At 37.2% G+C, this 72,089-nt stretch overlaps 2 protein-coding genes, 2 long non-coding RNA genes and 1 other non-coding gene across 5 annotated transcripts; 1 reads left to right on the top strand and 4 right to left on the bottom strand.

Annotated features, from left to right (window-relative positions):
- Positions 1-27,192: 27,192 nt before the first annotated feature.
- LOC131631107 (uncharacterized) lies at positions 27,193-30,731 on the top strand. Its single transcript, XR_009292611.1, has 7 exons — positions 27,193-27,483; positions 27,781-27,933; positions 28,044-28,073; positions 28,192-28,311; positions 29,100-29,502; positions 30,280-30,308; positions 30,424-30,731. It is a non-coding gene; the product is annotated as an uncharacterized LOC131631107 (long non-coding RNA).
- A 175-nt stretch (positions 30,732-30,906) lies between these two features.
- Positions 30,907-32,991, bottom strand: LOC131631106 (uncharacterized). The gene is made up of 3 exons (XR_009292610.1): positions 32,316-32,991; positions 32,067-32,225; positions 30,907-31,643 (listed from the first exon to the last, which is right to left on the bottom strand). It is a non-coding gene; the product is annotated as an uncharacterized LOC131631106 (long non-coding RNA).
- Positions 32,992-52,264: 19,273 nt separating this feature from the next.
- Positions 52,265-52,371, bottom strand: LOC131631110 (small nucleolar RNA R71). The gene has a single exon (XR_009292612.1). It is a non-coding gene; the product is annotated as a small nucleolar RNA R71 (small nucleolar RNA).
- Positions 52,372-61,140: 8,769 nt separating this feature from the next.
- LOC131631097 (uncharacterized) lies at positions 61,141-61,809 on the bottom strand. The gene has a single exon (XM_058901878.1). The coding sequence runs from the start codon at positions 61,807-61,809 to the stop codon at positions 61,141-61,143; it is 669 nt and encodes a 222-aa protein (XP_058757861.1).
- Positions 61,810-68,205: 6,396 nt separating this feature from the next.
- On the bottom strand, positions 68,206-69,009 carry LOC131631095 (uncharacterized). The gene has a single exon (XM_058901877.1). It carries the CDS (start codon positions 69,007-69,009, stop codon positions 68,206-68,208), a length of 804 nt encoding a protein of 267 aa, XP_058757860.1.
- Positions 69,010-72,089: the final 3,080 nt, after the last annotated feature.

Genomic DNA, 72,089 nt, shown 5'->3' with positions numbered 1-72,089 from the left:
CTCCCAGATCTGCCGAGCGACGTGATCGTGGTAGTGAATCAGCACGGAAGTGTCAAAGGGCCCTCCCGGATAGCCATCCTCCTGCTCATCCTGCTCCCCGGCTGGAGGGTCAACATCCGGTACACCCTCCGGCTCGTGGTATGGCACTGGCACCTCCTCCTCCTCCTCCTCCTCCTCTCGCTGGCGGGAAGAAGATACCCGAGCCAGCCGACTCCTAGATCCAGATGAAGAGGTACCCTCTCCCACGTCCATGGGTACTCGCACACGGCGTCCCCGGCCCCGCCCCCGTCCCTGTGTCGACGCCAGCTGCGCCGCCGCCCGCTCGCGTCTAGCCGACGCAGTTTGGGTCTCCCTACCCTGTCTGATGCGTGCTGGTTGGTTGCCTGACATGTTCCTGTAAACAATTGAAATCGATTAATATGCAAGACAAAAGAAGAAACAAAAATAATTGAAATTCTGATACAGTTCGGAAGTTCATTTCCGAAAACTGGGATGGAGGTGTTTTTGGAAATGAACTTCCAAAACACCCCTGCGAGGAAGTTTTCTGCAACTTCCATGGCAGACCCCTAAACCAAACATCAAACCTATGTCTACACATTCTAAACATCCTAAATATCAGTATAAACCTAACCTAATACTTTTTTTGCTATTTGTAAACACCCTAATATACATTTTAATCATAGATCTTAAAATCAAAATGCTTACCGATTGAATGGATTGGAGGACTTTTGAATGTAATAGAGCAAGTAGATGGAGCCTTTGAGGTAGCTTGGAACTTGTTTGCACAAAAATCTCTTGGGGTGTGAGTTTGGAAGAAGATTAGGGTAAATGATTAGGGGGAGGGGGCTGTTTTGCTTAATCTGCAAAACGTGCATTATTTCGGAAATGAACTTCCGAAATGCTGTTTTCGGAAGTGCATTTCCGAAATAAGTCAATTTCTTTTATAAAAAAGGCGCTTTTGGAGATGCATCTCCGAAAACACCTTTTTCTTGCATTTCGGAAATGCATTTCCGAAGTCAGGGGTATTCTGGGTTTTTCACCAGAGGTGGACTAGAAGGTAAGGAGGTGGCCAAAGAAATTCTCTTGAAAAATTATAAATGTTGTATTATAACTTTTGTCAGATAAATAATATTACATAAATAAAATAAAAATGCAAAGTAAAAGATTGGTGGGGTAGGGGGGCAAGAACCAAACGCATTAACAATAATTAACAAAAACAAAAATAAATCAAGTTTATCCTTATCAAATCATTTTCGTATCAAATTTCATCATGAATGTAAAAGTATATGTTTGATATACTATCAGCAAAATTATTGTCTTTATGATAAATTTGAGATACCTTGAAACGGAATGATGTATGAAAACAATTTTTTTCATTTTGATAGAAGCTTCCAAGGAACAATGCTAGTATTAGTGAACGATGGTATGGCATAAAGATAATCACTTTCAAGGAAAAGTTAATACCGCCCTCTCTTAGAACCTTGTTTTATAGCTAGAATGATACAATAAGTTCATTTTGAAAAGATATTGTGACATTTAAAATTGATGAGAATACCCCTAAGTAGGTGTCTAACTGTTGTAAATACAAACGTCTCAATAGGGACTAGTTGTATTTTAAAGATTTTTCAATATTTTCTATAATTTCATGAATGATTTATCAAAATGAGAGGGATAGAGAGGGAGACAGAGCACGATAATTTGTTTAGGCAGTTCACCAGTCGTACTTGTTATGGTTACGTCTGCCATCAATTCCAAATGAAATTTAGATAATAAATCTTACTTTGCAAAATATCGTTTACAAGAGAACAAGTCACTATACCATAAAAGACCCACGATAACGCTTTTTTTGAGCTTTAAAAGTGCTGTTGTAGGTGGCGCTGCTATAGGTTTTATCAACGCTTTTGGTTTAGGCAAAAGCGCAGGCGTAGGTAGGCCTAAGACAGCGCTTTTTCTTAAAAAGCGCTTTCATATATTGGCATAAGGCAGCGCTTTTTCTTAAAAAGCGCTTTCATATATAGGCCTAAGGCAGCGCTTTTTCTGAAAAAGCGCTTTCGTTGGTGTTTTTAATAAACCTTTTATTTTTATAATTTCTAATATTTTGAGAAATACATTTATTATACTAAACAAATAAAAATTAAAAAAAATACATTTAATATGAAACATTTTATGAATTAGTATTGCATATATTTATTATCAAAATACAAATAAAACATCACTAATTTTATAAGTGCTATAGAAGCTAAGTTTACAATCAAACTCTCAAAACACAAAATACAATATATATATATATATATATATATATATATATATATATATATATATATATATATATATATATATATATATATATATATATTAATTTTCTCCCTAAAAAAACTAGTTCTCTCCAGCCGACCGTGACTCCTCGATGGCTATAATTGACTTTCCAACAATGCACAAATCAACTTCTAAAGCTTTAAGGGCATCATCCTTTTCAACTTCAGGATCCATTTTTAGTTTCTTGTTCTTGGATGTGTCAAGTGTCTCATCCTCTTGTAAATCTCTCTTTTTGCGGTTATTATCAACTCCTATTTTCCGAACATATACACCGGCATTTGTACCCGGACATTTTACAAGTTTCTGTGGACGCCCATTTGAATCCTAACATAAAGTAATGCACATCACTGACTGGTATGAGATTGATCAAAAGGGGACACAACATACTTTTAATAAAGTGATATAAAAATACGACATCAAGGATGAGTTGTTTTGCCTTCAGATTTTGGGAAGAGATTTACATAGATGTAAAAACATTTAAACATCTATATTAGAAAAAATGAAGGCAAGTATTTGGTAGCGAATGAAATCCATGGTTATGTATTTCTTTCCCGAATCTAACCAACAAACAAACTCGTGAATACAAAGTAGCTGTTTACTATTTATTGTGGAAATTGGTAAACAACCGCTGGTCCTCCCAAAGCCTTAAAACTAAGGGTTACTCGCAAGATCGACCAGTTGATCTTAAGACAACGTGCTAAAGTTTGGGATTGTATTTGTTCTGTCGAAAATGTACGCCTAAGAAAAGGTTTTCTAAGGCTAGAAACAAACACAATGGCTTTCCACACTGAACGCTATATCTGACCGACAGGTGACTCGTGACCGACGGAAACAAACCTAGACCTAAAGGATTTAGAAAAATACAAATGTTCTGGTTTTGACCTACTGGGGTAACTCGTGACCACCAGACAGCGTCGATTCAGGGTTGTTTTAGGCGTAACAACCGGTCTCAGCCTCTTTGGTAGAAATAAAAATAAAGATGCAAAGCAAATGATGATTAAAGAATACAACACAAGTGAAAGCTTCGAAACATGCAGTTAAAAAGTAAAGGGTTTGCATTGAAAATAAAGATGGTGATTCACATACATCAAGACTTTCAACAACTCTTTTTTCCTTAAGGGCGGAAATTGGGCAGAGTATCAGCAAGCAATTTGATTGTAATAGTGAACTACATTATTGTGACCTATTTATAGGATTTACACGAAATAACTGCCTAACACAATCTACGGCTAAGATTTAAACTAAATTCCACTGCTTCGTAAGATCCCTTTCTGCATTTGGCGCTTTTGACACACGATTCTAGCTTGATAACCACCCACTAACATTTCAAACCTTGGAATTTCCCGCTTGGCCACCTCTGATAACCGTTTCTAGCCTTGACGTGTCCCTTCTAATCGAAGGCCCGGTCTAATAATTACCTAAGTATGAAACTCTTACGTTCGACTTTCGCCCTTTGCTTCGACTTCAGATGACTTCGACACTCTTCCACTTCAACTTTTACTTTACTCTTTGCTTGTGAAATTTTCTTATTAAAATGGAAGGGTCTTCAACTGAGGACACGTGTCCTGCTATCTCTCCATAGTTTTGTAGGGGAACAAAATCCCCCCTCAGAAATGTCATTTCGACCTGCAGGTGACTGATATGTGAGATAATGGCTTCTATGAAAATCCTCGCTTCGACCTGAACGTTTCCACTTACTCAATAGGGTAGAATTACTGTAACGTCTTTTTTATGACGTCATGCCATCATTACTTCCCCACGCTTCACTGCATCGAGACGTGGGCTCATTAAATGTGGTGTGATGGCGCCTTTTTCTTGGCAGTGGTGGGCTCCACTCTTCTGCGAACTCTCAGCTCCACGTGTGCCCCTCTTGCCACGTTTGTGACTTTTTGGAAACGTAGCGTTTCTGTTTTTCTCCACTTTCTCGTTGGCTATAAGTATCCCTTCTCTCCAAGATTTTCTTTCTTCTTTCTTTCACGCTCCAGCTTCTTCTGCCTCAATTTCTCTGATTTTTTCAATTTGCTTCTTCAGACCTTTTTAGTTTCTTCAAAGAACTTCTTCTTCCAATAATGGCGGCTACTGCTCCAACCAATGCCCTAGCCAAAACCTATGAACTCCGTCTTATCAACGGCAAACCATATGTCCCTGAACCTCCGTTTGTCGACAAAACGGCAAAGATTTGGCAATCTCAGGTACTTATTCCTTTTAATATTGAAGGTAAATCCTTGTCCTTCTTAGGTCCATTACCCGTTGATGCTCCCTCTGAAATCTACACCACTGACGACGGAGCTTTCTTTCCCACCAGCAGAGAATCTTAATCGTTGATAGCTTCTCCAACTCCTATTTCCTTGCGCTTCTTTGATAGCAATTTTCGAATGGCTCCACCCCTAAAATGCCCTAAATTTGGCGCCTGGATGGCACGTCTGAAACCCAGCAAAGGCAAGCAATGGGAAGAATTAGGTATCGACACCCTGTTGAACCTATCGCAAGAAGGCATTCCTTATTCTCATAGAATGCTGACGGCTGCGCTATACTTTTGGGAGGGTTCGACGAATAATTTCCATACTAGCTGTGGCATGATCACTCCCACCCTCCTGGACGTTGCTACTATCACAGGTTTGAAACCAGCTGGCCATGTGTATAATCATGCGTACGTCGACGCGGTTCCTGTGAAGTTCGACGTTGGTGACACTAAGAGTCCGACATTCAACAACTTCATTGCTCATCATCATAAGAATACCTCTGTCATTAGTGATGAGGAACATGTTTCTTTCTTTACGTATTGGCTGTCGAGATATGTTTTTTGTTCCAGGTCCATGCAGGTGGCCAAGCAATTTGTCTATCTTGCATGTCACTTACACAATGGTGGCAACATTTCTCTAGGACAGTTCATACGGGCCAACCTCTATACATCATTGACGTATGTGGCCAAGCAAATCAGATACTACAACCCCAACACCCTCAATAAAAAGAATGTCTTGGTGCATGGACCTTTTTGGTTGCTGCAATTGTGGCTAAATGCCACTTTCTCTAAAGAGTTGAAATCCTTTAGGAATTGGAAGATAACCTGTTCTCCGACCAAGGTTTATAGCGTCTGGGAACGCTTATTGATCTTGAATCCAGTCGAAAAAAGCACCCCCAACCTCGACCTTTTCAAGCTAATGTTCGACTTGATGCAAAAAAGGGTCGATTTTCAGCCATCCATGGCCCCTTTTGCTGATGGCAAATCTGGCCCTACGTGGCTCCTCAACATCTTTTCTCCTGTGAAGGACGAACATAAAAAAAATTCTGTCACTACCTGGCGGCGCATCTTGGTCTCCATCTTTCTATCCTACTCCATTGGGAGCACGAGTCCCAGTCTGATTGCTTACCAGCCTAACTTGGTAGCTCGACAGTTTGGGGTTTGCCAACTAGTTCCTAAATCCTTGTTTACTTCCCATGAACTGTTGGTAGATGTCCTTGCTGACGAATCCTGGGACCATGTTCAAGAGGAGTACGACAGCATATGGAATAGTCGGCCTTCTCTAAACTTTACCAACTTTAAGCCTGCGTTTTTCTGTACTAAACAGTTTGAGACTTGGTGGCGAACTTATTTCGTTACATTTGTCAGTGATCCTGATAAAAAGATTGTCGAACAACTACTGCTATTAATCGCTTGCAGGGCAAACCTACTCAGTGTAAGGATACTAACATCAAGAAGATTCAAGCTTTCCAGAAATACTTTGGGGGGTATATTTGTCTAATGATCTTCGTCAAACCATTTCTCAAGCGGCTGAAGTGTTAAGGGAGAAGGTAACCAGTAAGATTTCTTCTTTAAAAATACCTGGTTATGCGAAAGATAAATATCTTTTCGCACTTCATTTTGCAAAAATCAAATTTCCTCCCTTGCCCACTAGTCTTTTGGCTTTGAAATTTCGACCACCGATCCCAGACTGACATTATTGTCCTTTGTCGGATATCCAGAATGCTTGTAAGAAAAAGGCCGCTAGAGTGGAATCGACAAAGTACAGGTTGGATAACTATCCAGGTGTTTTGCATATTGCTCCTCAAAATGTGAGAACACTTACTGCCATCCCCAATGGTAATAGCTTTTTGGAAAGTTCCTTTCATTTCTTTCGACTTTTTATGTTACTAACTTAGCCATTTCTTTTAGCCATTCCTCTTGCAGCTGCCAAAGAGACTTTTGCCATCAAATCCAACAAAGCCGACTCTTCCAAAGCAAAGGTACATCTTTAAACTTGTAGATTTTTCTCTTCTTGTTTTGCTGCTGTTTAATCTGACACTTGTTCTGCAGTCCAAACATAATAGCCCTAATTCTGACGAAGAACCCATCTCACTTTCTCTACACAAGGTTACTTCTCTGGCTCATTTCCTATTTGACTCTTGTGTTATGTTTTCATTGTCCCGTATCTCATCCCTTGAATATCTACCTTTGTGCTAGAGTCGAAAACATTATGTGGTTTCGACTGCTCCCTCTCACCAATCCAAATCGTCCAAGAAGGATAAGTCACACACTTCTGAAGGGGCGAAGGTATTCTCTTCGACTTAAGTCTTTTCATGTTGAGCCAAAATTTTGGTCTTATGTAGCATATTCTTTTCCAACCATCTCAGGATGCTAAGTCCCTTCACCGGTCCCCTAGCTCCAAACACAAAAGGAAGAAGGAGTCTTCTCCTGAAGGTAAGGAGGCTAAAAAAAAAAACAAAAAATCAAGGCCTCCGAACCTTGTGGCACTGCCCCTTGTCGAATCTGGCGGGGAGTCAGAAGATGATCCTACGCCTTTGAACACAAAAAGAAGAAGTAAGATTCTTGTCGAAAAATACTTTTGTTTTGGCCTCATCTGATATTGACATTTAGTTTCGAATACAACCTCTGTTACTCCCCCTCCATTAACTTCAATTAAGCAGCCGGATTCTCCTAAAGTCGTCGTAGCCGCTTCAAAAGGAGAAGAGAAACAATGGAGTTTTAATCCAGCGCTTTAGGTGAAAACTAATCACCACAAACTTTTATGATTATTGGGCGAATCGAATTATTTCTTTAAACTTTCCTCTCCGTTGCAGGTTGGTTCTTCTGACCCACAGACTAATGTTGCTGGTACGGCTAAGTACTCTCCACTTTCTAACGACACTCCTCTTCCTCACGATAATCCTAATTTAGCCGCTGGTGAGTTAATTGACTTAACTATCACGGCTATTCGTAGTGATTCTGATTCTGTCACTAGTCCCACCATGCACTATACTTTTTATTCAACTAGTTCTGATTCTAGTCTTTCAGATCTCTCACTGGTTCTGGGGACTGCCAAGGACAATGACCAACTCCTTGTCGAAAGTGTTCCTCCAGCTCTAGTAGCCATCCACCAGTCATCAGCCTCTTCGGACAACATATGAGTACCATACCTTACTTTCAGATTCTCAGCGCAATCGATGACTCTGAAAATCCTCTCGATCTCCCTAAGTCACTTCTGAGCACCTTCAGGATCATGTGTGCCCTTGAACAATTGAGGATTGTTCCTCTGGAAATTCCCCAATTTCCTGTCAGCACCAATCCCAGCTCCATTTGCATTTCCTCCCAGCACACCAGCAATCATACCCAAAGCCTCAGAGACAACATCATCGTTTCTTCCACCTCCTCCAGCCATTGTTCTGCTAATCACAAAATAATTCCATTAGAACCAAAATTATTGACAGTGATAGCTTGCACTAGTCGCATACAAGGGAAAAAGACTGACACTAAGACTCTTGTCACAATGACCGACTATGCTCTGATACCACTATTGTAACACCCTTCTAAACCCCGGGACAATTTTAAAAATTAATCAGAATAAAAACATATACACAAGGGTGCCACAATTATTTAAAAACAAATAAACCAACTATGGTCAAAGTCATGCTTCATTAGGAAACGATTTACCAAAACATAATCATGTTTATCACAGCAGAATAAGAAACATCATCAATACAACCAAATGGAAATATAATCCAGCACCAAATAAAATAGAGTAATCTCATAAAACTCTATAACTATCGTCCCCCAGTGTTACAAGATCAGAGCATGACCGACACGACCCAACATAAATGGATAAACTCTACGAGTCATCCTCACCAAGCACTAATGCCGCTACTCCTCAATTTGAAAATGACAACATGTAAGGGTGAGTCTCATTCGCAGTTAGTAAATATTATGCAATTCATAAGCAACAAGCATCATAATATATCGTTCACCCAATTAAACATATTCATATTCACATATATTATTCATCAATTCGTACAATAATAGATTACAACACATAACACAGAAATCTATACAATCACGAAATGACAAAATGCATATGACACAACTGACACTATGCATGTGGTACCAATAAACCGTGGAATCAATCCACCTGACTGATCTACGCCTCATCGAGATACGGCCCACTGACACAAATTCTGCACAATGGGAATTATGTCCACCATTGATCCAAACATCACCGGGATCCATCACCGGATGCATATGAATGAATGAAACACACATAACATACTTAAAAACATCACCGAATCACGATGAACAACTCATCTCAACATCACATCACCGAATAAGTATGTACACATTTTCAATATCATTCAAATAGTCATGCAATCATCACAATCATAATAATAATCACAACCAATTCATCATGAAATCAAATACATTGTCACACCTATCTCATATGCACACAATGTTCAATTCTCATCAAGTAATTAAATCGAGTTTTAAAGAATAAAGCCGGCCACTGCCCATATTCATCATTCATCATATAAAACATTTAATTACTTGCACAACGCCCAAAACGACACTAAGAAAGGATTCACGAATCAAAAGATATGTATTTCAAGTCTTAGAAAAATTCCCACACAGCAAGGTTCGCTTAGCGACGCGAGGCAGAAGTGAATTCCTTCAGACATCCACTCAGAGGACCTCTAGCGACGTTAGACAGAAGCTAACAAGGTCGGGTCCTCCGCTCAGCGGACCCCCCTCCGCTTAGCGGACCTGCGATTTTACCAATTCTCAGGTCTGCGACAGACCCTACAATTCCACCTATTTTCAGTCCAAAATCGAGTTTAAACAGCATATACAGGCATACAATCATCATACATTCAACCATACACCACCAAACATCATTTAAACTCATTATTAACCAAATAGTTCACACAATTTTCATCAATTCAATCCGAATTATAACACCCTAACCTAACAATCCCAATATCTAATTGAACCAAACCATACATCAATCTACCTATTACCTAAGACCATATAAGAGATACTAAAAGGAAGAGTCCCCCTTACCTCGATGGATGTTCTTGAAGGTTCCCTTCTTCCTCTTCTTCTTCTCTCCTTTGCTCTTTCACATGTTCTTTCTTTTTCTCCCCAAATGACTCTTTTCTTATTTTATGAAAAATAAAATAAAATGACCACAACTTAGTAAAAGGCCTAACAAATTAGAACCCCTCTTTTACTAACATTACACCATAAGCCCAATAGCTCTTATTCCATCATTTTTCAGTTAAATCCAAATTAAAATACTAAAATTCCAATTATTTAATTTAAATCCAAATTAAATTAATAAACGGAAAATATGGGGTGTTATAGACTTCATCAGCTGAAAAAACCTATAGCTGTCTTACCAACTGCTGCTGAAAAAACTTCTTCGCCTCCACCAATCGTAGATGTGTAAGTCTAAAGTACGCCTAAGGGGGGGGGGGTGAATTAGGTCTTCAAAAAATTTAATCGGTTTATGAGATTATTTCTAACAATTTTTGGTTGAATGTATGAAGGTTTTTTGAGTGATTCTTTTCTTTTCTTGGTAACAGTGATGAGAGCAATAGAATGCGGAAAAGTAAAGAACGCAAGGATATATACTGGTTCCCCTCACAATCCGAGAGTACTTCAGTCACCTTTCCAACACAAAAGAGATTTCACTATAGTTAGAATTATTGTGCAAGCCTATGCTTAATATCTAACCTATAGGGTGATCAAAGGTTCTTAACACCTTTAAGATCAAACAACACTAATGTGAATGAAGAACAATCCTCTTCAAAACACAACACTTACTTCCAACAATCCTGGATAGTAAGGAAGAACAATATTTTTGAATGATACAAGAGTTTATGAAGATGAATAATATATCAATCACTTGATTGATCTTCCCTTTCAAATAAAACAATTCACAAGGATATGTTAGTGCTCAATGTATATGAATGTATGAGAATATTTTTCTGAAATGATATGTAGCAATGCAGAAAATTTCCCAATATAATTTGAAGAATATGGAACACTTTGTTTGAAAATATTTGTGAGATAAAGGTTGTGAATATTATGAAAGAGGTAAAGAATAAAATCTGAAATGTATAGTATATATAGGTGACTTTACACCTTTTAGAATGGTTGCATTTTGATGGAACAATGGAATGGTTAAAGGCTTGAAAGACAAATTCGTTTGGATTCAAAAACAGCCTGAAAAAGTGCCACTGGTTCAGATGTAACCAGTTACATGGTTACGTTATGCCCAGAAATTTCAAATTCACGACCATGTAACCGGTTACCTAAATGATGTAACCGGTTACATCATGTTGAAAAAGATCAATAACAAAGATGAAAAGCTACTGCCAGCAATGTAACCGGTTACATGTTTTTGGTAACCGGTTACATCATACTAAAGATGCTTAAAAACATATTTTTAAAGATCTAAGACTTTATGGTATGCATTTGTATGAAACTTTGATAATGAATTTGTATGAAATTATATCTTTTGAGCACTAAACAATATCAATGTAAAAGAGTTTTAGTTTTGTACCAATATTTGAAGATCAATCAAACCAAGTCTTTAATCTTCATGAAAGTTGTAAGTCTTGATCTTCTATCCATTTGTCTTTGCTCATTCTTTTTGAAATATGTTGTCTTCATCAAAACTAAGTCTCCAAGTAATTTTGGAGAAGTTTAAAAATACATTCTCCCCCTTTTTGATGATGACAACCAATGTGTATTTGAACTTTGTTATTTTTGGCAAATTGATAGCTCCCCCTATCTTGATAGCCTTCTTTTATATATGGCCTTTCTTGATTTATATATAGAGCTGCACAATTTTATGGATACAAACAATATACAACAAATACATGTCTCTTCTCCCCCTTTGGAATTATCAAAAAGGATGGGGAAAAAGATCATAGTAAAGAGATAATTATATATAAAACACACAACTAATTTATAAAGCAAGACATAGTCATACATAGGAAGCAAAAGTACTATATATTATTTTGAGCATAAGAACTTGAAAATAGAGATACGACATAAAACATAATACGAAATATAATATAAAACACAAAGAAATTTTCCTAAGCTTGATCTTCATCCATTTCTTCCTCATTGTCTTCCTCATTTTCTCCTTGGTTTTGGTTTTGGTTGGCAAAAGCGGCGAGGAATTCGGAACGGAGATTGTCAAAGTGAGTGTTGATGTTGAGGTTGATGCGTTCTTCCATACTACACATATGATGGTAAAGAAACTCATTTGTGTAACCACCTTCCGGAATAGGATTTGGATTTGGAACCATATTAGGAGGAGGAGGAGGTTGCTCAATGTGCTTATAGATTCCATCAACATCCTTAAAAATTCTCATTTTCTTGTTTGCGGCCTTGACACTTATCTCACAAGCTCTAGCGGTCATCTCAACAAAAGGTTCTCTATTCAATGGAACCTCACAATATTCCAAAAGGCGGGAAATAAGATGAGCATACGGAAAGCTACCTCGAAGATTTCATTTATGAAGCATGTAATGCATAACCACATACGCCCAATTAACTTTGATGCGGTTTTTAATTGCAAAGATGAGCTGCATATCAATATCACTAATTTGGGAATGGTTAGAGAGTTTTGGGATCAGAATATAGGAAATCAAGTAGTGTAGCATACGATCACTAACGGAAAGTTTAGCAGAATAAAGATGAACATGGTCCGAGGACGCGTTCCAACTTGCTAGTTCCTGCTCAGAGACACGACTAATGGTGAAATAGTAAGCATACTTTTCATAATTTTCAAACCCTTATTCATCACATACAACATTATGTCGAATACGGACACCTTCGGTGGGTAAGCCTAGACAACTTCCAAATTTCTCTAAGCTTAAAACCATGTCAGTTTTCTTTATAATAGTAGTTAAAGTGCAGTTCCTAGAGATTGAAAGTTTAGCATAAAATTCCTTGGCTAGGTCAGGATACACAACAGTAGAAGTTTCAATAAAGTCCTTAATTCCTTGAAACCTTAGTAAAGGATGAAAATGGAAGCTATTGGAAGGGAAGGATTCAAGGTTACCGTATTTTACAGAGGTGAGAGCTCTATTCCGGAATGGAAATTGGATCCTCCTTTGCATCAAAGTGGGTTGAGGAGCTTCTTCATTTGAATTGATTGGAGGGTTTGAAGTACCTTCTCCCATTTTTGCCTTGCCTTTGGAATTTCTTTTTGATGGTGCCATTGATGGAGCTTGGAAGAGTTAGGGTTTTGGAAGGAGAAGAAGGTGTTTCACGTTTTGTGTTGAAGAGGTGTGAAAAAGTGATTCTAAATTGGCTTATTTGGTAAATGAGTAGATAAAAGTGATTTTATAAGAGTATAATATATGTGGGTATTTTAAGAGTGATGTGGGTATTTGGTGAATTGTGAGTGGATATTGAAGATAGGTTGAATATTTGACCAATGAAGAGGAGATGAATGTAAGACCAAGCAATAGAAGTATTTAAACTATAATTAAAAAGCAATTAAGAAAACACATAAATTCTTCATAGAAGAGTCAAAAGCGCAGTGATGTAACCGGTTACATGATATCAAACATGAACAAAAATAAAAAAGAAAAGAAAGTTTCAGTAATGTAACCGGTTACCTACTTCATGTAACCGATTACATGATGCAAAAATATAAAAACCAGAGACGAGAAGAATATAACATTCAGTAATGTAACCGGTTACTTACCTGATGTAACCGGTTACATGAGAAAAAAAAACTTAAAAATTCTAATTTTAAGATTAGTCTAACACATGTGTTTACGGTGATTTCCGATAAACAATCGCTAGTCTTCCAAACTATAAAAAATATACTTTGGTTACTCGCAGGATCGACTAGATTGATCCTACGACATAGTCAAAAAGCTTGTCTTTTGTGATAATTTGGTTCATATTCTGTATGTTGTTTGGCTTCGAAATAAGAAAATAAACGAAATGTAAAGATTGACAATTGCCTTGTTATACACGTAAATATAACTTAGGCCAAAAGATGAAACAAGCATAAATTTGCAAGAAATTTAAAGTACAGGAACGTAAATTGCAGAATGTAAATGCTTCGAAGTAAACTTAAATGAAAGATAAAAGTGCAAGAATGTAAATAACTGAAATATAAAGAAATATAAAAGAAACTGGAAAGATACTTGAATAAAGATGAGTACAAATGTATTTAAATTGGTGGTGTCATACGTACATTTCTCAGCGAACTCGTTCTCTTAACACTTGATACTTGAGTGGTTTGTGAGTGATTTGTACAAAATGAACACCCCTGGATCCTGATATTAAGATCCTTATTTATACTAATTTCGACCCTAACGGTCCTACACTAGCGAAACGCCACGTTGCTCACATGCATACGCTTCGAATCCCTGGGGCGCCATCTGTCCTTGTTCGGTTACACAGACTATTTCAAAATTCAAATCCTCCGGTCTGAATTCTCTTTCGATACGTGGCAACGTGATCAATACCGAGAATGTTACGAAAACACGTTAAGCTTCAATACCCTTCGTATTTCGTAAAAACGCTTAAGTCTTAAAGACAATTTACTTCGAACTAGCTTCAACTTCCATTATATTAGTTCAACTTAAACAAACATCCTCGAATCATGGCCGTCAGGAGCCATTTTTATTCTCAAAAATGGTCATCAGAAACCATTCTTCTTCGAATCCTAACTCTTCAAAGAATATTCTTTTCAAACGAAATCTCCAGCTAACAAATTGCCCCCAATAAATGCCTGTTTCCAAAAACAAGAGAAATAGGCGTTTCTTGTCATGATGAGATTTTGTTTTACTCACTTTTTAGAGTTCCAAGACAACTGACTAACGTCATAATCATTTATGACTCAACTTTCAAAAACGTCTTGTCATTTTCAAAAACTTCTCTTCAAAACGTGCATTCCCACGTTTTGTCAATACTTGTGATCATTGCTCCTATATACTAGGAGTAAGGCTAACAACTGTTCGACCACCGTTGGATTAAATCAGCGCTTGCCGCGTGTCTTTTGACCTTTACCCAAAAGATTTGAAAAGGTTTCCACTAAACCTTTAAATACTTAACCCATTGCCCTCACACAACTTCATCTTCCATTATTCTGCGATCATAAAAAAAAAAGAAATCCTCTTTGGTTTTTTCAACCCAATTCTTGAAACAAAATCATCCATGGCGTCTTCTTCAAATGCTCTCCAACCTATTCAAAAACTTCAAAATTCCACACAGATAGGGAATCAACAACATATTCCAGACCCAAACGCCGCAGAGACTCGCGCTATTTACGCTTCTCAAGTAATTATCCCTTTTGAACTTTCTGGAAAAACTCATGCCTTTATGGGCCCCTTACCTGGAGGAAATAACCCTTCTCTGGGTAAATTTTTCCCTGCTTATTATAAAACTAGGCCTTTGGTTAGTATGAACAAAATAGATGAAGACGGCCACCCAATCTTAGCTAAACCTGACAATGCGGATGATACTTCGATTGAAGCTACTGCGGTCTTAGAAAAAATTAGGTTGAGTTATGTAACCAATTTCGTGAAAGTCTTTAGGTCAATTCCTTTAGCAAAAGATCCTGACCTGTATTACGCTTGGCTAACTAAAGTAGAAAAACAAAAGGCTTCATTTTGGAAGGAACTAGGGATTTATGACCTAATCCAATTATCCAAAACAGGTTTAGAATACAACCAAACCATGTTAGTAGCATCAGTACATTTCTGGGATGCTTCTCACAATACTTTCCACCTTCCTTGTGGAATGATTACCCCTACTCTCTTCGATGTAGCCGCTATCACAGTGCTTCGACCAACTGGGGAAATCTTCGATCCCAACTTCATGGATATTGACATCATCCAATTCAATGAAGCGAAAGTTACCTATACTGCTTTTATCCAAAGATACCATGTCCAAACGACTACAGAAGTCACAGATGAAGAACACATTGCGTTTCTAGCACTCTGGCTTTCGAGATGTGTTTTTTGTTCTAGGTCTATCCAAGTAGCAAAGAGGTATCTTTGTATGGCTAACCAGATAAATGCTGGGAAAAAGTTAAACCTAAGCCAGTTAACTCTAGGATTCCTTTACGAGAACCTTGGTGAAGCAACAGATCTCATCAAGAACTACAAAACAGGATCTCTCCTCTTCGCTGGCCCCTTCTGGTTATTGCAGCTATGGATCAATGCCACTTTCGAGGCTCATCTCCCATATAAAGGCATTATGGATGAAGAAGATATAGCCATTAAAAATCGAACAGTAGAAGGAACTAGGTTGGCTCACCTGACTCCGAAAGAAGAAACGGGAAAGCTTCAGGAATCTTTTTTAGCGTACATAATGATGTTCGCTAAACGTTATCAGTTTAGTCCTTCCATGGGTCCGTTTGTAAAAAGGAAAGTAGGCCCTGAGTGGTTTACTCGAGAATTTCCAGCAACTTCTCCAGATCAACAAGCCGAATCTATGGTTATTTGGGAGGCTTTCCTCACTCCTAAACTATTATACCACCGACTACGATCCCCCAAAAGTCATTGCTGTCTTCTTTGCTATCAACCAAATCTGGTATCGAGACAATTTGGATTGGTTCAGCTTAAACCAAAATGCATGTATGACAAGAGGAATCACATGTGTCTACACACTCTGCATTTAGCTGAAGATGAATATGAATCCAAAATCTCCAAATATGTTGGCATTACAACTCTCTCTCCCATCTCCTTCAAGCCCGCCTTCTATTCTACCATAGATTTTCATCAATGGTGGACAGATTATTATACTACGCAAATCTTCAATGCTGAGAGCCTTACTCAAGAACTAACTGAAGCTTTTGCTGATGTGCAGGAGAACTTCCATAAAGGTACTTCGACTCATATTAAAGAAATCCAAGCCTTTAAAAAATTCTTTGAAACTATCTACAGGCCTGATGACCTTAGTCGGACCGTTCGTGAAGCTGCGGTCACTTTACGTGAAAAGTTTTCTGCTAAACTGGATGAGTTAAAATTGCCCACGAATGTTCGACCTGAACTACGCTATGAAGTGGCTTTTAAACTTAATCCTCCAAAATTCCCTCCACTACCTAGTGCTGATTTTGGTGTGGCTCTAAGTCCTCCTTTCCCAGACTGGTTTGTGTGTGGGAATGTTCCCAAAATCCTTTGCGAACAATCTAAAAAACGCGCTGAATGGGTGGTTCCGACTAAGCACACCTTGGATAATTTCAATGGACATCTTCATTTAAGTCTTGAGCATGTTCGTGTTTTGACTCCTATACCTGAAGGTTGGAGTTTGGATTATCCTTCGACTAACTTTCTTTTCTTACTTAAATACTGATTTCTATCTTGTTTGCAGCTATGACTCGAAAGAAAGTTATTAAGGAAGCCCCTGCCCAGAAAGATGCTGGAGCTTCGAAAAACACCAAGACAAGTGGGAGTGATTCTGTCACTACTGGAAAGAAACCCACGGTACGTACATACCTTATATTCTAACTTGTGCAATTTTCTGAATATTACTCACTTTGATTAATGTGCATTTTCAGAGTTCGAAGCCTCCGACACCTTCAAAGCGGAAAGTTTCTCGCACTAATGCTTCAGATGACGAGGACAAATCTCCTCCTCGTACCAGACAAGCAACGAAGAAAAGACAAAAGACTTCCATTTCTTTGACCAAAGAAAAAGGATCTGGGACTTCGAAGCTTGCTTCCTCGAGTGATAAGGTATCTTCTGAAGAATCCCCTTTAAAGGTTACTAGTACTATCCCAGTTGTGGAGAGCCATAACTCGAGCCCAGATAATGTCCCAACCAAGGTATTTGGATTTTATAACATAACCATTTTTTTATATTTAACTTCAACGGCTAAGTTTATATCTTACCTTGTAAATGTAGGATGACGCGGGCACAGCTACTTCTGGCCTCAAAACTTCAGACCTCAATATTGATCTTGATAATCTTCATGGTATACATTCGCCCTTTCTAAGTGACACACAATTTCTTCAACTTTTTGTCTTAACAAGTGTTGATTATATGTACAAGTATTCCTCAACGTAAATCTCATGTCCTTTCTCCAGTTCTCGAAGACGTTCAACCTATTGCGACCATCATTTCACCTGTGCATGTTGAGGAAAGTCATTCGGATGACGCTTCTCCAATTACTCATCAAGATGAAGACATGGAAGAAAACCCCTAGCATTCAAATAGCGGCAATATAGTTGAGCAGCCAACTGGGAGCGAGGACACTATTTCTGAACATGAGGATGTGGATGAAGCTTCTAATTTGCCTACACAAGGTAATAATGAAACTTCGACCTTCGGGACTATAGTTACCCCAGTGGCCGCTTCGAAGCAGACCCCTGCAGTGCTCACTCCTACAGAACTGGAGCGACTCAAGAATACTGATCCTGTAAGCTTCCTCAAGGCTATGATGAATGCCGAGAGTGTTTCGCCTATCAGGCTTGAACCTTCTTCAAATGTCTTGGTGGAAAGTAATAAGGAGAGTGATATTACAAACCTCCTTCGTCCGATAAAGAAAAAGTTCTTTGAAGCCAACCTTATCGAAGTTCTACGTAAGGATTCCACCAGCTGTTTTGGTTTGAATAATCTTTTGAAGAAGGTGGATTTACTCTTGGTGTCAGAGGAAGTCTCACAAGTGATTGTCTCGCTGAATTCTCTGGTCGATCAGCTTCAAGTCGATATTCTTCGAAAGCGAGATGTTGAAGAACAACTCAAGGCAAAAATAACTTCTCATAGTTCTTCGTGGAAAGCTGCTGGTGATGCAACTAGAAAGGCTGATGTCCTTGAGCTTGAGCGAGCGAATCGCCAAAAGGAATATGAAACTTGTGAAGCGAACATCAAATCCTGGGAACAAGAAATTAAACTCCTCGAAGAGAAGATAAAAACTGCCAAGTCTCGCCAAGAGGAAATCAAACAATCCCAGCAGAATGAGTTGAATGAAGTGGCGCAGTCAGGGATTCGATACCTCGAGACAACATAAAAGTTAGTACCAGAAATCGAAGAACTTCAAAAACAACAAGCACTAATCGAACGCCGTCTGTCATTGTGGACATCCCAATATTTCAAGATAAAGGATAATCTCCCTAAGGACTTTAATTAATTGCTCTAACCCTTGTAATATTTTTTACGTTTCGTACTTTGTTTCACTTTTGTAATCAAACTAGCCAAGGAATGTATGCACAATTTACCTCTCAATTATCCATATATTATATTCTGCAAATGTCACAAAAATAACATTTTAACAACTCTTAAATTGCTAAAACTTTATTTTCCCACTACCATAATGACCTCGATAGTGTATCCACGTGACATGATTACTCTTTGCAGTCTCTTAAGCCTAGACTTGACGTTTCTATTCCACTAGCCGCAACCATCATTAAATGATGACATCATTTTTTTAAAACGTCTACTTAAGACGTGCGTGTATCAGTTTCTAAAATGATTACATTCCAACTTCCAAGGCCAGAAACGGCGGAGTCTCTATCTTCCCTCGGGGAAACCACTTGCGGTCCAATCAGAATTTAAAGAGTAATCACTCTTTTATGACCAACGTCCTCTATATAAGCCTTGGTGTTCTGCTCATTTATTCATCCTCTTTCCATATTCCTATCAATGTTTTCTCTCTTCTTCTTGTACTCCTTTGAATACAGAGTTTAAAGAATTTCCTTTTTGCACTCTCTTGCTTACAATGACACCTTTAACTTACAACACTATCATGTCTTCTATTAAGAAAGAATTTAAACTTTCTGTAGAAGAGTTCGATGAAAACCATATCAATGTTGACGCACTCTTTGCCAATCAACAACTACAAGTTTACCAGGGAATCCTGGAGGGGCCTGTTTATCCAAACATGCTGGAGGATTTTTGGATGTTCGCATCCTTGCGGATAGATCCAGAAGGAAGAACCACCATCGTGTCTCAGGTTCGAAGAGCCCCTATTACCATTTCTCCCTCGTCTATCTCTGAACTACTGAGATGCGAGAACTCTGGAGAAGTCTTTGTTGAGAACTCCTTCACCATGACCACCTCTGCTGTTTTGAGGGCCCTCATGGCCAATGATCCTTTCAGTGCCAAAATTATCAGGATTTGGAATCAACTTCTAGTGGGCAACTTTTGCCCACGAAACGAGGATCAAGAAAGCATCATGGTGGAAGATCTGGAGTTCATACGCTGTGCTCTCCGGGGGAGAAAAATCAACTTTCCATTACTGATCTTCAAACAGCTTTCCAAAGTTGTTGCTATAACCTCCTCTCGTCAGGGCATAGCGACATGTCTTCCTTATGGCAGGTTGTTATCTCACATGTTTGTCAAACAGGGAATAGTGAGGAGAATGCGGGCGGAAGGATCTTTAGATCTTTTTGAAGCAGAAAGCTTGCCCCTGTTATCCTTGGAAGGTTTGGAGCAAAGGATCAACTAAAGGGTGCATTGTTGGAGGCATTGTTAGAGGCGTTGTAGGCCTTAGTTTTATTGTCTATCATTTTGAACGCTTCTTTGATAGCTTCTAGCGTGCCCCTATTTTTGTAACTTTTGGTTTGCATGCAAACACGACCTTCTTGACTGAATGTACTCTTTTAATCATAATGAAATGTATTTTGACATTGTTCCGTCTTCTTAGTTTATTTATTACATATCTCACTTAGATACAAAGCCATTTTGGTGTTTGTTCCACCATTTTGGCTCACGGCGCACACTTTTAATGTCTACGTTTTTGCTATTTTTAGTTCATGCATGAGTGGCTTGTATCTTTTCAGATATTTCCCATTTACTCTCAAAATCCTGCGGTCTTCTGCCAACTCTTCTATCTCATAAGCATTATTTGAGAATACTTTTAAGATTCAAAAAGGTCCCTCCCAGTGTGGGGACCATTTACCTAAAGCCTAATTTTTTCGATCTATAGGCAAAATAACTTTCCAAACTAAGTCATTATTTATAAATGTGTTACCTTTCACCTTTTTGTTGTATGCTCTCGACACCCTTTCTTTTTGTTTTTTTATCATTTCCAACGCTTGAAGTCTGTCTTCGTCCAAATTAACTAATTCGTTCATCATCATTTCCCAATACACGTTTGGGGGAAATTCTGCTTGTCTCTGGATCCGGACTGATTGCAAGTATATCTCAAATGGGAGTACAACATCGTGTCCGAATGTCAACTGGAAAGGTGTAGTATTAGTAGATTCTTTTGGTGATCTCCGACAAGCCCAAAGTGCCTGGTCCAAAGTTTTATGCCAATTTTTTGGTTTCTTCCCTACATGTTTCTTAATAAGACTAATTATCACTTTATTGGCTGCTTCGACTTGTCCATTTGCTTGAGCATAATAAGGTGTGGAAGTAAATAACTTGAACCCCATTTCTTTGGCGAATTCTTGCATCTTTCGACCAGTAAACACTGATCCCTGATCTGTGGTTATACATTCTGGGATTCGAAATCTGTATAAAATGTGTCTTTGAATAAATTCAATCACAGCCTTCTGATCCACATTGGCTAGTGGAATCGCTTCGACCCATTTTGTGAAGTAGTCTATTCCTACTAAAATATATCTTTGACCTTTGGAAGATGTGGGACGAATTTCTCCAATTAAGTCTAATGCCCAACCTCTGAAAGGCCATGGTTTTATTATTGAACTTAATTCATTTGCAAGCGCATGTTGAATACTTGCGTGTTCTTGACATTCCTAACACCCTTTTGCAAACTCTATGCAGTCTTTTAACATGGTAGGCCAATACATTCCATAGCGGAATAAAAGCCATTTCATTTTGTGCCCCGCTTGGTGAGCACCACATGCCCCACTGTGCACATTCGAAAGCGCCAAGTATGCTTCTGCTTCGCCTAAACACTTTAGTAAAACTCCTTCAGGGGTTTTCTTAAACAACTCATTTCCCATCAAGAAGTATGATAAGGCTCTATACTTCACCTTTCTATCTGTATCTGTCAAAGGATCTTTCAAATAGTTTACAATTGGACTCCTCCAATATGTTTCTGCTAGGGAATCTATATTTAGAACTTCAAATTCCTCTTCGTTAGCGAAGCCTAATTGTGAGTTCTCCATATCACTTGGAGATAGCTTTGTGGCCATTGCTTTGCCTCTTACTTCGATCAGTTCTTCTAGTTTTTCCTTTGATACTCTGTACCCTGAGGCTAATTATGCCAAATCATTTGCTTCTTGATTGTTCACCCTTGAGACGTGTTTTAACTCCACGTACTCAAATTTTTTAAGCAGTCTATTTGCTATGACGAAATACATGATCAAATTCTCTTTGATAAATTTGTATTCTTTCGTCAATTGCTTAATTACTAATTCTGAGTCTCCTTTAATTTCGACTCTAGTTGCCCCCAATTCCAACAAGGCTTCAAGTCCAGCGATCAACGCTTCGTACTCAACTTCATTGTTGGAGCATAACGGGCCTTCAATTTTGTACTTGAGTTTTGTTGGAATTCCATCAGGAGAAATTATGAGTATCCCAACGCCACTTCCTTCCTTATGTGTTGAACCATCGAAGTATAGTTTCCAAGGCTTCAAATCTACATATTGTTGTGAATTCTCAACCACTGCATGGTCAGCAATGAAATCTGACACAATTTTCCCTTTCACTGCCTTAAGGGGTTGAAAGATTAGAGAGTACTCAGTAAGGGCCAAAGCCCACTTGCCAATTCGACTATGCAATATTGGTTTAGATAGCATATGTTTAATGACATCAAAATGAGATGAAACATAAACGTCAACTGGCTTTATATAATACTTGAGTTTAATACAAGAGAAATATAAACAAAGGCAGAGTTTTTCTATTGTGCTATACCTAGTCTCTGCATCATTGAGTACTCTACTTAAGTAATAAATGGCTCTTTCGATGCCATTGTCATGTTCTTGAGCTAACATGCTACCTATCATATTGTCTGAAGCTGAGATATACAGGCGCATGTGCTTCTTCCCATTTGGGGGAGACAATATTGGTGGATGCATCAAATATTGCTTAATTTTCTCAAAAGCTTCTTGATATTCAGCATGCCATTCGAACCTTCCTTGCTTCAGTCGAAGTAAGGGGGAAAAAGCTTGCGTACGTCCACTCAAATTAGAAATAAATCTTCTTAAGAAGTTTATCTTTCCCATTAAAGATTGTAGTTCTTTCTTCGTGGATGGCGGCTTTGTTTCCATAATAGCCTTTGTTTTATTCTGATTAATTTCTATTCCCTTTTTGTGGACTACGAAGCCCATGAAATCTCCAGCCTGCACAAAGAAAGCACATTTAATGGGATTCATCTTTAAGCCATGTTTTCTCATTCTTTCGAATGATTGGCTCAGATGGTCAAGATGACTACAATCTGAAACAGATTTTATGACAATGTCATCTATGTACACTTGCATAAATGTTTCTATAAAATCATGGAATATAGAATTCATTGCTCTTTGATAAGTTGCCCCAGCTTTTTTTAGACCAAAAGGCATTACAACCCATTCGTAGGTGCCTATTGCCCCTGGACAACGGAAAGCTGTTTTGGACACATCTTCTTCTGCAATGAAGATTTGGTTGTACCCAGAATATCCATCCAACATACTTAGGTACTCAAAGCCTGCGGCTGAATCTACTAGCATTTCTGCCACATGCATGGGATATTCGTCTTTAGGGGTTGCTGCATTTAGATTGCGAAAATCTATACATACCCTTAATGAACCATTCTTTTTAATAACAGGTACAATATTAGCAATCCATTCGACATACCTCGTAGTTCTAATGAACTTGCAACGGAGAAGTTTTTCGACCTCTGTTTTGATTTTCGAGAGAACCTCTGGTGCGAACCTCCTAGGAGTCTGCTTGATGGGCTTCTTCCATTCTTTTATAGGCAAATTTAGTTCGACCAAATCTCTTCCTAAACCAGGCATTTCGTCGTAATCCCAGGCGAAACAATCCTTGTTTTCTTTTAGTAATGCAATAACCTTTGACTTCAAAGTTGGCCCTAACTTTGCACTGATGTATGTCACCCTCTTTTGATTTTCGTCTCCAAGATTTACTTCTTCGAGTGGGTCCTGAGCCAACATCTTTATGTATGACGCCACTGGATCTTTCTCGAATCCCAAGGGCTCTTCATCATAAATTGCGTCCAGCCTTTGATGTATTTCTTCGCCTGAAACCTTCACTTCTTGAACTGTGTCGTCGGGAGGTTGAGGGATACAATGTATCCCAGGGCCTGGTGCTTCTACCTTTTTCTGAGTTGCTTCAATAGTCATATTTAATAGTTCGGCTTCAAGAGCCGCCTTTCTTTTGTTCTCGGCTATGTAAGCCGAAATCTTTTCGAAGAAGGATGACTCAGGCATAATTACCCTCTTCATCCCAGCCAGTTGGCCGTATTGGTGGTATTCCTTCGACAAGTTCTGTGTCATCTAGACCGTCCATTATTTCCCTATTCCAGTGAAATCCATTTGGGTGTAAGGATAAATAGTACAAAGCATTCTTATTTGGGGTGTATATATCTTCCGCTGCATGGCACGACCCTATGTTGGCCAGATTTCTATCGAAACTAGTCTTGTTGACTTGGTTGACTTCAGCCATGTAGTAACTTTGATCCCCTTCAATGTTTTCCACTATACCATCCTCTCTCCAGATGGTTAGTCTCTGATGCATTGTAGAAGGAACTGCAGCAACTCCATGGATCCATTCTCTTCCTAGCAAAAGATTGTAATTCGCCTTTGCTGGTATCACCATGAACATCGTTGGCCTTGTGACCGAACCTACAGTTAAATTCTCTTGGATGACTCCCAAAGTTTGTCCTATTTTGCCTTCGTAGTTAGACAAGACCATGTTATGTGGTCTTATATCAGTATCGAACATACCAATTCTTTTCAACATGTACTGGGGCATTAAATTCACAGTTGCCCCCCCATCTACTAGGACTTTGTTAATGCCAACATTTTCAATCTTGGCCCTTATGTAAAGTGGTTTGAGATGGTTTCTCATGCCTTCGTCAGGCCTTTCGAAGAAAGCATTCTGCTATTCGACAGCCCCGTTGTTTAGCACATAATAACACACAGGTCTGTGTCTTGCCATCTCTTCTGCATCAGCTTCCTCGCAATCTTCTGCTTCTGTTTCTTGGTTAAACTCGTGAGGAAGCACTGATACTACATTGCAATTAAAGTTTATAGATGACACTCCGTCTGAGTCCAAATCATTTGTCATTCTATCATCCTCTTTCCAAGGACTGGAGTGCATCTTTTCTTCTTCTTTCTCATTTTCAGAACGGAATAGTTTGCGTTCTACCGGAGGTTTGCTTGATCGTGCCCCCTACATTGGGAATTTTGTACTGCTAGACTCTCCAACCTCCTTTGCTTTGTATTCCTTCTGGGCCTTTTTCATCCTCTGGTGTCTTCTCCACTGGGATCTGGACATAGGATTCTTACCCTTGTAATTCTCCAGCCTGTATATCTCTCGATTTGAGGTCTGGAATTGCCTTCTATAGGCCCTTGCAGTTCTTCCCCCTTCACTAGTGTAGAAAATACTTTTTACATCGGGCAAAAAGTACTTTTTACATCGAGCCTGGGCCCGATGTCAAGCCAGACGATGTAATAAGTCAGAGACAGTTTACATCGGACCAAGGCCCGATGTGAAAAATTAACATACCACATCGGTTGAATTCAGATGTCTGATGTGAAAAATAATGCATTTTTTTTATAAAAAAATATATATGCCATATTTTACATTGACTGTTCTGTCCGCCCGATGTAATAGATAGCTTTTACATCAATTTTCCACTTTGCCCGATGTAATAGAAAAGTTTTTACATCGGTTTTCCATTTTGCCCGATGTAATATCTGTTTTTCCAATTTTAACCTGTACTTTATTTTGTACCTAATTTTCCATATAAGTTTCAAATACCACACAGACCAAAGTTAGATCTCTATTTTGCACATTTTTCGCACAACACGCAGACCACATTTAGGTCACTATTTTCATATTTTTCTAACCAGTGAAGGATATAATTTCATTGCACCAAATAACTAAGATGCATATATATATATATATATATATATATATATATTCTTCAAAATTTACAAAAGTATTAATCCATGATACACAAGTGTACAAAATTATAAGAAAGTTTACACACGATGGACTACTACAAAATAACAAAACAATAAATATCCAACCATTTAAGTCCTTTAGCGCACTTGAAATACCAACATACATCCACGAGAAGATGAGTTGTAGCTTCTGAAAACAACATAAAAATTACATTTACTGAGAATAAACATTATGTCTCACACATTAAACATGTTTCCAGCAAATAAAAATAACACACATGTTGAGTTTACAAGTAAAAGAGGATATGTAAGCACGGATAATTATTCAAAATCAGCATTAACAAATCCAGAAACAATTAAAATTTATGTGTTGACTAAGTCAGTAATACAACCAACATCTAAATGTTCATGATCAATTAACTAAATTATTAATTTATAATGAAATTTGTTGTTGAAAGGATGGATCAGTAAATTCATAATCCATCAAAATGATCCAACTCAATGCAATCTTTTGTACTTCAAAGCATAAAATAAATTATTGGAGTTTGGCTAATATAAACAATATTACTTTATTTTTTATATTTCCATCAAAATGATCCTTGGATAATGACACGGGGATTCAAATCAAAATAGAAACAGAAAAGCATATAAAATGGAATGAGTGTGTGAAGCCAGAAATAGAAAAGAAAACAAACATATACTAGATCAACTGACCTCCCTAATGTTATCAACAGTGTGGGATCATAGAGGAATATTAGCTAATGTTTTCAAATTCAGCTTTAGTAAATCATTAACATTCACATAACCATCACTCCTCATATTCAATTTCAATTCAGATGCCATATGACGTAAAATCTGTGTCCTGCAGATATTAACCAAACGCATAATTTGAGTAAATTGCTTAGTAAATATTCAAGTACAAAACAGTTTAATTAAGTCACAACATAGAGTTCATCCACTATGTTGCTCCAATTCCATGCAAACAAAATACATATTATTTTCCAAAAAGTCTGCTTTTAATTGGCTAAAGTTACAACACTACTAGAAATTTGGCCTACGGCCACGCTAAAATTGTCCACAGCTCATAAACTGTGGCCACATATATGATTTGGCCATGGTTATCAAAGCGTAGACGTATGTTATAGAATATTAAATCCGGAGTGTAAAACTGTGGCCTGTACTTCAATTGCCACGGTTATATAACGGTAGATATTTTAAGCCGCAACTAAGAAACCGAGGCCTATAATTTTCAGTTCAAACTGTGGCCGCAACTAAGAAACCAAGGCCTATAATTTTCAGTTCAAACTGTGGCCAAAACCCCAAAAAAACCCCTCCAAAAGTTCCCTCCTTTTTTTTTTAGTTTCCCTCTATCTTTTAATATTTTCTTTTCTATTATAATTTTCACTTCAAAATGGGACTCAAGCCCAAAAACACACAACCCTCCAAAATTTCCCTTTTTCTTTTGTTTCCCTCTCATTAATTATTTTCTTTTCTAATTTATTTAGCTTCTCTAATTAATTATTTTCTTTTCTAATTTTTTTTAATTAAAAAAAAATAGAAAATTAAAAAAACGTAAATACAATACATTTTTCATCTCTTAACTCAAAGTTTGGGTTCTGAAAACCTAGAAGGAAAAGAAAAGAGGCGGAGCCTCTCTCTCCGTCCTCACGCTCGCTGCTCTCTCTTCCGCGACGAACAACAACATCAACAGCGCTTAATAAAGCTCAACCATGGTAGCTTTTTGTTCTCATCTTCATCTCTCTTGCGAGCGACAACAACAACGATGGTCTTTGGTTCTCTCTCTCGCGAAAACGACGACAACAACAGAAAAACCTCTCTCTCGGTTTCTCAAGGCGGCCATGGAATAAGCTCGAAGAAGCTCACATACTCACGAATCCAGGTATGCTTCTTCCGAAAATTTTCATTTTCCTCACTTGGAGGGAGGTTTTGATCTGATTGTGTGTTCTGAGATCTGGTTTTGGTTTGTGTTTGTATTTTTCATTTTCTTTACTCCACATGCTCTTCTTTATTTCTTCGTCGTTTCTCTTGATTCCGTTTCTCAATTCTTTCTATTCATCAATTTTCATTTCATGACTATTTCGGTTCAAGATTTTAGTGTGTTCTTTAGTTTCGCTGATTGCGATTTTGTTGATTTGATTTTAACTTGTGTAGATCTATATGATTTTAACTTGTGTAGATCTATCTGGAGCATGTGTGGTGAATGTGCGGTGAATGCTGAATGGCGAAAGTAGCTACACCAAGTGCCATGCCTCCGAGTTCTCATGGAATTTCATCGGTACCTCTAAAAGGTGCTTCTATTGCTAAAAGAAAGACGCCTTCAAAACTTAGGGTTAGTTTTCGGGCTCCCAACCCTAGTTTATTTATTCTAGTATTTATAAATGAAATTTAATTCTGGTAGAGGAGTTTTTTTATTGATGTTTATGCATAACTTCTTGGCAGGGATAGCTTCTTAGACGGGCATGGATGCAGGTCTGGTTTTTTCTTTATTGTTTTTATACTTATCAAATGGCTGAACCTGGCTATATTGCATTATAGGACTTGCAAAAGTTTTCAGTCTTTCCCATAACCAATTTGATGTGTCTTAAAGGCTTGATTGAGTTATATTTGGGCGAGGATGTCAATTGCATCAGCAGTTATCTTTGGGTCAGTTTTCTGGAGAATGGGAAAATCTCAGACTTCAATTCAAGACAGAATGGGATTGCTTCAGGTTTGTGATTTTATTGATTCCTGCAAGCATATTTCTCACAGGCCTGCTGCTAATAAGCACTGCAGAACAACTTTAAGCTGTTTTGTATGCTATATACTATACATTCAATTTTTAATCTACTACGATTATAGAAACTAATGTCTATGCAAACTCATATATCATGGCTGTTTTGGAATAGTGGAATTTATCATGCTCATTAAATTGTTCTTCTACGAGATACCATTCTAGAAGTCATCTTCAGATACCATGCAATTGTGGCTTTTGACTATTAATCATTTGATATTTTGGTATAGACACTTTCTGCAAGTACGTATTTGTGTTGTATTGTATGTACCTTATACATGACTTTATAAGGCTGACGTTCTTAAAGCATAACTTCAGCTTGGATAACAAAGCAAGTATATAACTAATGTGATTTTGAAAACAGAACATTCTATAACTATCAAGCAAAATCATTTCAGCAATGCAAAATACATGTAAAACATTTAATATGTAACCCGTTGACCATTATCTGTCCTATAAAGTTAAAAAATATTTAAGACACGCATAACAAATGCTTAGGATTTGGTAAAAAATAGGTTAATCTTGTGAAGGTTTTGCAGCCAATGAGTTTATCAGAAAAATTGATGGGGGGTTTCGATCCAAGTTCTGTTGAGATAGTGATAGCTTTATTTAGGTGTAGAACTCCTTAATGGTGTTCTGTTTGCCTGGTTAATTATAATTTATAGTGTACATGGTTCAGAATTATGGTAAAGTTGTTTTTTGCTTATGTATAGATGTTTTGGCAGGTTGGTAGCATGGTTATGGACATGGCATACTATTGGTTTGTGAATGCACTTGAAGCTAGGACTTGATTACTTGAAGAAGCAGCAAAAAGACTCTTGTAATTTCCTATTTCTTAATGAACCCTTGGATGTTAATGTAATTGTCCACTTTTTTCTATTTCTTTTTAATTTTTTGTGACATTGTATCTGATATCAACTTCCTTCCTCTATGTACTACTGATCATTGGAATTTTACAATGTCGATGAGCTTGAAATCATGGCTAGTACTACTGATCATTTAATGGCAACCGATGTTGAGAGGCTTCAGTGGGCCGTTGGAATTTTACAATGTTGACGAGCTTAAAATCATGGCCAGTACTACTGATCATTTAATGGCAACCGACGTTGAATGGGATCCATCTAGAAGGTAAATTCTTTATTCAAACAAGTGATGATATTGCTGACTAATGCATCACCTCATGGATAACTTTGTGTAAAACTAGTTAATTATATTTATATATATTGACTGAAGACTTTTAAGATGCTGCTGCTATTAGGCTCTGCTCATTGGCGTTATGTATATTATATTATTAGTTTTGATTAAGAACCGGGTGCTATACTGCCACTGACTATTGGTTTGGTTATGGTCGTAAAGTTAATATATTTTTTATATATATATATATATATATATATATATATATATATATATATATATATATATATATATATATATATATATATTTATATATATATTTATATATATATATATATATATATATATATATATATATATATATATATTAGAATATTATACAACTAGGTTTCATTACTAAGAAACGTGTGGTAGATAGAGTTATAGTCAGAACTGTCATTACCAACTGGTTTTATTGTACTGTATACACTGTACACGTTCTACATACACACAATACAACCACGAGAAAACATGTAAATTGTTCTTGCATATATTAGCTCTTAAGTCCATTAAAGTTTAAAATATTATCACATTCACCTTCATGGAAAACTATAGGGGTAAAAAATGAGCTTGAGGACTCATTGTATTTTTCTAATTAAAAGTTTAGTAATGATAACTTTTTAAGGACTAATATAGAAATTTTACAATGACCTTGTTTACCTGCTTTCTTTCCAACATGGTGATCTGATGTAGGATAGTCATTTGAATTACATTGATATTTTTGGCTTTCAGGCCCTAAAATCTGAAGAAAGGAGATAAAGGTTAGGAAACATATCGTCCCTACTTCTATTAATTATAAAATTGATTTCTATGTCTGTTATGAAATTAAGAAGTTGATAAAGATAAATCTGACATTCTTTTGTTGATTTTTCATAGGTAGTGTCATTCAAGCCAAGTCTGCCAAAGGATTTTCAGGCGACTACTCTGTTATAGCATCATTCAGACCTTGTCGCTTTTGCATCTGAGTTGACAACCAACATAAGGACTATAGCATCATTTTGTCACTGTTCTTGACAATTTCAATTTTCTTGAAATTGAATATTGACTTCTTATATGCATGTAATGTATATAGATTATGATATGCATGTAATGTATATAGATAAGACACTAATGTGTTATGGTTTAGGAATGGTTTGAATTGAAAGGGTGGTTGCAGTAAATTTATGAAAGAATATTGCAAAGCATCTTAATTTGATGATTTAATATAATTTTGACACAGAGAATGATTCTTGTATAGAGAACTTTAGCTTTCTTTAAATAATGGCCTACATATATATATATATATATATATATATATATATATATATATATATATATATATATATATATATATATATATATATAATGATGATACAGAAATAAACCGTGGCAAGATTAATGGTTTAGAATGCATAAAACATAACCACGGTTTTAAATAGGTGGTCATAACCAAACCGTGGCTATATCTTGAACTAATACTGTGTCGTAAACGTTAAAATGAAACCGTGGCTTTACCATATAGCCACAGTTTTTAAGTCATGGCAAGTACAAACCGCGGCCTTAATCAAGCTACCTAAACCGTGGCCTAAAAAAGCCACGGTTGTAAAAAAGGCGTGGTCTATACCAAAAAACCGTGGACTTTACTTTAGGCCACGGTCGTATACTCCACAGTTGGATTTCCGTGGCCAAACCGTGGCCTCAGCGTTACGCCACGGTTATTTTGCGTATAGCCTCGGTTTTCTGGGCGTGGCAGGAGGCCTTTTTTTCCTGTAGTGCAAGAGACATTCCATAAAAATGCGTCCTTCCTTAATCAAAGTGTGACAGATTGACAAACTTATCTCCATACATGAAAAGAATGATAATATCCACTTCATTTCAGAAACAAAAGAACAATAACAAATGAAACTCACATTCAGTAGCTATAAATGAATAAATTTATATAAAAAAAATGTTTAAGAAAACAAAAACTATCAGAGGGCAAAGGCGTGCTTACATGAGCCTACCAAAGAGCATCAATTTTATCCTTTCTCGATCCACTCGCACCACCACCACCACGCCCTCTTGTTTTTTCTCTATCATTTCTTGTATCAAAAGCCCTTCCTTGTCCATTGCCAGAGCTGCCCACAAAATATAAAAAAAAGCATAAACATTCACATATCATGTACTACAAAATATCAAATTCTTTAATTCACAATCATGTACTACAAAATATCAAATTCTTTAATTCACAATCAAAATTAACAAAACTAATCAAACCCTATCAAATTCACAAATTTTCCCACAATACTATAAACTACAAACACATTACAACAACATTTACATAAAGTCATCGAATTTGAATATGAGTTCTTCAAATACGTGTCACTGTCCAATTCAAGAATGCTCTTGTATAAATTGTTTATGCTAGACCCGCAAGAGTTTCCCATTAAGATGTGTTGTACTCCTCCCAAGGGAAAAATTAGGAAACTTAAAATAAAGTCAGCAAAATCAGCATCACCTAAAGCAAACAAAATTTTGTTACTCGATTTTCTCCGAAGTACCTTAACTTCAATTTCCTTTCTGTCATTTTCTTCTGCAACACCATTATCAAAATTTAAGACATGATTAAGTTGTGTATTCTCAAAATATTGTTTCTTCAGCAAAAACATGTATGTCAATGGAGACGTTGAGATTAAGGAGAGCTTCAACAAACCAACAATCTGGAAATTAAAAATAAACAACAATTAATAACATTATTACCATGTTGTAAAAGAAGTATTCTACTATATTATGTGACAGACAAAACATACCTCCTTGTGAGTGACATCTACGGTGATAAACTTGATAGCATTGAGTTTTCAATCCTAAAAAGATTCATTGATTGACAAATAAAGTTTTGAAAACTATCTGGTTTCAAACTTAGAGCATCGGAAATACAAAAAGTTACTGCATCTACAACGAATCTATCAAAATTGTGAATCGTTTCATTATGAGACAAATATATCTTCTGGGACATAAACTTCCCGCAACTGCATTTTAAATCTGAGAATGTTGTCAATAAGCCACCACTATATTCCCGACTACAATGAAAAAGACCGCAATTATCAGGTTGCTTCGATGTCGTCTGTTTTGATGATGGATTTCACCTAAGTTGTGTGGTTGAGCGTTGGGCGTTTGCATGTGTGGTGGCGGTTCGTGGTGTTGTTCCGGCGTTACCTTTCAATGTGTGGCGATGGACTGCACCGTTCGCGGCTGTTGGGGCTTTCGTGGAGATCTATCGTGGGGAAGAAGGCTATGGCCAGCGTCGACGTGTTTCTGATTCTGTTTCCTCTTCTCCATTTTGATGAAAGTATGGTTTGGTGGTGGTGCGAATCAGAGGTGAGGGTAATGGCGGCACGCGAGGCAGAAGAAGGAGAAAGAAATGGTTTTTAGGATTTAGGGTTTTTTTGTTTAAAAAGGGAAATGATATTACATCAGTTGAGTACAAGGTCGGATGTAAAGGTTTATATTTCAATTTGGTTAGTCACTAGCCCGATGTAAAGGTCAGATATAACAAAACTTCTTCTATTTACCAAAATGCCACCGTGTATATTTTTTCCCTAAATCAAATATTTTTTTACATCATTGGAAATAAATGTCTGATGTAAAATTCTTTGACAAATATTTTTTACATCATATATCTTAAAACCTGATGAAAAATCTTTTAACCAAATGTCTTATTTTTAGTAGTGCTTGGTCCTAACTTCGCCACTTGTTGTTTCTTGCACCTGCTTGTGTCCATCTATCCATGGGTATGTCTGCAGGGAGTCTGAACGTCACTCTTCGAGCTTTAGGATGAGGACTATCAGTCCTTTTTTATGGCGTTCGATTGTCGAACACATACATGTTGGGACGGAGTCCTTGAGATTCCCTACTAGAAGTAAATAGCGTTCTTTCGAATGATTGCGCCATAAGGTTATCATAGACTGCCCCACACCTGGGACACATAACAATCTCAGTCCTTTCCTTGTGACACCTAACTAGGAAACCCACCAAGCTTTCTTCTGGCCTTGGATAAACCTTGAGCAACGGGTTTCCTCCTCTCCAGGGCTGTTCCATCCTTTCTCGTTGGGCCCTCTCGTAGTTAGCTTGGACCCTTCGATTCAGCATGATCGAACACCTTGGACACATTATCATCCGTCCAGCATTCTTCTCGTGACACTTCCAAAGATAATCTTTCAAACTTTCTCCTTTCTGAGGATACTTTACCATGTTGACATTCCCTTGTTCTCTCAATAAGCACTTCTCTAATTCCTCTAGTTCAGATAGAGGTTGTCTAACATTCACCATGTTGACACCTGTTGGGGAAGCTTCAGAGATCTTTATTTGTTGGAGTTTCACCCTGAGGTCTTCAGTGGCCTCGCTAGTATTTTCCTTCAAATTTTCATTGCCTTTGGTTTCAACAGATTCTTCAACATTAGTATTGAAGGCTGCATCGTCATTTAGGCCCTCAGTAGCCTGCTTTCCAGATGAAATCACCTCCCATTCAGCAATATCAGTTTCGGATACATCTACCATTTTGACATCGAGTGGTTCAGCATAGTTAGTGTCAACAACATTCAGGGGGTCAGCATCAACCCTCATGTGATTCTTTGTCTTATCAGCAAATTTCAAACGTCCATCCTTGATAGCATTCTGAATTAGATCCCTGAAAAGAAAGCATTGTGAGGTTTTATGGCCTAAAAAACCATGATATTTACAAAAGCCTCGTTTTTTCTGTTGTTCTAATGGAGGAACTTTGGAATTAGGAGGCACTATCATCTGGCCATCTTTTACTAGCAAATCAAGTATTTCGTCACATTTAGTGACGTCAAAAGTGTAAGTTTTCTTTGGAAATTTATCGCTTTTATCATTCTCGACTGGATTTTTTCCATTCAAAGGGGTGAGCAGTTTACAAGAATAAGGTGGCGCTTCTTTTAATTCGGCTAGGTCTATTTCGACCTCTTCAACATCGTATGAATCTTCAAAGGGTTCGCCCTCAGCGTCTTCGGCTTCAATATACGCTACCCTCTCCTTCTTGTAACTTTTATTTGCTCTGGCCTTTTCTGCTTTTAATCGTTCGACTTGTCGAACCCTGTCTGTCAATTGGGCCATATCCTTTAAGTATTGGGTATCCAGTTTCTTTCTGATTGAGTAGTCTAGACCGCCTGCAGCCATTTCGACTAATTCATGTTCTGGGACAACTGTGAAGCATCTTGACTTTAACAAACGGAACCTGTTTAAATAATCATCTATGGGTTCCGTGAACTTCCTCTTGATGCTAACCAATTACTTCAGACTTATCTTTGTTAACGAACTAGGGAAATATTTAATTCTCAAATCCTCGTTGCCCGCTAAATCCCCTGCTTCTGTCAAATACCTGACTATGTGTTCTACAGTCGATTCACTAGTGTCCCCTGAAAACTTTGTGAAGTTAGGCACCTTGGTACCTCTTGGTAATTCCGTTTGCATAATATATTTTGCTATAGGGGATGTGTAATTTGGACGTCGAAGTCCAGTGTTAAGTCCATTATTGGCCATAATTCTCTCTATCATGGCAGTTAAGTTATTCTCCGTTGCCATATTTTCTCAACTAACCCTGTGAACTACATCGTCTGGATGTTCGTTCCTACCAACTACCCTTAATCTGGGACCCTCTTCGATGGTCTCTTGTTGACCAAAGTCGGTCCTTCGACCTGGATTCTCCAGATCTATCACTTGGTTTCTTCCAACTGGTGGTGGTCTAGGTGGGGGAACTGCATCACCGGGTGTTGATCTAGGCGGAGGAACCGCATCTTGAACAGGCTCCAATATCGGATCACCCTCTCGATAAGGGGGTTGGTTATTTCTTCGCCTAGTTTGTGGAACTCCCATAAAATCTGCCATTCGATTTATTTGTGATGGTATTTTTTGGAAGGTTTCTACATTGTCCCTGTTAGTTCTGGTCATGTTTGCTACTAATGGGGTAAAGAGTGACCCTATTTCTTTGGCAAGAGCACCTAGCATATCATGGTTACTTGCGTCCATTTCTTGCCTAAACGCTGCTTGACTGTTGGTAGTTAAAAGAGGCATCTGGCTGGATGTGCCTGCATTTTGTGCACTTTGACCTACCGAACCTGTATTAGGCGAAAATGTCGTGGCATTAGGTGCAGTATATGTAGGTCCTGCCATATAAGAATACGACATTCCATAAGGGTTTCCGGGCCTCCATACATCGAATGCAGATGAGAATGGCCTTGGAGAATGTACTTGACTTGTCGAGAAATGAAGCATCTCGTTTTAGGATCGTTCCTGTTGTGTTTTCGGACATGGCTTGGGAACTAACTGCAGCCGCAGATCCTCCTGAAATGGGTATTTCCTGTTCTTGTGATGTAGATGTCGAACCATGTGTAGTATTTGCTGCTACTGTTCCTGACCCTTGTGGGGGATCCTGGTCTCCCCTTCCGCTGGTCGAATTGATCATTTTCTTGTTGTACCTTCGTTTAGGAATCGGTGGCGCACTGTTGGTTAATTTACCGTTCCTAAGAATCATATAAGGTCTTGATATATTCTAGACAAAATAAAGCAACAAATTAATGACAATCTGTTTGACACTGTCCCACTGGGCGTGCCAATTTGTTTATGGTGATTTTCGGTAAACAACCGCTAGTCTTCCAAACTATAAAAAATATACTTTGGTTACTCGCAGGGTCGACTAGATTGATCCTAGGACATAGTCAAAAAGCTTGTCTTTTGTGATAATTTGGTTCATATTCTGTAGCTGTTTTGCTTCGAAATAAGAAAATAAACGAAATGTAAAGATTGACAATTACCTTGTTATACACGTAAATATAACTTAGGCCAAAAGATGAAACAAGCATAAATTTGCAAGAAATTTAAAGTACAGGAACGTATATTGCAGAATGTAAATGCTTCGAAGTAAACTTAAACGAAAGATAAAAGTGCAAGAATGTAAATAACTGAAATCTAATGAAATATAAAAGAAACTGGAAAGATACTTGAATAAAGATGAGTACAAATGTATTTAAATTGGTGGTGTCATACGTACATTTCTCAGCGAACTCGTTCTCTTAACACTTGATACTTGAGTGATTTGTGAGTGATTTGTACAAAATGAACACCCCTGGATCCTGATATTAAGATCCTTATTTATACTAATTTCGACCCTAACGGTCCTACACTAGCGAAACGCCACGTTGCTCACATGCATACGCTTCGAATCCCTGGGGCGCCATCTGACCTTGTTCGGTTACACAGACTATTTCGAAATTCAAATCCTCCCGCCTGAATTCTCTTTCGATACGTGGCAACGTGATCAAAACCGAGAATGTTACGAAAACACGTTAAGCTTCAGTACCCTTCGTATTTCGTAAAAACGCTTAAGTCTTAAAGACAATTTACTTTGAACTAGCTTCAACTTCCATTATCTTTACTTCAACTTAAACAAACATCCTCGAATCATGGCTGTCAGGAGCCATTTTTATTCTTAGAAATGGTCATCAGAAACCATTCTTCTTCGAATCCTAACTCTTCAAAGAATATTCTCTTCAAACGAAATCTCCAGCTAACAACATGTAACACATATTTATATCATGTAATATTTTCACATAATGAAATTGTGAAACTTTTAAAAGTAGAGAGGGTTGGTAGCATGCACCTTGAATGATGATCTTGATTAAAAAAATTTCAAATGTCATTTTCGTCTAAAATGCCTAGATCCCTTCGAATCTTGAAGAACGATTCTTTTGCAAGTGGTTTCGTAAAGATATCCGCTAATTGATTATGAGTATCAATAAAGGTGACTTCAACATCTCTTTTAAGCACATGATCGCGAAGAAAATGATGTCGAATGTCTATGTGTTTGGTTATTGAATGCATGACCGGATTCTTTGTAATATTGATAGCACTTGTATTGTCGCATCGAAGAGGAATGCATCTGAGATCAAGTCCGTAGTCACGAAGTTGTTGCTTAAGCCAAAGAATTTGTGCACAACAACTACCCGCTGCTATGTATTCTGCTTCGGCCGTGCTAAGAGCAACACATGCTTTCTTTTTACAAGCCCATTATACTAATGCATTTCCAAGAATGTGCAAGTGTCACTTGTGCTTTTACGATCAGTTTTACAACCTGCATAATCCGCGTCAGAATAACCAATTAAATCGCAAACACTACCGTTAGGATACCATAAGCCGACATTGGTTGTTCCTTTGAGATGCTTCAAGAACCTTTTTACTGCTGTGAAATGTGATTCCTTTGGATTTGCTTGAAAGCAAGCACAAAGACAAAAACTAAACATTATGTCAAGACGGCTTTCCGTCAATTACAATAAGGAACCAATCATACCTCGATACTTAGTAATATCAATTAGAGTATCGAATTCATCTTGATCAACATATGTACCGGAGCCCATTGGAGTATTCATTGCTTTACAATTGTCCATATCAAACTTTTTCAATAACTCTTTACAATACTTGGATTGATTGATGAAGATTCCATCTTTGAGTTGCTTAATTTGTAATCCAAGAAAATAGTTCATCTTTCCCATCATAGACATCTCAAATTCTCCTTGCATCATCAATGAAAATTCCTCACACATTTCTTTATTAGTCGATCCAAAAATGATATCATCAACATAGACTTGAACCAATAAAGTGTTACTTTTGATTTTCTTAATGAACAAAGTTTTATGAACCTTACCCTTTTCGAAACCTTTTTCACACAAAAAATTGCTAAGTCTATCATACCATGCTCTTGGTGCTTGCTTTAAACCATAAAGAGCCTTTCTCAACTTAAAGACATGTGAAGGATTTTTGAAGTCTTCAAATCCCGGGGGTTGTTTGACATAGACTTCTTCATTGATGTAGCCATTCAAGAATGCGCTTTTGACGTCCATTTGATAAAGCTTAAAATTTAATGAACATGCATATGCAAGTAAGAGACGAATAGATTCTAACCTTGCAACCGGAGCAAATGTTTCTTCAAAGTCGATTCCTTCTTCTTGATTGTAACCTTGAGCCACCAATCTTGCTTTGTTTCAAACAATTATACCATTCTCATCAAGTTTGTTCTTAAACAACCATCGGGTACCTATGATGTGTTTATGTCTTGGTTTAGGAACAAGTTCCCAAACTTGATTTCTCTCAAATTAATTTAATTCTTCTTGCATCGCATTTATCCATTGATCGTCTCCTAAGGCTTCATCAACTTTGGAATGTTCAATTTGAGAAAAAAAAGCCATGTGTAAGCAAGCATCTTTGAGATTTAATCTTGTTGAAACTCCTTGGCTAATATCACCAATAATTTTATCAATAGGATGGTCTCTATGAGTTCTCCATTCTTTTGGTAGATCGTTGGTGTTTGATTCTTGTTGTACACTTTCTTGTTGAGTTTCTGGTGCCTTCACAATTTTATCGTTTGAAAGTTCTTCTGAGGGTAAATCTAAAGGATCATCATCATCACAAACAACTATTTCCTTCTTAGAGGTGTTAGTATCATCAAAGGATACATGTATGGATTCTTCAATAGTTAAGGTTCTTTTATTATAAATTCTATATGCTTTACTAGAAAGAGAATAACCAAGAAATATACCTTCGTCAGATTTCTCATCAAACTTACCAAGATTGTCTTTGTCATTGTTGAGAACAAAGCACTTGCATCCAAAAATTTGAAAGTGAGCAATGTTTGGCTTTCTTCCTTTGAAGAGTTCATATGGAGTCTTCTTTAAGATAGGTCTAATGATTAATCGATTTCCAACATAACATACCGTGCTAACCGCATCCGCCCAAAAGTATTTAGGAATTTGCATCACTAAGCATTGTTCTTGCAAGTTCCACTAGAAACCTATTCTTTCTTTCCACTACTCCATTTTGTTGTGGAGTTCTTGGTGCTGAAAAATTATGAGAGATACCATGTTCTTCACAAAATTCTTCAAATGATGCATTTTGAAATTCTCCACCATGATCACTTCTTATGGATACAATCTTTAGTGACTTTTCATTTTGGATTTGTTTTGCATACTTCTTAAAGGCTTTAAAAGCATCACTTTTATGCACAAGAAACAAAGTCCAAGAATATCTAGAAAAATAATCAATAATAACTAAAGCGTATACATTACCTCCGAAGCTTCTTGTTCTTGATGGACCAAATAAATCCATATGCAACAATTGTAGTGGTCTTGTATTAGACACCACATTCTTTGGTTTGAAAGATGATTTGGTTTGTTTTCCCTTTTGACAAGCATCACATAATTTATCTTTGACCAACTTTATCTTAGGTAAGCCAACAACAAGATCATGTTTGGTTAATTTATTTAAATGATCCATATGAATATGAGCTGCTCTTTTATGCCATAACCATGATTCATTATTATTGTTTACCAAAATACATTTTACTTTCAAAGATAAATCATTTAAAGAAATCATAAAAATGTTATTAATTCTTGTACCTTTGAGTTTTACCTCATTGGTGACTTCATCAATAATCAAGCATTCCTCTTTAGTAAATTTGATCTTGAAGCCTTTGTCACAAAGTTGGATAATGTTAAGAAGATTATGCTTTAGTCCTTCAACATAAAGAACATCTTCAATGGACGTGAAAGGCGGTGCACCAACTTTGCCTTTGCCAAGAATCCTTCCTTTATTGTTATCTCCATAAGTGACATAACCCTTGGCCTTTAGCTTTAGATCTGAAAATTGGTTTAGGTCTCCCGTCATATGCTTTGAACAACCACTATCTAGATACCATATGTTTGAAGTGGTCTTCAAGCAAACCTACAAAACAAATCAAGTTTTGTTAGGTACCCAAACGACTTTTGGTCCTTCATAATTAGTACCTTTCTTAACCCACACATAATGCCCACTTGGTACACTAAAGTTTCTTACATAGCAAGTATTAGGTGTATGACCAATAATACCACAATAAAAGCAAGTAGGTTCGAAATTACTTCTATATCTAGGAGGATAAGATTTCATCTTAACAAAGTTTTTCCTTTTAGTATAATGTTGAATTAATTTAGGCTTGTTCACTTTCTGTTGAATTGGTTGGTTACTAGCCTTGACAAAGATAGTCTTGTTGGAACTTGGTTGAGAAAACTTTGAAAAACCAAGTCCACTTTTATCATTAAAGTATGTTTGTGTGCTAAGAATATTTTCCAATCCAATTTGTCCCTTTTCATATCTTTTTAAAACACGTTTTAATTGAACAATTTGGAAAGAAAATGATTCACAATTCTTGCATGCAACATTCTCTCTTTGAACACTAATCATTTTTTCTTTTTCATCTTTATGTTTTTTTTCAATTATTTTAAACTTTTCTTCTAAAGATGATATTATTTTCTTTTGAGATGAGATAGTTTTATAGAGAATTTTGCACTCATTTAATAGTTCATCTATTGCATCTTGTGCACCATTATCAAAAAGAGAATCATCATAACTAACCTCGCCTTCTTCGTCATCGGAGTGGTGTGATGCCATCAATGCTAGATTTGCACTTTCGTCACTATCCGAATCGGATGAGGAACTTACTTCATCATCTTCCCATGCAATATAGGCCTTTTTATTTTTGAACTCCTTTTTGCCTTTGAATCCATTTTTCTTGGAAAGTTTTGGACAGTCCGGCTTTATGTGCCCTTGTTTCCCACATTCATAGAATGTAACTTCTTGTGTTGAAGTGGAGGCTTCTTTATCCTTATGCTTTGAGAATTTATTTCCTTTGGCATAGTTAGCATTATCAATATCATTTTTATAACCAAAATATTTGCCTAACCTTTTTCACAAGAAGCAAGAAGTTTTCATCTTCCTCCGGTGCATCTTTCATTTGGCTTTCTTTTGAATCTACCTTTAATGCAATGCCTTTGGATATTTTCTCTAAGTTCTCATGCTTTTCCAATCTTCCAAGTTCCGTCTCATATTCTTGAAGCTTCCCAAATAATGTTGCGGAAGTCAATTTTGACAGGTTTTTCTTTTTGGACATTCCCTTGTTAAAGATCTAAGCACCTTAAGATTAAGTTCTTCGGTAGTGAGGGTCTTACCAAGTGCCTTCAAGTGATTTGTCAAATGAACGAATCGTTTTTGCAATTCAAGAATAGTTTCTCCGGGATTCATTCTAAACAGTTTGTACTCTTGACTTAAGGTATTCAATCTTGATCTTTTAACTTCAGTGGTACCTTCATGAGTTTCTACAAGAGTATCCTATATTTCCTTTGCTTTTGTACATGCCGAGACTCGAAAAAATTCCTCCGTACTAAGAGCACCTTGAAGAAGATTGATAGCCTTTTTTTTCAGCAAGAACCTTCTTTCTATCGTTATCATCCCACGACACTTTAGGTTTATTTGATCCAACACCATCGACGACAGTTACAGGAACGTGAGGACCTTCTAGGACAACCTCCCATACTTCTTCTCCTTGTGCTTCTAAATGAGCCTTCATCCGAATTTTCTAGAAATTGAAATATTCACCACAAAATAGCGGAGCCTTGTTGTTTCTACCACCATCTTTGAAAACAGGATTTTGATTTGCGGAAGCCATTCTGGATCCTTAGGAACAAGTTACCTATAACTTGCTCTGATGCCAATTGTAAGTCTAAAGTACGCCTAAGAGGGGGGTGAATTAGATCCTCAAAAAATTTAATCGGTTTATGAGGATATTTCTAACAATTTTTGGTTGAATGTATGAAGGTTTTTTGAGTGATTCTTTTCTTTTCTTGGTAATAGTGATGAGAGCAATAGAATACGGAAAAGTAAAGAACGCAAGGATATATACTGGTTCCCCTCACAATCCGAGAGTACTACAATTCCCTTTCCAACACGAAAGAGATTTCATGATAGTTAGAATTATTGTACAAGCCTATGCTTACTATCTAACCTATAGGGTGATCAAATGTTCTTAACACCTTTAAGATCAAACAACACTAATGTGAATGAAGAACAATCCTCTTCAAAACACAACACTTACTTCAAACAATCCTGGATAGTAAGGAAGAACAATATTTTTGAATGATACAAGAGTTTATGAAGATGAATAATATATCAATCACTTGATTGATCTTCCCTTTCAAATAAAACAATTCACAAGGATATGTTAGTGCTCAATGTATATGAATGTATGAGAATATTTTTCTGAAATGATATGTAGCAATGCAACAAATTTCTCAATGAAATTTGAAGAATATGGAACACTTTGTTTGAAAATATTTGTGAGATAAAGATTGTGAATATTATGAAAGAGGTAAAGAATAAAATCTGAAATGTATAGTATATATAGGTGACTTTACACCTTTTATAATGGTTGCATTTTGATGGAACAATGCAATGGTTAAAGGCTTGAAAGACAAATTCGTTTGGATTAAAAAACAGCCTAAAAAAGTGCCACTGGTTCAAATGTAACCGGTTACATGGTTACGTTATGCCCAGAAATTTGAAATTCACGAACATGTAACCGGTTACCTAAATGATTTAACTGGTTACATCATGTTGAAAAAGATCAATAACAAAGATGAAAAGCTACTGCCAGCAATGTAACCGGTTACATGTTTTTGGTAACCGGTTACATCATACTAAAGATGCTTAAAAACATATTTTTAAAGGGATCAGACTTTATGGTATGCATTTTGTCATACCCTAATTTTGACTTCCCCTGAGATGTCACACCTCCAGACATTTCATCAAACTCAAGACAAGTACTCAGAGCAATCACTTGTTTATTTGGTACTCAATCGAGGATGCTCAAGGAAAAAGGAGTTCAGGAAAAGGATCAATCAATAAGAGAATAACCTCTAGTAAAATCAAAATACTCAAATGATTTCATTCATTCACCTATGATTGATTAGACACCAGTCATCAGGACTCAGGTTTACTCAGGTCACCAGACTAGGGTTTTGAGCCCATCAAGGACTGAAATCAGGGACCACATTTGGGAAACCCCAAAAAGCCCCAAGACATCACTAAAAGGATTCAATCACCTTCAAATGATTCATATGACAATATCCCCTGGGCATTGTACCTCAATTCAAGATCTACAGTCATCAATTTCATCTGGTCTACAATTAGGGTTTTTGACCTAGTTCACATGGACAGTTGACTTTTAATCAGGACATAGATCCAATACTCAAAACATGGCTCTAAAACTTCTATTACCTCAATATAATCCATTCATACCATTCATTTGAGGAGGAGAGCTTGATTCATCACAAAGGTCCAAGATTTCACTTCATCTGAAAAAGTCATCTGCACAAGATCGTCTTTGACTTTTAGGGTTTTAGGTCAAGACATGACTTTTAAGGATCAATATCATCAATATGTGATTATTGAAGTCATTTTACCTAGAAAAATCAAGAAAATCAATTAAGGATAAAAAAGTCAAAGATTGACTTTTCATACTTAGAAATTTTTCTAAGTGTTTAAAGGTCTTTTTTTCAAAACTTTGGAAGGGAATATCTCAAAATTTCAAGTACAAACTGAAAAAAACTTCCAACATCAAATTGTAGATTTTGATCCAATAAAAAACCTTGTCACATATGATTTTTTGGCTAGAAATCAACCATTGAAGAGATATGGAGCTTCAAAGTTGCTGCCTCCATGAAACTAGCAAAAACCCCTAGTTTTCTTCAAACTTTAAGCCCATTTTTCACAAATTTCCCAAATGATTTTGAAGAAACCTCTAGGCATTTGAATTGGAATTATAGGTCATGCCTAAGTTTGAAATTTGCAATTTTATACAAGTGCTTACACTAATTGGTGCCTCTAAACCTCGGAAACATTGCAAGGATAGGATAGAATCGTTTGCATCATTGCACAAATATTTAAAGGGAATATTCCAAAACCAAAACATGTGATTATGTAATGATTAGATTTTGAGAATTTATGGCCAAGTGGTGATTCATCAAAGGAATCTTCTCCCAACCAATTAGAGCTCATTTCTGCATCAAATTTGTCCCCTAAGATCAAGCAAAACCGATGGCTAGGGAGTGGTATCAAATAACTCATAATTGCATATGGATCTTTCTCATATTTCTTCATAACCAAGAAACCAAGTTAACCTCATTAAGCAAAGCTCACTCTCTTCAAATACACTGAACTCTTTACCTATAAATAGAAGAGCATACCTCAGTAATTAGACACACCAAAGCAACAGAAATCTTGCTTTCTCTCTTCCTCCCTCAAACTTAAGTTTTTTAAAGGCTCTTTGGCAAGAACACTTGGATTCTTCAAACCAGAGCTCTTCCTTTGAAAGTAAGTATTCAAACACATCAAGGGAGGTATTTAGAAGTGATCCAAACACCTGGAACACTTCTGTACGTGGATAATCATCATCTTCACCTCTCACTTGGAGCTACATCAGTTGAGGTCGAGCAAGAGTTTCTGGGGAGTTCTAACCTAAGCTAAGCATCTCAACACCTTCCTGGGGGATCACTGAAGCTATTTGGATCGCTGCAACAGCTCTGTAACACACTTTGACCGGAGCTCGATCTCCATTTCAGAGGTAAGTTTCATAAGCTTCAAACTCTATGATTCATGCTTCATAAATCAAAACTTGTTATACCAACAAGTTTCTGCACCTGAGAGGGATCATTAACCCTCACTCAATTGCATCATATCATGCATATAGAGTATTTCATGTTAATTTTCAGTTTTAGGGTTCTTAGTGTTTATGCGTGCAAATTTTGAATTACACTGAAAATAAATAAAATCAAAGGACACCATCATGATCCTTGTTCAAAAACGAGCAAAATCCATGTTTACATTTTTAAGTTTGGTTGAGAAACGAAGGAGATAGCAAATTCAAAAATTTGAAGCTTGAGGTTGAAGATGAAAATGGTGGCGCCATTTTTCAAATTTCCTAGGAATGAGTTTATTTTATTTTGAATGATAGGCGTGTCATTTACGAATTCATCGTAATGTCACAATGGCTACAGCGCGCATCCAAAGTCTTTCTTGCCCAAGGTCTGGGGTTCGAACCCCCCCTCAGACCTTTTGTTTTGTTCATTTTTATTTTTGTTCCTTTATGCACTTGTTTTCAAATATAATGAACTGAAGGTGTTTGTCTAACAAGCTACGCGCGTGGTCCAGATGGTAAGTGTTTTGAGTGGTGACCTAGAGGGCGTGAGTTCAAGCCCTTTGGGAGACAAAACCTTATTTTTTTTATCACTTTTCCCATTCAATTTCTTCAGAACTTCAACTAATTAATTCACCTATCAAATTAAATCATTTTCACTTGATTTTTCACACACTTCTCATTTAATAAATCTATTTTGAGAATATACAAAAATATCACAAAAAATATATTATTTCAATATATTTTAATTAGGTTTAAAATCATATGTTTTAAGTATAGTTTAATACTTTAAAAATATAGTTTTCACTTGATTTTCAAAACTTAATCTTTTGAAAATATTTTGTGATAAAAACCCTAATCATTTAGGTCTTAATTAGGTATAGATTTTGTCTTTACCTTAATTAAGTTGACTTTTGTCAATTTTTAAACTGTTTTCTAAATCTCCGATTAAACAGACGATTTAGGTTTTCAAACAACAAAACCTTGTATCTTTCAACTGTTTTCATAAATAGTAAATCAATTTCAATGGGCCTATATTAGAGTGTAAGACCCAACACCTTTTTCTTTTCATTGTTTGTTTTTTTCAAAACTGTATTTACAAAATCTTCTCATCTGTTTTTCCAAAACATTCATCTGGTATTTGAAGGGCATTATTCCCGGTGAAACTCTTCAGATACCTATGTGACCTAGTGTCTATCTTCACTTCTTCTGTTTTCAAAAATATTAAACTGTTTACAATAAACATTCAACTGTTATCAATAAACAACCAAGCTACTGGTAAAGCTTTGTACATACATCTTCAAAGGCCTCCTCTTCATCCAGGTTAGCCTTTATAGCTTTCAATTTACAAGCTTTCATTTAAACTACTGTCAAATATAAATTGTATATATATTGTTTAGAACTACGTCTGAGTACAACCTTAGGACAAATAAACTATATATATATATATATATATTATAGGACTATGGCCTAAGATTGAGAATGTCTTCCCGGTGAAGGCTCTTTCCTAATTAGAGATCTTTAGTTCAAACCTCAAGATGAATTATTCCCGATGAAACATCTTGAAAAAAGCCTTAGAACAAAAATAGGGCACATCCACCCAAGAGGAATTATTCCCATTTGCTTAGAGCCATTTGCTTAGAGCCAAAATAAGTTCAAAACCACATAGCTTTCTCTTGTGCTATAACAAGGACCCTCGATGACCCTCCTCTTGGGCTTACAATACAAGGACCCACGGACTTCTTAAAAGCATATTCCCAGCTTTCTCTTGAGCTTATATACAAGGACCCATCAGGTTTCTTATAAACATAGGAACAGGTCTTTAGTCACCTTTTAGCCTACCCTGGTGAGATTCTTCTACTCTTTGAACCCGACTTTAAACAAGCTAAGAATGTCTCAATCTCTGCATTGAGTCCACCTTTTGGAATGAGAGACATGGACAGTCTCTGTCATCTTTATCTTCAATCTCCAACAATTTTCCTCCTTAGCAGAGTCTAGGTTCCACATCTGTCTATCCTCAGTTAGTGTCAGCCTTAATCTTGGGCTTTAAACAAGAAGTCTAAAACACTTAATCAAAACCCCTGGAAAGGGTTAGCCTCCAAAAACACTCCTTTTATAATCCAAATTCCCTGGAAAGGGTTAGCTTCCACATCAATCTTCATAAGTCAAATTCCCTGGAAAGGGTTAGCTTCCAAAAAAACAGGTTTTAAAAGATAAACTCTCCATCTGAGTAAACCCCTGGAAAGGGTCAGCCTCCAAAATCAATCTTTCAAATCCAAATTCCCTGTAAAGGGTTAGCTTCCAAAATCATCTTTCAAACCTTCAAAACTCCTCAGTAGAGTCAACCCTAGAGTCTAGGTCAATCACTCAAAAAATTCCCCAGTAAAATCATCTTTCAAACCTTAAAAAACTCCTCAATAGAGTCTAGGTCAATCACTCAAACAAATTCCCCAGTAGAGTCAATCTTCAAACCTGGGTCTTTCATTCATCAATTTCTGCTTAACAAAAGCACAATTCCCAGAAGGGTCAGCCTTTAGTCTCTAAACAATAGAGTAATCCTCAATAGAGTCAAAATTCCCCTCTTAGTTTAAAGATCCCACATTGGTAGATCTTTCCCCATTTTAAGAGTCAGCCACAACCTTGGGCTTTGTACAAGGCACATACTCCCCTTAGAGTCAAAACCCTACTTATAAGTATTCCCCTAAAGAGTCAGCCACAACCTTGGGCTTTGTACAAGGCAGATAATAGAGTCTCCCCCAGTAAGTCCTTCCCCATCAAGTTGCCACAACCTTGGGCTTTGTACAAGGTAGATAAACATCATTTCCTGTGTCAAAAGATTCCTAACCTTCAGGATCTTTTCCCCAGAGAGTCATCCATACTCAGTTTCCTCAACAGTCAGCCACAACCTTAGGCTTCATACAAGGCACAAAACAATGTCTTCCCTAGCTAGAGTCAGCCACAACCTTGGGCTTTGTACAAGACACAAAATAGAGTCTCCCTAGCTAGAGTCAGCCACAATTCTAGGCTTTGTGCAGAACACTAAATAAACCTTTCAATCAAAAACAAAATAAACACTCTCCAACTAGAGTCAGCCTCAATTCTGGGCTTCATACAGAACACAAATCATTCAATCAAAAGTTACTTCCCAGTGGAGTCATCTCCCAGAGTCTATAAAAACCTTTTAAGCCTCAAGCTCGGGCCTCATACAAGCCAGCTAAAATCAAATCTTTCAAACAGTAGATAGACATAACTTATCTCTATAGGGAGATATTTCTCATATCTCACCACAAACAATCATTTCAAACAAACAAACATTTCAATTTCAATTTCAATCATTCTCCCATTTAGGATTTTGAAAGGCATGCTCTGAGGAACACACACCGAGACTTGTACAACTTTCCCTAATTTGGTCGAGAATCTTTCATTCAAGAGACACGTGACTGGCATACTTGTACACAACCAAGTAAGGTCCCTCTCTTAATGAAAAAAACTCAGCTTTTCTGTCACTTTAAATGTTTGTGGTGGAATAGTACAAATACCTCTCTGTAAAGATGACTTCATGTCTCTTTACTGTAAACAAGGATTTAATTCAAGCTTCAACCTTGAGCTTCAAGCAAGGCACCCAAAAACAATTAATTTCCCTAATTAGTTCTCCGAACTACAAAAAGCTCTAACTTCCATTAGTGATATGTAGGCATGAGATTCATAAGGAATCTCAACGAGCAAATACCAAAAATAGTCAGTCTATCTGTCTTTCAATTCAATTCAATTTTCCCTCCTAACACAAAGGAGAAACTTTCTGAATCATCTAGCAGCAAACATAAACACATAGACACAGAGAAGGTTCCCGTAGAGTACTACGGATATGTAGGGTGCTTAAAACCTTCCCTATGTATAACCGACCTCCCGGATTCCAGAATTTCTAGTCTAGGTGAATCCCCACACTTAGCAAACTCCTAGGGTTTATTTGAGATCTTTTTCCCCTTCCTCCTCGTAGGATAATTAAAAAGTTTGTGTGCTATCGTAGGAAGAACTGAAATAAAATTCATCCCACAAACAGGCGCTTCTCTCCTTCCAAATTTCGCGTGAAGGGTCTAGCGTGCCGTCCTCCCAAGTGAAACGGGGAGGTAAAAAAAACGACACCACAGAAAAATGGCGACTCTGCTGGGGACAAGTAATAACCTTGGTTTTAATCCAAACCAATGGTTGACCTGTGCTGGTCCAACCCCAATGAGGAATTAGGGATGCCAAATTCCCCCTCAAACAAGAGAGGTCCTACCTAACCTTTGTGTCATTTCATGTGTTTGTTGCATTTATACTTGTTTATTTTTATATGTTCTGTATCGGGAAAGGACTTGATTCCCCCTTGTGGTGAGAAATCCTATACCCGGATTTGAGTGCAACCTAAGATAGGATGGAGGATGTCTTCTCAGTGAAACCCTCTAATCTTGGTTCCCAAATCTACTCTTGGGATTTGCCTGGCTGGTTGTGATTAACTGCGCCAATGCATTCCGAGACTGATTTGTACCAGGAGGACCTAGAAACCCATTAACCCCACTTAAAGCCTCTTAGGACGTAGAGCGGTGATTACGAAAGTAATTGTCACGCAGATACTACACTCGGAGAAAACTCTCTTGAAGATACCAGTCAACGTATCTTTAAGATCGAGCAAAAGCTCTGAGACCCTTAGAACCCGTTCTACAGGTACAAAAATCCTTATCCATAGTTTACCCTGGGGCGAGGTTTGCGACGTGACTCCATGACCACTATACCCTTCTACGCCATGTTTGTTAAAAACTCTTGTGTGTGCACTCATGCATTCATCATAATAATAAAAACAAAAAAAGTCTTTTTCGAGTCGTTTTTCAAGGAAACTAAATAACGAACGTTTTGAACTTCATAGAGAGAAAGAGAGAAACGGAGAAAGGACTTAAGGATCTATACCATGGATTACGGAAGAAAGAGAGCTAGGAAATACACCTTCAAAATTCCTAAGGTCGAGGAATTGGAAAAGCTCAGAAAACTGTTGGTCAACCCCCTGGCTTTCAAGAAGAAGTATAGAAAACTTCTGCCTCTTCTCAATACCAACATTGTGGATGGGATCCCTCCCACTATGGTACATCTTTACCATCCAATGTATCACTACTTTACCTTTCAGGTATTTAATAAATTAAGGATTACAAAGAAAATAATCAAAAACATGAGCCAAAATGAAGAGAAAAAGAGCAAAAGAGGTGCTTAATTGATGGGGGCGCAAACAACAAGAAACAAGGCCCATGGACCAAATGGCCCAAGATGAGGATGAGGATGCACGTCATTAGGAGGCCCTGGCGAATGACACCTCCACCCTCCTGTCGAATGGCACACGCCTTTACTTAGTGTGTGACGTGAGTCACACACTCACACCAGAAGAGGGCGTCGTCAACCTTATATTTTCTCCTCCTTTTTCTCCTCCGTGAAGCAAGCACTGGAACGAAATAGATTCAAGATTCCTAAAGCTACTCTACAAATACCCAGCAACAAGATTTGAAAGGGTTACGAAGATTTTACCCACTGCCGTCAAATTTACTTTCTCTGTATTTTATTTCCAGCTCAGTTCAAGTTTTCTTCCCAACCAATTTTCAGCAATAGATTTCCACACCGGAAATACTATTGCATTTCAATTTTCTTTTTCAGCTTCAGAATTTAGATTTAGTTTTAGGAATAGAGTTTGTTTCAGCAATTTATTTCCAGTTCCGGATTCAAGATTTGGTACTACCAGATTGATACTTTCAGTTCCGCAATTTAATTCAGGTTTTTGTTTTCAGTATTAATTATTGTTTATTATTTATGATGTATTGTCAATTTGTGTCTGGAATATTATTTACCTGCTATATCTGCTCTGATCCGTTAATTAAAATTATGTCCGGCTAAATATTAATTACCGGTATGTAAGGTCATATAACTGAGGGAATCTAGTAATGCTTTCGACGTAATTTATTAATGAAAACTTATTTATCTGGTTATAATTTCTAATACTTAATTAAACCGTTTTGTAACGAGAGTTAAAAACGATAGAAGTTAGGATCAATAAAAACGAGAGTTTGAGATTTTAACTGGACAGCAGGAATTAAGCATTAACCTTAAATACAACGAGAGCGCTTTAAGGTTAATTAGTCTTCATTTGTTTTCAAAAATTATTTTAAACTTTAATTGACACAGCGAGAGCACTCACTTAGGTTTAATAACAAGATTGTAATCAATAAACACGAGAGCGTGAGAGGAAAGTTTTTAAACTATTGATTTCTACGGAAAGATATTTTAAATTACGATTTGCGTTGATATTTTACTAGATCCCCGACGTCCGACCATTGCATACCGGTATAATTCTCTCTAGATTTAATTTAATTCTATTTCCCTATTTCCCCCATCTGATCCTAATTAATCAGATATTAGCCTTAGATTTACGTAGTAACGATTAAATACTGTAGGTCGATTCTTAGTCCTTTGGGTTCGATAATCTTTAAAGCTACGCGATAGACTGTGCACTTGCAGTCATAATCATAGACATACCCATTTTGTCGCGATAAAGTTTTTGACGCCGTTGTCGGGGACTAATTTAGTTGATATCGTAATTAACTGTTACGTTGTAGAGACTAAGGCACATTTAAATTACTTTAATTCCCTTTGTGCATGCCAAGTACTCGCTCTCGAAGTAAAGACTTAGTGCTGCTAATTCCCGAACCGGAGCGTTCTATCACTGTATCACGTCGATTATGACGAACTCGTACTCTTGTTCCTAATCCTATTTCTGAACCAGTTGAAGAATCCACCATGGCAGAACAGCCGCGTCCTCTCAAGTCTTACGCCATCCCTTCGCAAGCTGAAACACACAATAGCATTGCTGCTCCTGCTATTGAGGCGAACAATTTCGAACTAAAGCCATCTTTGTTATCAGCAGTACAACAAAGTCAATTTTCTGGGAATCCGACGGAAGACCCTAATCTTCATTTGTCAGTGTTCTTGCAATATGCAGACACTATAAAAGAAAATGGTGTCAGTTCGAAATCTATCCGACTACGCCTTTTTCCTTTTTCACTGAGGGATAGAGCTAGAGCTAGGCTCTAGTATTTACCCGTTAATTCAGTCACTACCTGGAATGAAGTGAAGAAAGTCTTCTTAGCACGATATTTTCCACCTAGTAAGACCGCCATGCTAAGAGCCCAGATCAATGGGTTTAGACAAAAAGACAACGAGTCTCTATTCGAAGCGTGGGAGAGATACAAGGACATGCTGAGGCTCTGTCCACATCACGAATTAGAGGAATGGCTAATTATCCATACCTTCTACAATGGTCTCCTATACAACGCGAGACTTACAATTGGTGCCGCTGCAGGTGGCGCACTGATGGACAAAGCACATGCCGATGTCTATGCACTTATCGAGAGTATGGCTCAAAATCATTATCAGTGGGGAAGCGAGAGAGCTCCGTAAGAGAGAACTTCTGGTGAGAAATCTTCAACAAAGAGTGGTATGTACGAGATAAGCAGCCTTGACTGTGTTAACGCCAAAGTCGATGCCCTAACTCAGAAGATAAAAAACCTGACTGTAGCACCTGTAGCCGCCGTGGCTGCTGTAGCCCCCAACTGCAAAATATGCGGGATGTGTGGACATGCTGCCCCCGAGTGCCATCTTTTAGCAGGAGTTTCCCCCGAACCAGTAAACTATGCTTAAGGAAACCCTTACTCGAACACATATAACCCAGGATGGAAAAATCACCCTATTTTTTCGTATAAGAATAATAATGCTTTATATGCGCCTGGCCAAGCACCTAGTATAGCACTTGGATATCAAAAGGCACCCTTAGCTGCTCCTAACATCCCTAGGAAATCTAATCCAAAATTAATGATGGAAAATTTCATAGCCACTCAAACTCAGACTAATAAGGACTTCCTAAACCAAAACGTACACACCAATGAGCAAATCAAAAAGTTGGCAACTAAAGTAGACGCGTTAGCCACTCACAACAAGATGCTTGAAACACAAATCTCTCAAGTGGCACAACAACAAGCACCTACTGCCGCACCTGCTGGGACGTTTCCTGGACAACCACAACCGAATCCGAAAGGACATGCTCATGCCATTATTCTGCAAAGTGGTAAAGAGATGGACGAACCAACTGACCCTAGACTTAAAAACCCTGCTATGTTCCAAAGCCCTAGTAAAACAACTGAGGAGGAAAGTGGACCCAAAGATAAATCAAGTAACCCAAAAGAGAAAAAGGACAAGGAGGGCGAGGCGGAGGAAAAAGAAGCGTCATACGTACCTCCATCACCCTATAAACCACCTATCCTGTACCCTAAAGATTCGAAAAATCTAAAAGCATAGGGCAGTTTAAGAAATTTGTTGAACTTCTTAAACAGTTGGACATTATAATTCCTTTTACAAAATATATTACACAGATGCCCTCATATGCTAAATTTCTCAAAGAAACCCTATCAAATAAGAAAAAGATAGAAGACAATGATACCATAACTCTCACTGACGAATGTAGTGCGATAATTCAAAATAAAATGCCACCTAAGCTGAAAGACCCAGGGAGTTTCTCCATACCCTGCAATATAAGTGTTTACGGTGATTTCCGGTAAACAACCGCTAGTCCTCCAAACTATAAAATATACTTTGGTTACTTGTAGGATCGACTAGATTGATCCTAGGACATAGTCAAACAAATGTCTTTTTGAAATGATTCGATTCATGTTTGCCTGTTCTGACTTCGAGAAATCTCGTTTTGTGACTCGATCTTATGAATGTTCACTTGAAACAATACTGGTTACACAAGTTAATATAACTTTCGAAGAAACATAAATAAAAGCATGTAAATTGCAGAAAAAGTAAAGTGCAGAAATATAACATGCAGTAATGTAAAATGCAGGAATGTAAAGTGCTTCAAAATGAAAGTTTAGACGCAATGAAAGAAATGCAGGAATATAAATAACGGAAAGCAAATGAAAGCAGTTATAATGAAAAGATACTTGAATAAAGGAAAATACAAATGTATTTAAATTAATATTGGTGTCATACGTACATTTCTCAGCGAACTCGTTCTCTAAACACTTGATACTTGAGTGATTTGTGAGTGATTTGTACAAAATGAACACACGGAATCCTAACATTAAGACCCTTATTTATACTAAATTCGACCCTAACGGTCCTACACTAATCTAATGCCACGTTGCCCATAAGAATCCCTGGGATGCCATCGGTCCTTGTGCGGTTACACAAACTACTTCGAAATTCAAATCATCCCGCCTGAATCCTCTTTCGACGCGTGGCAACGTGACCAGAATTGAGAATGCCACGAAGACACGTTCAGCCTCAGTACTTTACGTATTTCGCAAAAACGTTTAAGTCTTTTAAAGATAATCCTCTTCGAATTATCTCCAAGTCTAACCATCTTTTACTCCAACTTAAACCAACATTCTCGAAACATGGCCATCAGTAGCCATTTTTAATCTCAGAAATGGTCATCAGTAACCATCTTCCTTCGAATTGTACCTCTTCAAAGGATATTCTTTCTAAACGAAATCTTCAGCCAACAAATTGCCCCCAATAAATGCCTGTTTCGAAAAACAAGAGAAATAGGCGTTTTTTGTTATAATGAGATTTCGTTTTACTCACTTCTGAGAGTTCCAAACAACTGACTAACGTCATAATCATTTTGCCTTACCTAGGTTAGGTACACAAGTGTGCACAAGAAAGAAAACTGGTTATATGACTTGGAAGGACAAGGTGAAACTGATCCCGAGAAGGAAGAAAGTGATCCGATGACACCGCCTGGCTACCACGATATTGATGCTACACCTGATGAAGATGTGTCTATGGTTGACCATACTGCTGCTATTGAGACCCTTCGGAACGATGTTGTTGTACTTCGTACTGACTTAGGGAGACTCCGAGGAGATTTCCATGGATTTATGGATTTGGTCACGGCAAATCTAGACATTTTATATCAGCATTTTCAGTCTGTTCCTGCTCCGAAAAGTGGCTAATTGAAGACCTTTAGTTTAGATTTCTAACTCTTACATTTTTACAATGAGGACATCGTCTAGTTTAAGTGTAGGAGAAGGAAATACTTAGTTAGGATTTCCAGTTTTTAGTAGTTTTATATTTCAGTATTTCAGTTTTAGTATTTTAATTAGTTAGTATTTTCATTTTCAGACAAATTTTAATTCAAAAATTTTTGGTTTTAATGAAATTAAATTCAACAGTTTTCCTTATTCTGGTTTTTATTCTCCTCTTCTATATTTCGTCTGCTATATTCCTACTGTGTGTGTGCATTATAATTGCTGCAAATATTTGTTGCTAAGTACTATAATTATTAGAGATGAATCCTGCTACATTGCTTGCTTAAACATAATTTTTCTTGTCTGATACCTATACACTGCTGCTGCTATAAATTTACACTGGTATAGGCTAGAATTTATTTTGGCTACTGAGTTTTATATACACACCCAGCTTCATACTTTGACTACTAGTCAAAACTATTTATGCCAATTGATGTTGGTCCAATAGAATTGCAAGCACCATGGTCAAAAAGCCTGAAAAGAATCTCTGCACTGAACCAACACGCTGAACAACACACAGAGGTGCTATTCATTTTCTATTTCACACATGCCATGCATGTCGTCCGTCAGAGAGGACCCCACGCCGACCGTCACAGCCAATAAAGTGACGCTCGTCACTCCCTTTTGTCGCTACCGCGAAAAATGGATCAGAGTCGCCACTAATATATTTATCCCATCGAGGGAAAGGAATACCAGGAAACCTAACCCATAATAAGAACAAAGTTCTTGCGACTAGAGAACAGGGTACGGGAGTCGGTTACGCAAGGGGAAGGTGTTAGCACACCTCACGCCCATCGTACTCGATGGTATCCACCTATGTTTTTTTCTATCTAAAGTGTGTATCTATGTCTAAAACCTAAATGCGAATGAATGCAAAAGATACACGGGGAAAAGAAGGAATTATTTACAAGTGTGCTCGCTTGGGCCCCGCGACCCAATGCCTACGTATCCCTTACAAGGAATCAGAGCTACCGTAGTTCGGCTCAATAGTTTCCATTTGTTTTGTGTTTTTTTAGTTAAACAGAGGTTAAGGTCGCAATCCACGATGCTCGAACTTTGGAGACTTGTACGCCTACTTTTGGAAAGGACTTAACTTGTTCTTAACAGCAGAATAAACTTGAGTTTGTGTCTTTTATTGTAATTCCATGATGACAAAACCCACTACAAGGCTTCGCATCATTTTCTTACTTTGTTTTAAGTCTGAGCCTTTATTAAGCATTTTGAATGTTTTTTTGGTTGGGTATTTTTTAAGGGAAATTTATTTGTGACTTAGATCGTACAAAAAAGAGTTTAAGTATTTAGAGAAATACACCAAGGCCTACGCCTCAAATTATTTCTCTAAATAGCGGTTAAGAAATACACCGAGGCCTACGCCTCAATCATTTCTCTTCCGCTAAGTGGAAAAGAAATACACCGGGGCCTACGCCCCAATCATTTATTTCCTACGATGAAAAGAGGTAGGGGTACGATCTTCGTCGGTATTTATTAAGTTTTTTTAAGGTTGAAAAAGAAAAAGAAATGAGAAAGGGGAACTAACCTAGTTTCTAATCTAATTGTCATTTACAAGACTAATTTCTTATTCAAGACTAAACTAGCATCTGAGGAGAATTAACTAAGAAGAAAGTCGTTTAAGTTAACTAAAGTCAACTTTAACAACTAGGGGTATTTTAGACATTTCACAAGGTATTGAAAATATTCACAAAAAGAAAGAATTAAAATCTAAACTAAAAATGAAAATATTCACAAGCATTTTTTGTATTTTTCTATTCATTTCAAAGCTATTTCCAAAAATTAAAACTAAAAAGACTATTTATTTTCTATGTATGAACCAATCAAAACTTAAAGAAATCAACAATTAAAAATCTAATTAAAACAATTATTCCTAACAATTCTAATTAGTCAAAAAAACTATTTTTTATCATTTTTTATTTAGGCAAAATTCAAATATCAAGCAAAAGAAAATAAAAAGGAAACTATTTTTAATTGTGTTTTTTTTTCATTGTCAGCAGGGGGGTGAATTAGCAATTAGAAATGAACTGATTCTATGTTATGAGCGAAATTGGGCCTGATTTAGGGGGTGAGAAAACAGGGCGCTATGGTCCAGTCCAGAGGCGTATGGTGTATTAGCAATTGTGGGGTGTGATTCTAAAAATACCTATGGCCCAAAAGTTTATGGGCCAGTTGCTTCATCCAAGACTATTCATTTCTTTTCATTTTGTTTTTCATGCAGATTTATTTATTTATTTTTATGTAATCAGCATTTAACATATGGTTTTATTAGTATGTGAAAATTACCACCTAAGAACGTTGCATCAACTGGGCATATTATTCTTTAAGTAGAATAGGACAAAACAAAACAACAGCCAATCAGAGTTAGGCACGTTATTTCAATCATTAGCATAAAGCAATATTTGAATTTTCTTAGTTTTTTTTGGAAATTTTGTCAAACTCTCGATTTTATTTATTTCTTTGATTTTCTTTGACCGATTTTCCACCTAAAGTCAATATTTGACATTTGACCTTGATCTTGACCAAAAAGTCAACTTTTCTTGATTTTTCCAAATCCAAATGAATTCCCCCTTTTATTCAGTTTTCGATCCAATTCTCAATGAGTTTTCACCCAAAGAAGCTCCAATGAATATTTTTTTCAGGGCAACCATATTTTTATATTCAAAAATCATCTTCTGATTGACTTTTGACCAAAAAATCAATAGGGTTGACTTTGGTCAAAACCCTAACTTGGAAATCCTGATGAACCTGAAGCTTGCATCTTTCAATCAAGACTCTGACTTAGAGACGATAAAACCCTGACCTCATGAGAATGCCATTGGAAATGATGCCTGAGACCTCAGATATAATTATTCTTAACCAAGAATTTCTTCAGCCTTAGCCTCCCTTTTTTGTCAATTTTCTTGAACAGTAACAATGATATGTATGAAAGTATTGTGTGAATGACCTACATGATGTATGCGTGTGAATGTGGTATGAAAGCCAATTGGGGAATAAATAGGTGGGCAAATTTTGGGGTGCAACACCTTTAAATGCATAAACACATTAGCATATGTTCTCACTTCTATCTTCCAGTGCTGTTCAAATATCCTCCCCATTTACTCCACTCTTTTCATCTTCCTTCAAACCTCTCATTAATTTCCATTTACCACCAATTCAATTCATTTCCAACCTTCACATTCCTATAAATTTCAGTGCAACAGAGCCATAAACATCAACCGTTCTGCTACTTCTTTTACAAAATTTTCATACCCTCTGCAGAATAATTTATATGGCTAATCTAAACCAACAAAACGAAGGAGAAGCCGAATTCCCAGGTGTTATTTTCTGGAATGGAGAAGCGGGTTAAATTCAACGCACGCGTTACCGAAGTTTTTCTCAGAGAGGTGTCATTAGAGGATTGAAGCGGGGCAAAATGAAATGATGACGCTGATGCGTCAGATGCAAAAGATCAACACGATTATGCGTATTGGAATGATCAAAGCATTGCATCCCTCATGGAGGAAATGCATTGTTTGACATACCGTGTTGAAGGCTTACATGATTATGTGTATCATGCTGGGATAGTTCCTTCTAGAGACGTCGAGGAAGGACGAAGGGGAGGTAGAGCACGTACCTGAGGCCGAGCGCGAGGAGGGGGAAACGAGGAGTGAGTTTTTACTGTTTCTACCACACAAATTCGCATTGAGGATAACGCAAAGTTTAAGTGTGGGGGAGGAAGCATGCTGCTTTTCTTTATATTTTCGGTAGATTTAAATTTCTAGTATTTAATTTCTAGTATTTCTAGTTATTATCCTAAAAAAAATATTTTACCTTTCTGTCATTTCTATCCATGTACTTTAAGTTCATATATGTGAGTATCTTCCTGTTTGTCGAATTCTCCATCTACTTGAACCATAAATTCTTTTTATATGCATAGCCTGACACGCTCGAAAAGTACAAGGATACACAATTTAAAGATATGTTAGAAACTGAAGCACTATTAAACAAAATTGCTACAGTCTTGACATTCTAGAACCCCAAACTATGCAAGATCAATTTGAGGACCTATTATCCCAAATCTTTAAACCTCTAGCTTTAAAGTAGCTTCGATTAGTTTATTCAGCAGTCGGCACCGTCTTAAACACAAACTACATAGAGAGCTGATGAATATAAGTGAATGATCCTGAAAAAAATTTCAGTGAAAATTAAAAGATTACACCGACTAAGCTAGGTGAACCTCACCCAGTCATTTAACCCAAAGGATGTGTATCTCGCGGATTAGAATAAAGAAGCCTATTGTCGGTTGGTTCAAAAGTATCTGGTATTGAACTTGGTAGGGTGAATTACAGTTCAATCCCCTGCAGCTTACAGTTGGTAATAGATGTGGGTACCATAAAGATGTGCCAGAGCCCCATGTTAATAAGAATCAGAATCACTAACCGGTTACTCTACTATGTGCGTGTGAAGATAAAGGGCTTAATGTGATTGCGCTTGAATGAAAACAGGTAAAATTTAGCGAAAGGAACTAGATGAGCTATAATAGCATGATTCGAATTGGGTTGCATAAGTTGGAGTTATCTAATGTCACCACTGTATCTCTGATCCATTAATTAAAATTATGTCCGGCTAAATATTAATTACCGGTATGTAAGGTCATATAACTGAGGGAATCTAGTAATGCTTTCGACGTAATTTATTAATGAAAACTTATTTATCTGGTTATAATTTCTAATACTTAATTAAACCATTTTGTAACGAGAGCTAAAAAAGATAGAAGTTAGGATCAATAAAAACGAGAGTTTGAGATTTTAACTGGACAGTAGGAATTAAGCATTAACCTTAAATACAGCGAGAGAACTTTAAGGTTAATTAGTCTTCATTTATTTTCAAAAATTATTTTAAACTTTAATTGACACAGCGAGAGCACTCACTTAGGTTTAATAATAAGATCGTAATTATTAAACACAAGAGTGTGAGAGGAAGGTTTTTAAACTAATGATTTCCACGAAAAGATATTTTAAATTACGATTTGCGTTTATAGTTTACTGGATCCACGACGTCCGACCACTGCATACCGGTATAATTCTCTCTAGATTTAATTTAATTTTACTTCCCTATTTCCCCCGTCAGATCCTAATTAATCAGATATTAGCCTTAGATTTACGTAGTAACGATTAAATACCGTAGGTCGATTCTTAGTCCTTTGTGTTCGATAATCTTTAAAGCTACGCGATAGACTGTGCACTTGCAGTCATAATCATAGACATACCCATTTTGTCGCGATCAGTCGAATCTGCGCTGGCGAGGCTGAACAACTTTGTAAGCCAATACACTTTCCCTTCCGACTCAGATCAATCTCGATAGCATGCAGAAAAGATGGGGCCAGAAGCCACCAATCAGACAAGCAGACAATTGTAAAGACGAATGTAGACACAGTGATCAAGGCGAAGAGAGTGATCGAGGAGATGAAGACTCAGCTGGGTCAGAAGCATCAGGAGCAGCTCTCTAAAATTGAAAGATCTGCGGCAATCCGTCGTCGGCTTGAGGAGCTGTCGAAAGAGATGTCTGACTTGAAGGTGGAATTGGATCTTATCACCAAACAGGAGGAGGAATTCGCTAAGGAAATTGCCACCACGCGGGCACATATGCTAAGGATGACTGTCGATGTTGTTGTTGTTAGCCAAGCTACGAATCAAGTCAAAAAAGAGATCAAGGCGCTCAAGGATGAATCCGACACCTTGGAAAACCGAGCAACAGATCTTCAGCTCGAATTGCGTTCTTTCCAAAAGCAATATGGCCACTTATGATCTTGTTGAGACCATCTGCGTATGGTTTTATTTTGATGTAACTTTTTTTGTATTTTTTTTTTACAATGGTTTTCGGACCAACTTTTTTTGTATTTTTTTTTTACAATTGGTTTCATTTGCTAGTTTTTTAATACTTTTATCTAGCTCTGTTTCGACTTTCTATCTACGTCGTCGAAATGGTGAATTGCTGAAGGGTAGGTTTATACCCCTTTAAGTACTTACCATTTACCTTGATAACCCGTCGATCCGGGGATAGTTCCTCTAACTCATAAGCATTGTTGGTAAAGACTTGTATTACCTTAAACAATCCTTCCCAATTTGGTGACCATTTTCCTAAAACCCTATCATTTTTGTCCATAGGTAATATCACTTCCCAAACTAAATCATTAATAGCGAACACCTCATTTTTTACCTTTTTATTGTAAACTCTAGCCACTTTATCCTTTTGTCTTCTTAACGAATTGAGGGCCAACATTCTTTCTTCATCCAAATCGACAAGCTCCTCCGTCATCATACTCCAATAGTCTTCGGATGGTATTTCATGTTGTCTCTGTATTCTCACTGATTGGACGTATATTTTGACTGGTAATACGGCATCATGTCCATATGTAAGTCGAAATGGTGTGGTGCCGGTTGCTTCCTTGAGAGATGTTCTACATGCCCATAAAGCTTGGTCTAGTGATTGATGCCAACTCTTTGGTTTCTTTCCTACATGCTTTTTAATTAGGCTGATTATTACTTTATTGGCAGCTTCGACCTGACCATTTGCCTGAGCGTAGTACGGTGTCGACGTTAACAATTTTATGACAACCTCTTGAGAAAACTCTTGCATTTTTCGTCCGGTTGTCATACCCCAAAATTTGCCCGCATTATTTTAAGCTTTACAAGGATTTTGGGTCCATTGTTACTGACATCTTGACATTAATTAATTTTGTTTATTTAAAACGTACGATGGTTTACTTTAAACGATTAGTTCTTTTAAATAAAAAATATTTGTATGACATTCATATATTTTCAAATGTCATTCAGTTTCGAATAAATGAGTTAGCATAACTAGTAAAAAGGTATGACTTGGAGGTGAGAGGTCTCGGGTTCGAATCCCACTTACTAACTTTTTTTTATTTACTTCACTTTTAGTTTTATTTGTTTTTGAATTTCTTTTATTTAAATATTTGTTATTTATTGTATTTTTAGTTTCATTTGTTTTAATCTTTAGGCTTTCAGTTATTTTAATTAGGGTCCATATTTATTTTTCATTTAACCTAGTCTTACTATTATACTACCAACAATTTTCTAACCGAACGGGGGACAGATTCACCAAGTGATAACCCTTATTTCTTTTCTCTCGTACAGTATACAAAAAACCTATTTCAAACCCTTATTTTTCCATTAACATATTCTAACCATGTTTTTTTACATTCTTTTTGTCTGCTACCTTTTTTACAAACAATTAACAAAACCAAATCCTCACCTCCCCAAACCGCTTGTAAAACCGACCAAAAAACTGATCCAAAATTCATCTTCATCGCGCTTCATAACCCATATCATAACATCACCACCAAATTGCAGCAATGTCACTACTCACATTCATCAAAATAACACCATAAACCTATCCTCACTGAAAAATAATTTCAGCCACAACAACCTTCAAACAGCTCAATACCGACACGGCTAAATGGCAATCAGAACAGTCCCGTAGCAATAAAGACACAATCGAAATTAGTTTGATTCTAACACTTCCATTTGTTTTTTTTCCAGCAATTTACAGAAAGAATAGAAGCAATCCAATACCCGCATCGTTCAACATCAATCAACGCACAATCACATCAACAACCAAAAGCCAATACAAAAAAATCGAAGACGAGAATATGAAGGTACAAAGTCGGTAGATGAATCAGAGGCTCCTCAACGCTAATAGAACTTGCAAGAGAAAAACAGAGTTCAATAGTAAACTGATTTTGTTATCATGTTTGCATCCTTTTTCAATACCGCTCCACACAGTTGCAACAATCGACTTCGAAACTCAAATATGAAGAAGCACCACGACAACATCACCAGCTAAAGCTTAGCCACCGTAAGACATCAACACAAACCTTCGATCAAAACCTTCAGATTCTCCACATACCATAAGAAATAGAGGAAGAAGAAGATTCGCAGAACACCACAGTGAGAAGCAAAGACGGTTTGTCCCAAAACCAAAATGCCGACATCGCCGCTCAGCCTTTCCGATCTCGGTCCTCTCCCTTTACAGCCGCCGCGATTTCTCCTCCGACGAGCGGCCATCGTACCACCATGGGGAAGAAGAAATCGTGAGATTGTGGAGAGGAGATTTTCACCTCTGTTATTGGCAAATTCTCTTTTATTCATATGTGTTTATATATCAATTTTCTTTTATTTTTGTTGTAATTATATTTCCATGTGGCATATTATGAATGGTTTGTTAGGACTTATGGAAAGGTTCAAAGAAAAGCTGAAGCGTGAAATCTAGGGATGTTCGCGGGTCGGTTGGATTCGGTTTTGAGAGAATCCGATACTCAAACCTGTAACACCCCTCTAATTCTCCGCGGCAATTAAATAAATAAATCAGAGTAACATGCAACAAGGGTGTCACAATTCATAATAAAATAAACATCATTCCATCATTGTCATGCATTCACCAAGGAACATCTTAATACGAATCATAATTTAAAATCTCAAGTTTACAAAGCGGAAATAAATCATCAAATTTGCATCACATCATTAATGCATTAATCCTCAAAACAGATCAAACAAATAGAGTTATTAACTAAAAACTCAAAGCATCGCATTCCCCAGTGTTACATCTATCAGAGCATGACACCTGACGCTAACTAACAAATTGACTCATGAGCTAATCCTCACCAAGTCGAAGCCGCTATCCTCAATCTGAAAAATATAATGTAAGGGTGAGTCTCATCACAATTAACAGATACTATTGCATCATAAATAATAACATATCATATTTATATCATTCACCCAATCAGATTATATCCAGATAATTCAACAAAACACACACTAGCAATAATCGATTCATAACACTAAAATACATTCAATCATGTTGTGAAAATCATACATATGTAACGACTGACACTATGCATGTGGTACCAAACATCATCAATGGGAATAACCCACCGGCCGATCTAACATCATCAAGATACGGCCCTGCCAGCACAAATTCCACACAATGGGAATTATTCCCTTCACTGAATCCCCTCATCATTAAGATTCAACCCTCAACATATGATTATGAATGGATGCAAACATATATAACATACTTATACCATCATCATCATCATCATCATCAAGTACGTTTAAATATATATTAGCATCATTCAAATATAACCCAATTATCTTCATCATACAATTCATAAATCATCACACAATTATTACTTCAACATAGCATGTATTTAACACATCTCATCACATATATGTACAATACATCGTTCATCAAGAAATAAATCATGTTTTTAAAACAATTCAATCTACACTTCATTTCCATCATTTAAACACATAGGTTACCTCGTAAGGTTCATCGTGGTCGAAACGACACTAAAAACGGTCATACGGTTTGAAAGTTATGCATCTTTTAAATTTCCCCAAAAACAACCATCACTAACAGCACGCGGCGCCAACAAGGTTTGCGGCGCGAACTGAGCGCATCAATTTTCCTTAGCTCTCTGCCAAGCACTTCCCGGCGCAAACAAAGGTTCGCGGCGCGACCTGAACAACACAAATGAGTTTGCGGCGCTAATACACGGACGCGGCGCGAATTGGCAATTTCACAGACTTTTAGGTCTGCGTCAGACCCTGCGATCTCACCCAATCTAAGTCCAAAACTGACTCTAAACATCATATACAGACAGTTAATCATCAATTGCATCATTATTCCTCATCACACATCAAAACAACACACAATCAACCAAAAATCTAGGCAAATTTCATCAAATTATAACCTCCCTAAACCTAACATATAATTCAATTGACTCAAACAACATCCCTAATCAATATTATTATCTAAGAACGCGAATAGATGCTAACCGGAGAGTCCCCCCTTACCTTAGCCAATTCCTAGATCATGATCTCTCATTCTTCTGATCCTCTTTACGTTCCTCATCTCTTCTCCCAACTTCTCCTTTTTCACGTTCTGACACTTTCTTTCTCAATTCCTTATTTCCTTTATTTTATGAAAATATAAAATAATTAGTAATGGGTTTACTCACTTAGCACCCCCACACTACTAATCTCACCATCCAGCCCAAATGCCATAACCATCCTCTTCCAATTATTTTCATAAAATTCATAATATTCCTAATTATTAATTCAATTCCAAATTAAATTAAAATTAAAATTATACGGGTGTTATAAAACCGGTTAAACTTAAATGGATTGGTTTGGATTGAATTTACAAATTTTTGCGATAAAGCCCAAACCGAACCGATCTGAGAAACAACTGGTTGGTTTGGGTTGGATTGATCGAGTAGATAAAAAAATGCAAAAATATTTATATAAATAACTTATTTAAAAAAACAATTTTTCATAATAATATAAAAAATATAGTATTAATAGTGTTCAATTTTAAATATTATACTAGAAATTTTTCCATAATAGATTCAAAAATATCTAACAAGAAAATTATCTAAGATAAAGACTTTTGAATCTATAACTAGTCACTTGAGTTAATATGATAATAAATGTGTTTTATAACTTAGTGTTAATTTATCACATTACACCAACTATTTTCTAATAACAAATTAAAATAGCATAACTTGTTCACCTAAAACATTTTATTTTTTTCTTATAAAAGTTGAATGCTTGGTAGTAATTTTCATGATAATTAATTATGGTTGGTTTGGGTTGGGCTTGCGGGTAGAAAATTGAAAATTCGATGCCCGAACCGATTGTTATTGGATTTCATTGGTTTGGTTCGGTTCTTGTCCAAACTGAAAAAATATCCAGCTCAAACACTATGGTTTGGTTTGGGTTCTGGTTTGGATTCTGGTTTGGTTCGAATTTACCCGAACCAATGAACACCCCTAGTGAAATCGATGGGAAGCTGATGGGTAAGGTTTCACTACTCCCTTTGTTTTAAGGTGAACACTCCGGTAACCTTGAGTTTAGTTGGGTACTGGTACCCTTATCCAATCAAATAAAGTTATTCATTGTCATGTCATAATTAAAGTTTTTAATTAATTTACACTAAAGAAATCGGTACCCAACTACTTATCATGGGTACCTAAGAATTTACCTTGTCTTAATTATTACTACTAATTTTGTTGTTATTGATATTATATATATTAGAATTTAATCAATTAGGTATTGTAATTAGTTTTAATCATTTAATTAAAAAACAATTAGTTTAATTATTTAATTCTTGACATATTTTTAAATCAGGATTAGTTTCTAATTTGTATATAATTTAATTAATTAGGGTTAACTTAAAATTAGGCCAATTAATTTAAACAACTAGGATTTGTAAATTAGGATTTAATTTTAGGTTTAATTTTAATTATAATTAGGTTTTTTGGTTTAACCTTTAACTTCAAAAAACCATAGTAAACATCAAAGTAAACCCTCGAAAACCTTAGATAGGTATTGTCCATTAGTTGTAGGCTCAGGTTTTACCCTTAGGTTTTTACCCTTAGGTTTGCCATTAGGTTTTTAGCCACTAAGTTAACCTTTAAGGTTTAGGTTTACAACTTTTGTCTTCAAACATTGAATTTCTTTTATGCGGGAATTCTCTTCTCATTTCATATTCTATGATTGTCGAATGTCTTCTGTTTAATGTTTTTTTTCTTTTTTTAGTTTTGCATTTTAATTGTCAATCCTTTTATTTAATTATTGCCATTTGGTTTTATTATTTAAATTCCTGTCATTTAAAATTCTAGAAATTCTAGAAGGTGTATAGGCTGCCTATTCTATTTTTGATGTAATAGTAATTAGGTTTTATTATCTCCATTTACTTTCCGCATCTTATAACCATACTATAACTGGACGTAGCCCACTAACTCAAGACTAGATATCTGAAGCTAACACATGATTGTTGCACACACCCACCTTTAGGGTAACCTCTTTTCCATTGCCTTTCGAATAATAGTCAAGTCCCTTCGAGCGTAGGGATACCTTAGCACATGCTGCCTACGAATTCAAATCATCATAGTCCCTCCGATAAAAATATCATAGTCCCTTCGAGTTGCCTACGATAAAAAATGATCTTGTCCCTCGATGTTGCCTTGATAAATGATGACCGTCCCTTCGAATGCTAAGGTATCCTTACTGGTTGCTACAAATGACTATTCACGTCCTTTCCTAAGACTTCCTTCCTCCCATATGGTATGGATAGACTTATGGCAAACGATGATTCTCGATGACCCGTACATCCAATGAAAAGACTACCTACCCTCTTTATGGTATGGATAGTCCTTTCAAATAAAATACTTAAAGAACAAGAAAGATCCACTCTTAGGGTAGGTACTCTTAACTTCTTGCTCACATTCAAATCAAACTTTCAAACGCTTTTCCCACTTCTTTTCAAATTACTTTCAAAAAGGCTACACTTATTCACAAGTTAAAGTCCTTATTCAAATACTTTTCTAAACACACACGACACCTTTCAAACAAACAAACAAAGTGAGCTAAGCAATTAAGAGCCCATGGATAACCATGGATACAAAGGGTGCTTCTTCGAACTCAAAATCTTTCAAAGGTCTTTCCCGTTCTTTTTGCCTTTCCTAATTGGATAAAATGAAAGTCGGTGGCAACTCTTGCTATCCGCAACATTTTTAAAAAGTCAGTTCTCCCACAGTATTACACCGGTGAACATTGTTCCTTGGTCGGTTGTGATGGTCTCTGGTATTCAAAATCGACATATAATGTGATTTTGCATGAAGTCTATCACAGCTTCCTGATCGACATTTCTCAAAGCTACAGCCTCGACCCACTTTGTAAAGTAGTCAATACCGACCAAAATGTACCTCTGCTGTTTTGACGAAGCTGGTTTTATTTCCCCAATCACATCCAAAGCCCACCCTCTAAATGGCCAAGGTTTCACAATGGCATGCAATTCGCTTGCAGGAACGTATTGGATTCCCCCATGCATCTGGCACTCTTGGCATCCTTTTGCGAAGTCTATGCAGTTTTTTAATATTGAGGTCTAATAAACCCCTGAACGCATCAAATTCCACTTCATTTTGTGTCCATCTTGGTGCACGCCTCAGGCTCCATTGTGTACGTTCAACACGGCCAAATATGCTCCGCTTTCCCCTAGGCACTTAAGCAATAATCCTTCAGCTGTTTTCTTGAACAATTCGTTTCCCATTAGAACGAAATCAAGAGCTCTGTATTTGATCTTCGTATATGTCGAACCTGTAGGGTTACGTAAGTACTCTACTAACGGTTTACGCCAGTCGTTTTCTTGTCCATTATCGACAGTCAAAATTTCAAAATTCTCGACGTCGACTGCACCTAAATTTATAATTGAGAAATCTGAGGGAGATAACACAGTTGCTCGAACCTTTTTCCTCACTTGAACAGGCTCCTCGTCTTCATCTTTCTTGTTTCCTGATACCTTTTGTGCTAAATCATTAGCTTCTTGATTCTCTCGTCTGGTTATGTGTCGAATACTTGTTGAGTCGAAACGCTTGATTAGCTTATTCGCAATTACAAAGTACATGATTAAGTTCTCTTTAACGCATTTGTACTCCTTAGAGACCTGCTTAACCACTAACTCAGAATCTCCCATAATTTTGACGCTCCTTTCCCCCAATTCTAGCAGCAGTTCAAGTCCGGTTATCAAAGCTTCATACTCTGCCTCATTGTTGGTACACATACGATCTATTGAATACTTGAACTCAGCTGAAATTACATCTGGAGAAATTATGACTCCTCCTATCCCTGTGCCATTTTTGTGACTGGATCCATCGAAATATAACTTCCAGGGTACGAAGTCGACATAATTTTGAGGCACGGCGACCACGGAATGGTCGATAAGGAAGTATGCTACTACTTTCCCTTTCATTGCTTTCAACGGAGCATATGTTAGGGAGTATTCAGTTAACGCTAATGCCCATTTACCAATTCGACTGTGCAAAATTGGTTTAGACAACATATGTTTAATAATATCAGAGTGCGAAGAAACATACACATCAATCGGCTTTATATATTGCTTCAACTTCATACAAGAGAAATACAGACACGGGCATAGTTTTTCTATGTCACTACACCTAGTTTCAAGACCATTTAACATTCGACTAAGATAATATATAGGTCTTTCGACACCATGGTCATTCTCTTGAACTAACATGCTTCCTATAGTCGATTCTGAGGCTGCGATATACAACCTCATAGGCCTATTTCTAACAGGTGGTGCTAGTATAGGAGGCTTTGTCAAATACTCTTTGATCTTGTCGAAAGCCTCTTGATGTTCCTTCTTCCAGATGAAGTCTTCATTCTTCAGTCGAAGCAGTGGTGAGAACGCTTTGTCTTTCCACTTAATTTAGATATAACCCTCCTTAAGAAATTTATTTTCTCTAACAAGGACTGAAGTTCCTTTTTGGTCGACGGAGGTTTGACGTCTATAATGGCTTTAGTCTTGCTTTGGTTGACCTATATACCCTTTTTATGCAGCACAAATCCTAGGAAATCTCCTGCCTGCACACAAAAAGCACATTTTAATGGATTCATTTTCAATCCATATTTCCTCATTCTTTCGAAAGATTTCCTAATATGTTTTAGATGTGTCGACTTGCAAGTCGATTTTATGACAATTTCATCGATGTATACTTGCATAAAATTTTCGATGAAGTCATGAAACATAGAATTCATTACCCTTTGATACGTAGCTCCGGAATTCTTCAAGCCGAATGGCATGACTACCCATTCATATGTTCCTAATCCCCCGGGCAACGAGACGCCGTTTTCGGCGCATCTTCCTCTGTAATAAAAATTTGGTTATAACCAGCATAACCATCTAACATACTTAAATATTCAAAACCAACGGCAGTGTCAGTTAACATTTCTGCTACCGGCATGGCATATTCATCTTTTGAGGTAGCGGCATTCAGATCTCTAAAATCAATGCACACTCTTAACTTCCCATTTTTCTTCATGACTGGCACTATATTTGCCAGCCATTCGACATACCTTGCAGTTCTTATGAACTTGCTCTTGAGAAGCCGTTCGACTTCTTCTTTTATCTTCAACATTATTGCTGGAGCAAAACGTCGAGATGTTTGCTTTACTGGTTTCTTTCCAGCTTGTATTGGCAATCTTAATTCGACCAATTCCCTCCTCAAACCAGGCATTTCATTATAGTCCCATGCAAAACAATCTTTAAATTCTTTTAACAGTAAAATTACCTCTGATATGAGTTCCTAGTCGATATTGGCGCTGATGAATGTGGTTCGTTTGTCTCCTTCTTCGCCAAGGTCGATTTCCTCCAAAGGATCTTGTGGTTGCATCTTCTCAGGCACCATAGGGTCTTTTTCGAACCCCAAGGGTTCGTCATCATATATGCAGTCGAAATGCTGCTCATCGATGTATTTTATTGCGTCTCCTCTTGATACTTTCGACTCCATGGTCGAACTCTCTTCTGTGGTTTGAATTTTATTGGCTTCGTCAGCCATGTTCGGTTCAGCTTCTAGAGCCGAATTGATTTTTTTCCAGCAATGTATGCCAAAATCCTTCTTAGAGTTTCTAGCTAAAAAATCTTCGTTATCTATGTTACCCTAGCCTGATGGTGCGGGGTCTGATATGTATGGATCCTCTAAAGGCTCCACATCCCAAATAAGGCCATGAGTCTCGTGCAACTTCAAGGAGACAAATGCTTCATTCAAGTTTGGATACACATCCTCAGCTGGCTGGCAAGGAGCTATATTAGCCAGCTTCATATCGAACTGTTTTGGACCGATATTAACGTCATCCATGAAGTAACTTTGGTCGGCCTCGATATTTTCGACAATACCATCTTCTCTCCAGATGATTAATCGTTGATTCATGGAGGAAGGAACAAATCCTACACCGTGTAACCATTCTCTCTCAACCAACAGGTTATAACTGGGTTTTCCTTTGATGACCATGAAGATGGTGGGTCGAGTTAAGGAACCAATAGTGATGTTCAGTTGGGTAACACCCATTGTATTTGTGGTGTTTCCTTCATAGTCTGAGAGGACCACATTATGGGATCTGATGTCATTATCGAACATCCCAATTTTCTTCAAAGTATGATGTGGTATAATGTTTACCGTTGCACCATAATCGACTAGCACTCTAGTCACAACCACTTATTCTACTTTAGCCCTTATTAGCAAAGGCTTCAAATGACCTCTCATTTCCATGTCTGAAAGTTCGAAAAATGCATCTTGGTTCTCTATGGAGCCATTGTTCATCACAAAATAACACGTTGGCCTGTGTAAGGCCATCTCTACAGCAGCAGTTTCATCAACATCTTCGGCTTCAGTCGAGACGTTGAATTCTTGAGCGAGGATTGACACCATGTTGACCAGGATGTCGAGACTTTCTCCTGAGTCAGAAGCAAAGTCATTTGTCGCCTCGTCGGGATCTTTGGTCACAGGCTTACCAACAAACTCCTTGATTTGATGCTTAACTGCTGAATCGACCTTCACTTTATAGTGCTTCCTTTTGTAGATTTGGTCATTTGCAGCCTGTCTGGAAGCAGCAGCTTGCCTCTCATCCTGCTTTCTCCTCTAGAAACGCCTCCATTGGGTTCGACTCATGGGATTCTTACCCTTGTAATTTTTCAGAAACATGGCTCTTCCTCTCAGAACGAATTTCCATATGGTAATTCATTGTAGCTTTTCCCTTCCTATCCTTTTCAGCTTTGACACCTTCAGGCCTCTCTGTTGACATCTAAGGCTTGATCCAGATACCTTTTGGCGCAACAGCTGAAGGCACGTAGCTCCTTGGCTTGTCTTGAGACGTTTTTCTTGGATCCCTCCTATTCTATTGAGCTCTGCCTCGCTCCAGCAGTAACTTCTAGAAATTGTCTGCAGTAATTCTGTCAGTCAAAGCACTGCACCTAGGACATAATCCCACTTGGGTATCTTTGCTCTTGCATCGAAACAAGAAATCCAGCAGATC

The sequence above is a fragment of the Vicia villosa genome, unplaced genomic scaffold (assembly GCF_029867415.1).
Source record: "Vicia villosa cultivar HV-30 ecotype Madison, WI unplaced genomic scaffold, Vvil1.0 ctg.000774F_1_1, whole genome shotgun sequence".
Taxonomy (NCBI): Eukaryota; Viridiplantae; Streptophyta; class Magnoliopsida; order Fabales; family Fabaceae; genus Vicia; species Vicia villosa.
Note: the sequence above shows the minus strand (reverse complement) of the source record. Positions and strands in the feature narration are given on the sequence as shown.

Bases quoted from the DNA above. Each gene is read 5' to 3' on its own strand.
- LOC131631097 (XM_058901878.1), bottom strand. From the start codon at position 61,809: ATGCAAGAGTTTTCTCAAGAGGTTGTCATAAAATTGTTAACGTCGACA.
- LOC131631095 (XM_058901877.1), bottom strand. From the start codon at position 69,009: ATGAAAGGGAAAGTAGTAGCATACTTCCTTATCGACCATTCCGTGGTC.